This window comes from Pantherophis guttatus, chromosome 4 (assembly GCF_059756535.1).
Source record: "Pantherophis guttatus breed Tessera chromosome 4, ASM5975653v1, whole genome shotgun sequence".
Classification (NCBI taxonomy): domain Eukaryota; kingdom Metazoa; phylum Chordata; class Lepidosauria; order Squamata; family Colubridae; genus Pantherophis; species Pantherophis guttatus.
The window spans coordinates 157,848,620-157,909,567 of record NC_142066.1 but is presented as its reverse complement, the minus strand read 5'-3'; the positions used below and the strand labels follow the sequence as shown (position 1 = coordinate 157,909,567).

General features: G+C 46.5%; 1 protein-coding gene and 1 pseudogene across 1 annotated transcript; both read right to left on the bottom strand.

Moving 5' to 3' along the window:
* Positions 1-258: 258 nt before the first annotated feature.
* LOC148114406 (uncharacterized) lies at positions 259-10,850 on the bottom strand. The gene is made up of 7 exons (XM_087893696.1): positions 10,820-10,850; positions 9,328-10,257; positions 8,406-8,497; positions 7,945-8,028; positions 3,271-3,402; positions 2,240-2,362; positions 259-404 (listed from the first exon to the last, which is right to left on the bottom strand). Exons 1-6 carry the CDS (start codon positions 10,848-10,850, stop codon positions 2,282-2,284), a joined length of 1,350 nt encoding a protein of 449 aa, XP_087749822.1. The 3' UTR covers positions 259-404; positions 2,240-2,281.
* A 30,924-nt stretch (positions 10,851-41,774) lies between these two features.
* On the bottom strand, positions 41,775-59,205 carry LOC148114405 (uncharacterized; annotated as a pseudogene).
* Positions 59,206-60,948: the final 1,743 nt, after the last annotated feature.

The following is a 60,948-nucleotide window of genomic DNA, read 5'->3' as shown; positions in this document are numbered from 1 at the left end:
CACTAACGGAGATGAAATGATAGAAGGTGTTGAAGCTACAGGAACCTTGGGGACAAGTGATCACGCAATATTGGAATTCAACATTATGCAAGCACAAGTAATAGAACAAAGTCAAACTAGACTGTTGTAAGTCAAGGACTGACACTCGGCACCTTCGAAGGCCCTCCCCCCTCCTGCAAAGGACAGAGAGACGGAGTCCGGGTGTAGCAAAAGTGAATATACTATTTATTAAGTGAAAGCATACTTCGTGTAGAAAAATCAGGGAGTAAAATCTTTGCATCCTAACAGCTGTATCAGCTACGGGAAACTGGTCATCTATACAAAAATGGGTGGGGTGGAAACTGAGGCAGGGGGAGGGTGGTCTGGGCTGGGCGTCACCCCACCGGTCACTACATGATCAGCTCCTGGAAGACAGAAGGGGAAGAAGAGAAGCATCAGGTCTAGGAACTGGGGAGGGTGGAGGGGTGGAGTTGTCACAGACATTTCGTGACCCAGCTAGGCAACATCATCAGTGCTGCAAGGAAGGAGGAGGAAGAGAAAGAAGGACCGTTGGGTCTTTGGACCTCTCTGAGCTGGAAGGTTTTAATGCAGACGTCTCATGACCCAACTAGGGAACATCTTCAGTGCTACAAGGGGGATGGGGTTTGGGAGGAGGAGGAGGAGGTGGAGGAAGAGGAAGAGGAGGAGGAAGAAGAGGAGGAGGAGGAGGAGGAGTGTGGGGTCTTTGTTGCTCTCTGAGCTGGCTGTTTTTTGTGCAGATGTCTCAGGACAAAGCTAGGAAACATTATCAGTGCTAGAAGGGACTAAATATATACAGACACCCAACCCAGTTCCCTTCTAGTACTGATGATGTTACCTACTTGGGTCATGAAACGTCTGCAAGAAATACTCACCAAGCTCAGAAAGCACCAAGGAACGCCCCCCCCAAATCCTCCTCTTCCTCTTCTTCCTCCCCTCCTGTTCCTCCTCCTCCCCACAAACTCCAGCCCCTTCTAGCACTGTTGCTAGTTATATTCTATAATCTATAAGAATATAAAATATTATACATACTATACTACTGAGTTTCTCCCAAAAATAAGGCATCCCCTGATAACAAGCCCAATCAGGATTTTGAGCACATGCACTAAAATAAGCCCCCCCCATGAAAATAAGCCCTCCCCGAAAATATTTAACTGCATGTGCATCCAGTCCCCACCATTTCCTCTGGTTGGGATTAAGGAGGAAAAGCTGGAAATCAGGTAAGGCGACAAGTGCCCCAAAATAATAAGACCTCCCCCAAAATAAGGCCAAGCGCTTATTTTGGGGTTCAAAAAAAATATAAGACAGGGTCTTATTTTGGGGGAAGCACAGTATATACTACACTATACTAATACACTATAATATAATATAAGGTAAAGTATTTTTCCACTTGCATTTTTTACCTGCTTTCGAACTGCTAAGTTGGCAGAAGTTGTGACAGGTAATGGGAGCTGACCCCGTTACGCAGCACTAGGGAATCGAACCACTGAACTGCCGACCTTTCGATCGACAAGCTCAGCATCTTAGCCACTGAGCCACCGTGTCCCTTTCATAATATAATATATAATATAGTAATGCTATTCTATTGTATTCTATTCATTTCTATCATTTCTATAGGTAGTGGTGGAAATAGGACCACAATTGACCCCAAAATTCTTGTCGCTAAGCGAGATGTTTGTTAAGTGAGTTTTGTCCCATTTTACAACCTTCCTTGCCTGCAGTTAAGTGCAGTCGTTAAGTTAGTCACACGGTTCTTAAGTGAATATGGCGTCCGCCTTCACCTTGTTGGTCAAAAGGTCACAAAAGGGAGATCATGTGACCCCTGCCCCCTGGGATGCTGCGACTGTCATAAATACGAGTGAGTTGCCAAACATCCGAGTTTTGGTCTCATGACGGTGGGGACTCTCTGTTGGTCATGAGTGGGGAAAACAGTCCTAAGTCCCTTTCTTCCATGCCGTTCAAACTTGGAACGGACATTAACTGAACCGACATAAGTCGAGAACTGCTCATATAAGACTCCCTAGGGATATAGTCTGGGAACTGCTGGGACGGAGCCTTGTAAATTCTCTCCCTCTCAACCAAACTCTCAAAACCTGGCACTCCCTCCTCTGGAATGCAGCCCCTCCCTCCCTCCCTCCCTCCCTCCCTCTTTTCCTGCTGGGAATCCAGGCTACCTTCCACCACAGCAGAGGAGGGACGGCTGCTGCCCTCAAGCACTCACCATTATGGCACTGATGATGTCGTTGTTGTTGTTTCGGAGGGCTCAGATGGCTTTTGGGCGGGAGACATTGGCCTGAGCCATGACCAATTCAATATCCCTCACCTCCAGACCCGTTTCGTCCACCTGGGAAGGGAGGGAGGAAGGAAATACAGAAATAAATGCAGGCAGGAAAGAAAGGAAGGAAGGAAGGAAGGAAGGAAGGAAGGAAGGAAGAAAGAAAGAAAGAAAGAAAGAAAGAAAGAAAGAAAGAAAGAAAGAAAGAAAGAAAGAAAGAAAGAAAGAAAGAAAGAAAGAAAGAAGAGGGACCATCATGTAAGGTGGACTTCAAGAGGTGAATCCAAATCCCAGATCCCACCTCAACCTCTGGCTGACTTTCCAGCAAACCATAATAATAATTATAGTAACAATGGAGTAAGGTTCCAGTAGACCTACCCCACCATGGGATGACTTCTCCAACACTTTATGGTGTCCCAGCAACCTGAAATCCAAGCTTAGCATCTTTAGAAAGAACATGGAGCTGGCTTAAGAAGCTACCAAGAGATCGTCCCTCAAGAGGTTGGCATGGACTTGTGGCCTTAGAAAGGACCCCCAAAGCTCAGATGAGGGATGGTATGAAGTCTCCTATCTTGGGCAGAAGGTTGGACTAGACGTCCCTCCCCCCCAGCCCTAGGAATTTTGGGTCCTTCTATGTAGAGTAGTCCCTACGTATCTGAGAGACACCTGACCACAGCATCTAGGTTGGAGATGCCACCAATATTGGCATCATCCATAGTGGACAACTCATCTGGTCCTAGAGATGGAGGAGACCAGAGAAGAGTCCCCATTCTCGGTCCAAGCAAGATATTATAGGCAAGAATTGTGCTCCATGGGTTAATAGCCTGGCTCCCGAGAAGTCTACTCCCCTTGGACCTCCTAGGAGGTGGACCTCCAAGGAGAACATCATGAAGGTACTCATTCCTCTTGGGCTTCCCTCCTTTCCACCCCCACCTCCAGCTCAAGTCTGGAGAAGGTTGACATCTGGGTCTCCTTACCTCCTCCTCTTCCTCACTCTCCTTGATGATGGTGAAGACTGAACCAGATTCATTGATCAAGGTTGAGTGATCCATAGGAACTTTGAACTTCTCCGCCGCCTCTTTGTAGACCTGTTGGGAGAGGTTTTCCACCTGCAGCAGAAAACAACGGAGGGATTTTAGATCTTTCTCCATTCTGGAGGAGAAGGAGACCTGGCTTTGGCTTGTCTTCAGAAGAAGACACCCAATAAGACATTCTCCAACGAGTCCCAGATGGTTGGCCTAGAAGACCCTTCCATGTTCTACCAAGAGGCCAGGTCCTTCAACCAGGAATTTGAGAGGACCACTTCCCTAAACCTCCATTTCCAATCTGAATTCTCCCACTGAGGTGAGAAGAAGACAATCTCTTGGTCTCTCCAGTCAAGAAAGGCAGATGCCAATCTATCACAACATAGGAAGTCCTCAATGTACAACCATTCGTTTAGCAACCAAAGGTAGAAGAGCAATGAAAAAGTGAGCTAAGACCATGTTTTTCCACGCTTATGACCGTCGCGGCATTCCCGTAATCCAAATTCAGACAACTTGGCAACGGACTCGTGTTTATGGCGGTTGCGGTGACCCCCGGGGGTTGCCTGAACCCCCATTGGAGACCTTTCGGACAGCAGAGTCAATGGGGAAGCCGGATTCGCTTAAGGACCATTGTGACTCTCTCTCTTTTTTTTTAATTGAAAAGTTTTTTATTTTATAAACAAACATACAATATATAATCAATCAGTCAATATATCATCTGAATACATCTTTTTTCCATCTTACTCCTCCAATACTCATCATATCTAATATTATCATTTCATTTATTATTACATTTCCCCCACTTTTACTTTTCTGTTAAAACATTTATCTATTCAACACTTTTATCCCAACCCAACCTTTGTCCCTCCCTCCCCACCCCACCCCCCGACTTCCAAGAGCGAAAACAGGGTATAACATTTAACAAACAAAAGCTAATATATACTAACTACAAAATTCAAAACTCCCACACACTCTTTAACTCCCCTTACTCAAATTCATTAACTTCCCTTTTATAAATTCTCAAAATTAATTGAATTAAATTCATTCTTCCTAAATATAAAGACCTTTTTCTTGATGTGTAATCCAATAATTTAACAATATTACAAACATTAAAAATCATGGATAAGCTTCATTTCCACACCCTCAAACACCATTCTTTTTCAGCATTACTCCCTAATAAGATTCTAAATTTAACATTTATCCTCTTTAATCCTGCATAAAATTGGACATTTTAAAACCTTAAACATTTCCTCTCGTATACCTTTTAAGATACTATAATTTTATGTTAAACATTTTAAAAATCTCTTAATACATCAATGAAACATTCTTAATTCATTTCACAAGATATAAATTTCAAAACCTGCAGGAAGATATCCTTCAAATTTTCAATTAACCATTTTAATACCTCCATAACTTTTAAGAAGCCATCGTTTTTATATCCAAAACTAATTGTAAGAAAACACTTCCTTTATATCATTGTCTTAGAATAACCTTTAAAAATACCAATTTAATTAAGATTTTCAATTTATTACAAAAATCCTCCTCCCAAAAAGACTTAATCTTCTATTCTTGCCTTCTTTCTATATTTTTTCCAGTCCTTCTTCTTCAATAATTCTTTCAACATTGCTCCTCCCCCTAGTTTTATTTTCGAAAATTTTTAGATTTTGATTTGAGGTTGATGTATGTTGAAAGCTCGCTCTCTTCTTGAAATCATTTTCTCTGGTTTAGAACCCCCATTTCGACTCTTCTTACTTGTATGCTCAATCAGTTCATTCCTTTGTCTATAAAGCCAAGAATTGTTGCCATAAAGTTTATCAGTTTGCAATAAAGAGTCTACTTGTTGCTTTTCTATTAATTGAGTGGAAGCGTCTGCCAAGACCTGTGTTTCAATTGTGCCAAGCTCCATTTCAATCCTGACAGCCTCTTTGTCCTCCCGAATCAAAATCCTCTGATTAATTTCCTCCTGTTTGTTACTTGCGGGTTTTTGGTTTTTTTTTTGTTCTCCCGATTTGCTCTGCCAGCACCCAAAGTCCAAATTCTTTAAATCCTTAAAATTGTGTTGCTGGTGTGGACGCGATGCCTTCGTCTGCATGAAGCAGACTCGTCCCGGATTCGGAGCAATGAAGGGCTTACAGGGAGCTCACCCTGCAACCCCCAGGCTTAAAAAAAAAAACCTGGGGGTCTAGGGGAGCTCTACCCAGACCCTTCAGCTCTTCTCTCTCCCTTTTTCCCAGGGGGAGATTTTCAAGCCGCTGAACAGCCGGTTTTCGCTGTTCTAGCGGCTAATTAAATCACAGGGCTGGAGCTCCTAAAAGAGTGTCCGTTCGGTGATCATGGAACCACCGGAAGTCCCATTGTGACTCTCTCTTAACAACTGCAGTGACTGGCGTAATATCTGAGGCAACGGTTGTCTTACTTCCCAATGGAAGTTTTGAGTTCAGTTGTAGGCATAAGTTGAGGACTACTGGTGTTAAAAATGAGAATGTCCGTCCAGTCAGTCAGTCAGTCAGTCTCTCTCTCCCTCCCTCCCTCTCTCTCACCTGCTCTCTCCCTCCCTCGCTTCCCTTTCCCCTTTCCTGCCTTCCCTCTCATCCACTTTCCTTCCTTCCTCCCTTTCTCCTCCCTTTCTTTTTCCCCTCTTTCGTTTTCCCCTCCCCTTCTCCTTGCAGCCTTCCCTCCCTCTCCTCCTTCCTCCTTCCTCCTCTCCCTCTCCCTCCCTCCTTGCTTCCTTCTCACCCTATCCTTCCTCCCTCCCTCTGTCTCTCTCTCCTTCCTTTCTCTCCTCCCTCCCTTTCATTCTTTCTTGCTTTTGTCCCTCCTCGCTCCCTCGCTCCGTTCTTCCTTCTTTTCCATTTTTCCTCCCTCCCTTCCTCCCTCCCACCCTCTTCAGTTATCCAATAGAATCTTTCCAAGCTCTTTCCTCCCTTCCTCCCTCCCACTATTTCTCCTTCCCCTTCCCTATCTCCTTCCTTCCTTCCATCCATCCATCCTTCTCCTCTCCTTCCTACTTCCTTCTTTCATTTCTTTCTCCTCCCTTCCTCCCTCCCTCCCTAATCCTATATCTCCTTCCTTGTTTCATTCCTTCCTGCTTCCCTTTCACCTTCATTTCCTCCATCAATCCTTCTCTCCTTCCTTCCTTCCCCCCTTTGCTTCATTACTCCTTCCTTCCTTCCTTCCACTCCTTCCTTCCCTCCCTTATCCTATCTCTCCTTCCTTCTTTTGTTCCTTTCTCCTTCCCTTTCTCTCTTCCTTTGTCCCTTCTTCCTTGCCATTCCCCCTTCTTTTCCCTTCCTTCCCTCCCTTCCTTCCCTCCCTCCCTCCCTCCCTCCCTCCCTTCCTTCCTTCCCCTTCCTACCTTTCATCATTCTTCCTCCCTTCCTTCTTTCCACCCATCGACCTATCTCTCTTTCCTCCCTCCCTCCCTCCCTCTTCAGTCATCAAAGACTTCCCCCTCCCCCCAGATCCTCTTCCCTCTTTCCAGATCACCAGACAATGTAGGAGTCAGAAGCTGGACTTTTGAAGGCATCCGGATTGGTGATGGCAAGCAAGATATTCCTGGATTTACGGATGGTTATCCTGGTCACGCCGTGGATCTGCTGCAGACCCAGCTTGGACATGGCCTGGGGGCAAAGAAGACCACCACACACAGCCCATCAGCATCATGTTGATGGGCTCTCAACCACACCATGGAGAGAGGAACTCACAACACCCTCAAAAACCACAGAAGAAGCTTGTAGGTCAACTAAAGAGCTGGTTGAAGAACCAGGAGAAGGAGGGACCTTCTCCCATCCAAAGCTACAGTTGAGGTCCTGTAGACCAACCCCTTGCTTCCACGGAAGGCCATCTTGAGGTTCGGTCTTCTTCAAGACATGGTGGACCATGAACTCTGGCAAATTCTGGAGACCACAAGATGTTTCTGGTATGAACCATGCAGAAGTCTTCTTCTGACCTCTTGAGAGAACTTAACTTCTCAGTCCAAAACCAAAGAAAGGGCAAGAGAGATATTTACACCCCAAAAATTGGAGTTGTTCCTAGGCGCTCTGTGGCTGATGCTTACTACAATGAGTGGAAGACTTTCACCTTGCCAGCCCTTTGAGGTAGACCAGATCAGGAAACTAGCAAACTCTAGATAAACACTCTTAATAAAAGTGGCGAGTTCTAGTGTCAGGCACGAAAGAGAGTTGCGTGGCTTTGAGCCAATCAACAGGAGACGGTGAATTATAGTTCCACCTTAAGTATGAAAGGAGGTTGGTTGATTTTGATTCAATCACCAGGAGACCATGAGTTCTAGTTCCACTTAAGCAAGAAATCTAGCTGGGTGATTTTGGGCCAGTCCCTCTCTGAAAGCCCAACCTACCTTGCAGGATTGTTGTTTTGGAGAAAATAGGAGGAAGGATGTATGCTAGATAGGTTCACCGCCTTGAGTGATTTGTGAGAAAGGAAGGAAGGAGGGAGGGAGGGAGGGAAGGAAGGATGGAAGGGGGAGGGGAGGGAAGGAGGGAGGGGAAGTGGGAGGGGAGGAGGGAGGGAGGAGGGCAGGGAGGGAGGGAAAGAGGGAAGGAAAGGAGGAAAAAGGGAGGGAGTGTTGTGGAAGGGAGGAAAGAAAGGAGGGAGGAAGGGAATTACCTTTCGAGCTTTTTTCTCGCTCTGGCTTAGTTTCGGTTTCCTAATGGCCTCCTCGTCAGTCCCCAGGGAATTCGTCAGCTGGGCCTGCATAAAAGCAAATCTCTTTACTCATCCCTTACTACTAAGCGGATCCCTTTGGGTGAAAAAGAGTTTTTATGCTCTCCCCAAAACTTCTCTTTACCTTCCCGAAAAGGCACTTAGCTGGCCTCGATTAACGTCTGAGATCGTTTTTGAAAAGGTCTTTTGTTTATTTATTTTATTGTGCATCTTCCCATCAACCCTCCCGTCTTTGCAATTGTGGGTCGTGTGACGTTGGGCCAATCACCAGGTGACAGGGAGTTCTAGTCCCGCAAGCTGAGTGACTTTGAGCCTCTCTGTCTCAGCCCAGCCCACCTCAGGTGCCACTGACTAGGGAATTCTGGGAATTGAAGTCCACCCATTTCGGTCTGCGAGGGCCACACCTGCACCGAGTGAGCTGTCCGTGGTTCTTCAAAGTTCGGCTCTTCCCATTCCGGGAGAGATCCTTCGTTGCTTTCAGAATCGTTGGAAGATCCTGCAAAAAGATATTTTAGGGTATTCTAACGGAGGTCTCCTTTTCCAACTGCTGTAAACTGCTGTATTTCAGCCATGGCTGCAATCGTTAAGCGACTGCTGTTGTCATTAAGCCATTGCTGCGGTCATTAAGTGACTCTTGCACTCGTTAAGCCACTCCTGTGGTCGTTTAGCAAACACAGCAGTCATTAAGCGAACCCACTGGTTGATATGAGGCAGGATTGACTGAAAACGTCAATTTCAGCAAAAACATTGTAAATCAGGGTTTAGTGATCAGGGAAAGATGCAAACGGTCATAAAAGCAGATCAGCTACTGACTGTCCAAAATGGTGATATGTGACCACAGAGACTTTAAGAGGTTTGGAGGTTTGGAAGCAGGTCCAATTCTAACTTTGAATGGTCACTAAGTGAGCGGTCATATTTCGAAGTGTCTCTGTACACCTTTGATATACACAGCTCTAATATTTATCCCCAATGTTACAGCTAGTCCTCAACTTATGACCACAATTGCATCAGTTTCTGTTGCTACGCGAGATGGTTGTTAAGTGAATTTGGTTCCATTTTACAACCTTCCCTGCCACTCTTCTTAAGAGAACCATTGCAGTTGTTCAGTGAGTAACACGGTCGTTAAACGAATCCAGTTTTGGCATTGTCGGAAGGTCTCAAAAGGGGATTGTGTGATAAATCATAAATATGAGCCAACTTCGATCACATGACCACAGGGTGTTGAGTATGAGAATCAGTCCCAAACTCCCTTCGGTCACTAAACAAACAGTCGTAAATTGAGAACCATCCGTAATTGTTGAATGGGGAGAAAACGGGAGATCTTACCTTCCGCCGGAGGTTTGCGGGTAACACTCCAGATCTGCAGTTCGGTTCCTCCCTCCCCATCTGGGTGGAGCAGAGGAGATTCTTGGGGCAACTGAGCTGAGGCATCGAGCAGGGCCCCATTGTCTTCTGCAAGGATGTTCTCTGGGGTTTTGCTCAGTGCCAGGAAAGACTGAGAGTCAGGTTTTGCCTTGGAAAATGCCAGCATAGCACGGTCCTCGCTGTTGCCCAGGTCAAAAGTTGACGCTCCCTCCACTTCGACTTCTGACTCCAGACAGGCAGTGAGATAGTCTTGGGTTGTCTCGGAACCTGCTCGGATAACGTCTTGTTCCGAAAGAGGCCCCTTCGATTCCAGGAGCGACGCAAAGACCCTCTCCTTCTCGGAAAAGAAGGAGAGGGTCTTCTCCTCTGGCCTTCCGCTGGCGGCACCATCAGCTACTCCTTGTGGGAAGGGCGTTAACTCCATGGATTCTGCCTTGAAAAGGAGGCTATGACGAAGGGGGAGAAGCAGATTGCTCTCCAGGGTCTTCACGCCATCCAGCGGAGTGGACGTAAGTGGCTGTCTTTGAAGCCCACCAGGTCCACCTGCCTCGGCGGGGCTCACTTCAAACACACCCTGAAGCTCAGAAGGAGGCCTAAGGATGGTGGTAAGGGGACAAGCAAAGGGCCAGGCTCGCAACCGTCTTTTCGGGAAACCTCCGATTTTGTCTTTGAAGGAAGGCAACAAATGCTCGTGCTCCTCTAAAGGGCTGGCGCTGAGGCTGTTATCATCCTCAGACTCAAGACCACTGGGGGGCCAGGAGGGATCGGTCTGCTCGGCCTCCTGTGGGAGACCCTGCAAGGCGAAGCCAGGTGTCACAGCCAGAGAAATCGGCGTGGTGGGCTGGACTTCTCCACTCGGCCTCGAGGTGGAGGAGAGGCTTTCCGAGCCTTCTGTGGGGGGAGAGAGAGGAGGGGGGGAAGCAGAAGTCAAACAGTCCACCTGGCAAGAGACACCGACGGATTTAAGCAACTTAAGAGGCTGGGAGGCCTTCATACTACGACTACTCCTCTTCCTCCCTGCAAGCCCCTCCCCCTTCTAGCACGGATGATGTTCCCTAGTTGGGTCATGAGATGTCTGCAAGAAAATACCAATGCTCAGAGAGCACCAAGGACTGCCCAGTCCTTCCTTCCTTCCTTCCTTCCTTCCTTCCTTCCTTCCTTCCTTCCTTCCTTCCTTCCTTCCTTCCTTCCTTCCTTCCTTCCTTTTCTTCTTCCTCCTCCTCCTCCTCACAGCCACATTTTTTTAAAATAATTTTTATTGCGTATTTTACATTTTAAAACCAAACACACAATACCAAAAGAAGTCAAGAGACAAAAACAAAAACACACGAACATCAGACATTAAAATACAAGACTAACAATCTTATTTTACGAAGTTTTCTCTCTGGTAATGCTAATCTTCAAACTAGGGCATATAAAACCTTTGCCAGACCTACCCTTGAATATTGCTCACCTGCCTGGAACCCTGACTGTGTTTCAGACATCCGTTCATTAGAGAGGGTCCGGAGGTATTTCACTAGAAGAGCCCTCAAATCCTCTGCTCGAAATAAAATTCCCTAACCCACCAGGCTTTAAATTTAGACAGGTTAAATAGAAAGAAGAGAGAAAAGAGAGAGAAAGACAGAGAAAGTGAAAGTGAAAGAAAAGAGAAAGAAAAGAAAAGAGAGAGAAAGAGAAAGAAAGAAAAGGGAGAGAGAAAGAAGACACATACCCAAAGAGAAAGAGACAGGGAAAGAGAAAGGAAAAGAAAAGAGAAAGAAGAAAAGAGAGAGAATGGAGAGACAGAGAGAGAGAAAGAGAAAAAGAGAGAAAGAGAAAGAGAGAGAAAAAGAAGAGAGAGGGAGAGGACACACAGAGAGAGATGGAGAGAGAGAAAGAAAAAGAGAGAGGAGAGAGAGAAAGAAAGAAGAAAGAAAGAGAAAAAGAAGAGAGGAGACAGACAGACAGACAAAGAGAGAGAAAGAGAGAGAGAAAGAGAGAGAAAGGAAACAGAGAGAGGGAGGGAGAGAGAGAGAGAGGAGAAAAACAGAGAAAGAGAGAGAAAGAAAAGAGAAAGGAAAGAAAGAAAGAAAGAAAGAAAGAAAGAAAGAAAGAAAGAAAGAAAGAAAGAAAAGAGAGTGGGAGACAAATAGAGGGTGTTCTTATGATGCGCTGACCCTCCCTCATTTAGGGATGATGGGCTTTGAAATTAGAGCTGCCCCCCCACTTGGGACCCCCTAGTAAGGAAGGCCCCCTCCCCATCTGTCTTGTGAAGGTTCAAAACCAGAGAAATGGGTTTCCTTCACCCTTGTGGGAACCATCCTGCGTGATTTTCCCCAGGACTCTTGGAAAAGGTGATGCAAGCCTCGACTTATGACTGTTCCTTTAGTGACCGACGTTGCAACCCTTACTCACAGGCTGTGGTGTCCCCGTGTTCAAAATTCGGATGCGATTTGTGATGGGCACAGATAAATAGAAAGAAGCGGACGGATAAGTGGACAGAGGGATAGATAGGATGGATGGAAGGAGAGAGAGAGAGATGGCTGGATACTAATTTATGTTATTAAAGTGATTAGACTTTTTAAAATCCTGGTTTATTACTTTTATAAGTTATTCGAGGAACCAAATATATACGCATAATATTCCTTTATTCTCCTATTTTCCTCCACAACACAACCACCCAATTTTTCACACAACCAAGTTAAGGAACCCTGATTTACTAAGTAAGCCACCATCAGCCAGCTTTGGCCACCCATTAAGCTCTGACTCCCTCCAGATGTTCAGCTTGCTAGTGCAAAGAATTCTGGGAATTGAGTTCCATGCGCCTCTATACACACACACAGAGGTGTGGCTTGTTGTGGGTGTCTTTGCAACAAACCATCATTTACACTCCAAGAAGGGAACCTGTGCCACCAGCTGCTCTCAGGGTCCCAAGTAAAAACCAAACTCCGAGGCTTGAAATTCCCCAAAGCTAACTTTTGTTGGAGGCCTCATGTTGGCACAGCTGGGAAAAGCGGGATTTTCCCCACCCCAAAGACAGTCCGGGCCCCTCCGCCACCTAAGGTCTCCCACACGTCCAATCAGGCCCCGCCCGGAACAGAAGCTCTCTTCCCAATCTCCTCCGCACAGCTGCAGGGCCCTCGGCCTTGACCTTCTAGGGAGAATTTTGTTTTGGCTACGTGTCTTCTTCCCTCTACACTCTTCCCCCCCCCCAACTCCCCTGGAGCCTCAAATCTCCAAGGCTTCCAGGTCTCACAGCTTCCCACCTGACAATAAACCAGCTTTCTCCCCGATTATTAACCTGGTTTCTGCTCCATTCCCATTTGGTTTCCTCCTAGGAAAGGAGAAGACGGCTAGTGGTCCTCACATCCATTGTGCAGTTACACAATTAATACTGACTCTACCCAACCCTACTCTACCCGTTCCTTCTTTACCCAACTCAATCCTAAGAAACTCTACCCCAACATAACTCAACCCAACCCTACTCAACTCAATTCTCTTCTATCTATCCAACTTAACCCAACCTTATTCCACTCAATCCAACCCTGCTCTACTCAATCCTACTCTACCCAACCCTACTCTACCCATTCTTCTTTACCCAACTCAATCCTAAGAAACTCTACCCCAACATAACTCAACCCAACCCTACTCAACTCAATTCTCTTCTATCTATCCAACTTAACCCAACCCTATTCCACTCAACCCAACCCTGCTCTACTCAATCCTACTCTACCCAGCCCTACTCCAACCATTCCTTCTTTACCCAACTCAATCCCAAGAAACTCTACCCCAAGATAACTCAACCCAACCCTACTCAACTCAATTCTCTTCTATCTATCCAACTTAACCCAACCCTATTCCACTCAACCCAACCCTGCTCTACTCAATCCTACTCTACCCAGCCCTACTCTAACCATTCCTACTCCATCCAACTCAACCCTACCAAGCCAACACTACTCAACCCAAACCCTAATCAGTAACAGTAACAGAGTTGGAAGGGCCCTTGGAGGTCATCTAGTCCAACCCCCTTGGTCACACAGAAGACCTATACCAAGGATTCGAACCGGCGACCTTTTGGATTCACCAGCTCAGCATCTTAGTCACTGAGCCACTTAGGGAGCCGCAATTCAACCTTACTCAAAAAAAACCTAATACCTACTCAACTCAACCCTACTCAACCCTACTCAATTCAATTCTATTCAGCTCAACCCAACTTAAAGCTACTCCACTCTAGTCTGTCAAACCCAGACCTTCTCAACACACAGCGTCCTTCTTTAATCCAACAAACCACCATGCCCCAGACTCCACCACCCGTCATCCTCAGAAAGCACCCCTGGCCTGCCAGTTTAAAAGGAAGGTGCACCACAATCCCCCCTGCAAAGCCCACATGCACCCCCCCACCTAAAATACCCCCTCCCAGAGGGTCCAGTTTTACCTTCTTTCGCGTTCCAGAAGCGGTTGAGGATAGACCCCATTGTAACCAGGATTCTCAGGCAGGTATCCGGATCCAGTGAATTGGCTTCCTTCGGACCAGAAAGCTCTTCAGAAACCCTCACGCTTACCTTTCCAGCCCCTCCCTTTTTTAAATGTGGGGGGGGAGGATTGAGGGGAAAGAGGGAGGGGTCAAAAGCTCTCTGTCCTGGTTCTTAAAGAGACTGCCCTTCTTGGACATTAAGCCTGTCCCAAACTCACCGCTGGGGTCCTACTAACTAGGAGTAGCCCTGCTCACCCCAAAGCCCCAGGGGAGAGGAAGGGGGATGGACAGGGTAAGGGGGAGACTACCCCTCCATTGGCTGGCTTACAAGACATGGTAGATGGGCTCAGTGGTGGGATTCAAATGATTTAACAACCGCTTCTCTGCCCCAATGATTTCTTCCAACAACCAGTTTGCCAAACTGCTCAGAAAGTGAACAACCGGTTCTCCCGAAGGGGTGCGGACTGGCGGAATCCCACCACTGGATGGGCTACCTTTCCAGAAATCCACCTCAATATTTCACTTTTAATGTTAAGGATGATGGGACTCGGAGTAGGTTTAAAAAACCACCTGTTAAGTTGGAACAAACCAGGATAGCGGGCAAGAAAGGGATTCCCAAGGGGGAAGGCGGGTGAGAAATCCTCCCTTGCAGTTAAACTTTTATTAATGTTGCCATTGATGTGATATGGATTTAAAGTGTGCTGGCTGGGGATTCTGGGAGTTGTAGTGCTCTCCTCTGAAAGCATCCTGACCGGGGGATTCTGGGAGTTGTAGTGCTCCCCTCTGAAAGCATCCTGACTGGGGGATTCTGGGAGTTGTAGTTCTCCCCTCTGAAAGCATCCTGAGTAAGGGATTCTGGGAGTTGTAGTGCTTCCATCTTAAAGCATCCTGACTGTGGGATTCTGGGAGTTATAGTGCTTCTCTCTTAAAGCATCGTGATTGGGGGATTCTGGGAGTTGTATTGCTCCCCTCTGAAAGCATCCTGACTGGGGGATTCTGGGAGTTGTAGTTCTCCCCTCTTAAAGCATCCTGAGTAAGGGATTCTGGGAGTTGTAGTTCTCCCCTCTTAAAGCATCCTGAGTAAGGGATTCTGGGAGTTGTAGTGCTTCCATCTTAAAGCATCCTGACTGTGGGATTCTGGGAGTTATAGTGCTTCTCTCTTAAAGCATCGTGATTGGGGGATTCTGGGAGTTGTAGTGCTTCCCTCTGAAAGCATCCTGACTGGGGGATTCTGGGAGTTGTAGTGGTCCCCTCTTAAAGTATCCTGACTGGGGGATTCTGGGAGTTGTAGTTCTCCCCTCTGAAAGCATCCTGACTGGGGGATTCTGGGAGTTGTAGTGCTTCCCTCTGAAAGCATCCTGACTGGGGGATTCTGGGAGTTGAGGTTCTCCCCTCTTAAAGTATCCTAACTGGGGGATTCTGGGAGTTGTAGTTCTCCCCTCTGAAAGCATCCTGACTGGGGGATTCTGGGAGTTGTACTGCTCCCCTCTGAAAGCATCCAGACTGGGGGATTCTGGGAGTTGTAGTGGTCCCCTCTGAAAGCATCCTGACTGGGGGATTCTGGGAGTTTGTTTTGTTTTTTGTTTTTATTAAATTTATATACCGCCCTTCTCCCTGAGGACTCAGGGCGGTGTACAGCCAGAATTAAAAAGCATAAAATACAAATATTAAAAAACAATTAAAATATATATAAATTTGGCCCAAAATTAAAAAATACAAACCAATTAAAACATTTAAAGTTTCTTCTTAAGCCAGCCCGGCTTGCTGGAAAAAGTGGGTTTTAAAGGCACGGTGGAAAGCACTGAGGTCTTGGATTCTCCTTATCACTGGGGGCAGCTGATTCCGGAGGATGGGTGCCCCCACAGAGAAGGCCTTCCCCCTGGGGGTCACCAGCCTGCACTGTTTGGCTGATGGCACCCCGAGGAGGCCCTCTCTGTGGGAGCGCACGGGTCGATGGGAGGTCGTCGGTAGCAGCAGGCGGTCTCGAAGATAGCTAGGCCCGATGCCATGGAGCGCTTTAAAGGTGATAACCAGCACCTTGAAGCGCACCCGGAAGACCACCGGGAGCCAGTGCAGCTCGTGCAGGAGCGGTGTTACATGGGAGCGCCATGCTGCTCCCGTCACTACCCATACTGCTGCATTCTGGACCAGTTGGAGCCTCCGGGTGCTCCCCAAGGGGAGCCCCATGTAGAGAGCGTTGCAGTAGTCAAGGCGAGAGGTGACGAGGGCATGAGTGACTGTGCACAGGGAATCTCGATCAAGAAAGGGCCGCAACTGGCGAATCAGGCGAACCTGACAAAAGGTCCCCCTGGTTACAGCTGTCAGATGTTCCTCCAAGGACAGCTGCATATCCAGGAGGACTCCCAGATTGCGAGCCCTTTCTGTGGGGGCCAAAGACTCACCCCCAATAGTCAGTGATGGAGTCAACTGACTATATCGGGATGCCGGGAGCCACAGCCACTCAGTCTTGGAAGGGTTAAGCTTGAGCCTGTTCCTCCCCATCCAGATCCGCACAGCCTCCAGGCACTGGGACATCACTTCAAGGGCATCGTTGGGGTGGCCTGGGGTGGAGATGTACAGCTGGGTGTCATCAGCGTACTGGTGGTATCTCACCCCGAAGCCACGGATGATCTCGCCCAACGGCTTTACATAAATGTTGAACAGAAGGGGCGAGAGGACCGATCCCTGCGGCACTCCACAGATGAGAGGCCTTGAGGTCGACCTCTGCCCCCCTGCCAACACAAACTGCGACCGGTCGGAGAGAAAGGAGGAGAACCACCGCAACACGGTGCCTCCCACCCCCAACTCTTCCAGCTGGTGCAGCATGATACCATGGTCGATGGTATCAAAAGCCGCTGAGAGATCTAACAGGACCAGGATAGAGGAGCAACCCCTGTCCCGAGCCCTCCAGAGATCATCAACCAACGCGACCAATGCCGTTTCCGTGCTGTGCCCAGACCTGAAACCTGACTGGAACGGATCTAGATAAGATGTTTCCTCCAGGAATTGTGGGAACTGTCGCGCGACCACACTCTCCACAACCTTCGCCATGAAGCGAAGGTTGGAGACAGGATGGTAGTTGGCCAATATTGCCGGATCCAGGGACGGCTTCTTGAGGAGAGGCCTCACCACCGCCTCTTTCAAGGCAGCGGGGAAGTGGCCCTCACTCAGCCAAGCATTGATAACACCCTGGAGCCAGCCTCGTGTAACCTCCCGGGAAGCCAGTACCAACCAGGAGGGACACGCGTCCAGTAAACATGTGGCCGCACTAAGTCTCCCCAAAATCCTGTCCACATCATCGGGAGTCACAGCATCAAACTCCTCCCAGATAACATTCTCAAGACTATTCCTCGTCACTCTGCCCTGATCTACCCAGTCAGAGTCCAAATCCCCCCGGATCTGAGCGATTTGGTCATACAGGTATTGTCCAAAATCCTCCGCCTGCCTTCCAAGGGATCCTCCTGCACTCCCGGATGGAGCAGGGAGCGGGTCACCGTAAGCAGGGCGGCCGGACGATTCCCTGATGACGCAATAGAGGTGGAAAAGTAATTAAACTTTGCCGTCTTTATCGCCACTAGGTAGGTCTTAATATGCGACCTTACCAGTGTTCGATCAGATTCAGCGAGACTGGCCCTCCAACCACTCTCCAGGCGTCTTTTCCGGCACTTCATTTCCCTCAGCTCCTCGGTGAACCAAGGAGCCGCACAGGATCGGCACCGGGTCAGAGGCCACAAAGGCACGACTCGGTCCAAGGCCCCACCAGCCACCCGATCCCAAGCGGCTACCAGGTCCTCGGCCGAGTCATGTGCTAGAACCTCAGGCAATGGCCCAAACTCCATCTGGAACCTCTCAGGATCCATCAGGCGCCTGGGGCGGATCCATCTAATTGGATCCGCCTCCCTGCAGCGGGGGGCAGCGGTTCGAAGATCTAGGTGAAGGAGTGAGTGGTCTGTCCATGACAAGGGTTCCATGTCTATATCCCCAATAACAAGACCACACAACCACTGGCCAGAGACAAAAATCAGGTCCAGAGTGTGACCTAACTAACTGGGTCAGGTCCATGGCCGTCATGGAAGCCATGAACTCCCGAGCCACCTCAGACATTTCACCAATGGATAGCAAGTTGAAATCACCCATGACTAAAAGCCTGGGTGTATCTACTGCCACCGTGGCTATCACGTCGAGTAGCTCAGGTAGGGCTGTTGCCACGCGGCAGGGAGCCAGGTACGTAAGCAACAAGCCTATCTGAACCCCATGACCCCACCTCACAAAGAGGGACTCACATCCGGCTATCTGAGGCACAGCGGTCTCCCTCGGACCCAGATCCTCGTTAATAATAACCGCCACCCCCCGCCCCTCCCCTGGGCCCTCGGCTGATGGAATGCTCTGAAGCCTGGTGGGCACATTTCGACCAGAGGGACACCGCCCTCCGGGCCCAATCAGGTCTCCGTAATACCCGCCAGGTCCGCTCCTCCCTCTTGAATAAGATCGTGAATGAGGGGGGCCTTATTTACCACGGACCTGGCATTGCACAGCATCAGCCGAAGGCCCAGATCCTGAGTATCTAAGTCACCTAGTGTCCGAGCGGAGCCTTGGGGACCGGGGCAAGCAATTGCTCTCAGATAGCAAGTGTGAGCCCCCGACACATGATATGGTCCCCTGCTCCCACCATATCTGCCCCTCCCATTCACTGTGCTGATGGAAAATTCCTCCTCCGGATAGTCCTCCAGTCCCTCCCCAATCCCTCGACCTGCACCCTCCAAACCGTCCCCCTGTGCCGGGCTCGGCTCTGACCCTAATGGGTTCGTCGTGTTGTAGTGCTTCCCTCTGAAAGCATCCTGACTGGGGGATTCTGGGAGTCGTAGTGCTCTCCTCTGAAAGCATCCTGACTAGGGGATTCTGGGAGTTGTAGTGGTCCTTTCTGAAAGCATCCTGACTGGGGGATTCTGGGAATTGTAGTGCTCTCCTCTGAAAGCATCCTGACTGGGGGATTCTGGGAGTTGTAGTTCTCCCCTCTTAAAGTATCCTGACTAGGGGATTCTGGGAGTTGTAGTGCTTCCATCTTAAAGCATCCTGAGTGTGGGATTCTGGGAGTTTATTTATTTATTTATTTATTTATTAAATTTTTATACCGCCCCCTCTCCCGAAGGACTCGGGGCGGTGAACAGCCAGAATTAAAAACACACAATACAAATATTAAAATACATTAAAACGAAATTAAATTATCTTTGGCTTCTCCAATTTAAAACCCCTTACTCATAAAATTTCCCAATTAAAATTTTTTTAACCCAGCCCGGCTTGCTGAAATAAAAAAGTCTTCAGGGCCCGGCAGAAGGTCCGGAGGTCCAGGATTAGTCGTATCCCTGGGGGTAGCTCATTCCAGAGGGCGGGTGCCCCCACAGAGAAGGCTCTTCCCCGGGGGGTCACCAGCCGACATTGCCTGACAGACGGCACCCTGAGGAGGCCCTCTCTGTGGGAGCGTGTTGGCCGGTGGGAGGTTATCGGAGGCAGAAGGTGGTCCCGTAAGTAACTGGGTCCTAAGCCATGGAGCGCTTTGAAGGTGAGAACCAACACCTTGAAGCGCACTCGGAAGACCACTGGAAGCCAATGCAGCTCGCGCAGGAGAAGTGTCACGTGGGAGCGCCATGTCGCCCCCATAAGTACCCGCGCGGCCGCATTCTGCACCAGTTGGAGCCTCCGAGTGCTCCTCAAGGGGAGCCCCATGTAGAGAGCGTTGCAGTAGTCGAGGCGGGAAGTGACGAGGGCATGAGTGACCGTGCATGGGGAGTCCCGATCCAGAAAGGGGCGCAGCTGGCGTATCAGGCGAACCTGATAGAAAGCCCCCCTGGCCACGGCCGTCGTATGCTCTTCTAAAGACAGCCGTGCGTCCAGGAGGACACCCAAGTTATGCGCCCTCTCCGTGGGGGCCAATGTCTCGCCCCCAATAGTCAGCGATGGCACCAGCTGACTATATCGGGATGCCGGCAGCCACAGCCACTCGGAGGGATTGAGTCGGAGCCTGTTCCTCCCCATCCAGACCCGTACGGCCTCCAGGCACCGGGACATCACTTCAAGGGCATCGTTGGGGTGGTCTGGGGTGGAGATGTACAGCTGGGTGTCATCAGCGTACAGATGGCACTGCACCCCAAAACCATGGATGATCTCGCCCAGCGGCTTCACATAAATGTTGAACAGGAGAGGCGAGAGGACCGACCCTTGTGGCACTCCACAAACCAAGTGCCTTGAGGTCGACCTCTGCCCTCCAGCCAACACAGACTGCGACCGGTCGGAGAGATAGGAGGAGAGCCACCGTAAGACAGTGCCTCCCACTCCCAACCCTTCCAACTGGCGCAGCATGATACCATGGTCGATGGTATCAAAAGCCGCTGATCATCAACCAACGCGACCAATGCCGTTTCCATGCTGTACCCGGGCCTGAAGCCGGACTGGAACGGATCTAGATAGATGTTTTCATCCAGGTACTACGGGAGCTGTCGTGCAACCACACTCTCAACAACCTTCGCCAAAAAGCGAAGGTTGGAAACTGGACGATAGTTTGCTAAAACAGCTGGGTCCAGAGAAGGCTTCTTGAGGAGGGGCCTCACCACCCCCTCTTTCAAGGCGGGAGGCAAGAACCCCTCACTCAAGGAAGCATTTATAATCCTCAGGAGCCAGCCTCGTGTAACCTCCCGGATAGCCAACACCAACCAGGAGGGACACGGGTCCAATAAACATGTGGTTGCATTCAACCTCCCCAGCATCCTGTCCACCTCCTCGGGAGTCACAGGGTCAAACTCATCCCAGATAACCATCTCAAGTCACACCTCGGACAACCTGCCTGTACCTACCCAGTCAGAGTCCAAGCCTTCCCAAATTTGAGCAACTTTATCGTGCAGATAATGCGCAAAATCCTCAGCACAACCTTGCAAGGGGTCTTCCCACGCTCCCAGATGGAGAAGGGAGCGGGTCACCCTAAACAAGGCAGCTGGGCGATTTTCTGCCGACGTGATAAGAGCGGAAAAGTAATTACCCTTCGCCGCCTTTATCGCCACTAAGTAGGTCTTGATATAAGACTTCACTAGTGTACGGTCAGATTCGGAGCGACTGGCCCTCCAACTACTCTCTAGGCATCTTTTCCGGCGTTTCATCCCCCTCAGCTCCTCGGAGAACCAAGGAGCTGGGCAGATTCGGCGCCGGGTCAGAGGCCGCAAAAGCACAACCCGATCTAAAGCACCAGCGGCCACCCTTTCCCAGGCGGACACTAGGTCTTCCATTGAGGCGCACGCCAGAGTCTCAGGAAATGGCCCAAGCTCCATTCGGAACCTATCAGGATCCATCAGGCGCCTGGGGCGGAACCACCTGATCGGTTCCGCCTCCCTGCGGTGGGGCGTAGTGGTCAGGAAGTCAAGTCTGAGGAGAGAATGGTCTGACCATGACAAGGGTTCAATGACTATCTCCCCTGTATCTAAGCCATTCAACCACTGACGAGAGACGAAAACCAAGTCCAGCGTGTTTCCTCCTGTGTGAGTGGGGCCCTGAATTAACTGGGTCAGGTCCATGGCCGTCATGGAAGCCATGAACTCCCGCGCCACCTCAGATGCTTCACTGATGGACGGCAGGTTGAAATCCCCCATGACTAAAAGCCTGGGGGTATCAACCGCCACCCCGGCTATAACATTGAGGAGCTCAGGCAGGGTCGCTGCCACGTAGCAAGGAGCCAGGTACGCAACCAGCAGGCCCATCTGCCTCCCATGGCCCCACTTCACAAGGAGAGACTCACAACCGGCTATCTGAGGTACAGTGGCCTCCCTAGGATCAAGACCTTCCTTTACAATAACCGCCACCCCCCCACCCCTACCCTGGGCCCTCGGCTGATGAAATGCGCGGAAACCCGGTGGGCACATTTCTACGAGGGGGACCCCACCTCCAGGCCCAACCAGGTCTCTGTAATACCCGCCAGGTCCACTCCCCCCTCCTGAATCAGCTCACAAATGAGGGGGGCTTTATTAACCACGGACCTGGCATTGCACATCAGCTTAAGACCCAGGCTCTGAGACTCCGGGCAACCCAGGGAACGAGAAGAGCATTGGGAGCCGGAGCACGTCACCGCTTGGAGACAGCGGGTGCGTGCCCCCACAACATGATATGGCCCCCTGCTCCCACCATACCTGCCCCTCCCACCCACGGTCCTGATGACATCGCCCTCTTCCCTACCAACACCAACCCCCTCCGATCCCCGCTCCGCACCTCCCCTAACACGACCCTGTGCTGGGCCTGGTCCCCTCCCCAGCAAATCACCCTCCCTATCCTTTGCCAAACAACCCTCCCCACTCCCAAACCCCTTAAAAGATTGGCAAATGACAATTTTAAAAAACCCCTCAACCCCCTCTTTGCCGCATGTTGTAGTGCTTCTCTCTTAAAGCATCGTGACTGGGGGATTCTGGGAGTTGTAGTGCTTCTCTCTTAAAGCATTGTGACTGGGGTATTCTGGGAGTTGTAGTGGTCCCCTCTGAAAGCATCCTGACTGGGGGATTCTGGGAGTTGTAGTGCTTCTCTCTTAAAGCATCCTGACTGGGGGATTCTGGGATTTCAAGTCCTCCCCTCTTAAAGATTACCAGTTGGGGGATTCTGGGAATTGAAGTGCTCCCCTCTTAAAGCATTCCGGGTGGAAGATTCTGTGCTTCCCTCTTAAAGAATCCTGACCGGGAGATTCTGGGAGTTGTAGTGCTCCCCTCTGAAAGCATCCTGACTGGGGGATTCTGGGAGTTGTAGTTCTCCCCTCTGAAAGCATCCAGACTGGGGGATTCTGGGAGTTGTAGTGCTCCCCTCTGAAAGCATCCTGACTGTGGGATTCTGGGAGTCGTAGTGCTCTCCTCTGAAAGAATCCTGACTGGGGGATTCTGGGAGTTGTAGTAGTCCTCTCTTAAAGCATCCTGACTGGGGGATTCTGGGAGTTGTAATGCTTCCCTCTTAAAGCATCCCAGCTGGAGGATTTTGGGAGTTGAAGTCCTCCCCTCTTAAAGATTACCAGTAGGGGGATTCTCTGAGTTGAAGTGCTCCCCTCTTAAAGCATTCTGGGTGGAAGATTCTGTGCTTCCCTCTTAAAGCATCCTGACCAGGGGATTCTGGGAGTTGTAGTGCTTCCCTCTTAAAGCATCCCAGCTGGAGGATTTTGGGAGTTGAAGTCCTCCCCTCTTAAAGCTGTCAAGAATGTGAAGTGAGACAAATGCAATTCATTATTTATTTATTTATTTATTTATTTATTTATTTATTTATTTAATCATATTTTTATGCCGCCCTTCTCCCGAAGGACGTGGGGTGGCTCACAAAGATAAAAACCACAGAACAATGAGTTAATGGGTTAATTTAAGTTAATTAAAATAATCCAATTAAAACCCTTAGAGAACTAAAAACTCTCAGCAGATCAGCCGATTTGTTGGAAGAGCCATGTCTTCAGGTCCCTGCGGAAAGAGCGGAGGTCGGGGGCCGTCCGGAGCCCCGTGGGTAACCCATTCCAGAGGATCGGTGCGCCCACAGAGAACACCCTCATCCTGGGCGCCATCAGCCGACATTGCCAGGCCGATGGCACCCGGAGGAGGCAGCCCTATGCGAGCGCACTGGACGGCGGGAGGCCGGCAGAAGCTGCTCCTGCAAGTACCCCGGGCCCATGCCATGAACGGCTATTATAGGAAAGTACCAGCACCTTGAAGTGGATCCGGAGGACCACTGGTAACCAGTGCAGCTCATGTAGGAGAGGAGTAACACGGGAGTAACTGGAAGCTCCCATAACAACCTGCGCGGCTGCATTAGTCAATGCGGACTAGTCAATCCAATTCTGACCGGACACAGGTGAGTCTTATATCAAGACCTACCTAGTGGCGATAAAAGTGGCGAAATCTAACCATTTTCCCACTCTTATCGCATCTGCAGAGAACCGCCCAGCCGCCCTGTTTAGGGTGACCCACTCCCTTCTTCGGGGGGGAGTGCGGGAAGATCCCTTGCAGGGTCGAGCTGAGGATTTTGTGCAATTCCTGCATGATAAAGTCGCTTGGATTCGCGAAGGCTTGGACTCCGACTGGATGAGTCCGGGGGAGGAGACGAGGGTAGGTCTTGAGAATATTATCTGGGAGGAGTTTGATCCTGTGGCTCCAGAGGATGTGGACAGGGTTCTGGGTAAGATTAGTGCCGCCATGTGTTTATTGGACCCGTGTCCCTCCTGGTTGGTACTGGCCTCCCAGGAGGTTACACGAGGCTGGCTCCAGGGGATCATAAGTGCTTCCTTGAGTGAGGGCGCCTTTCCTGCCGCCTTGAAAGAGGCGGTGGTGAGGCCTCTCCTCAAGAAGCTTTCCCTGGACCCGGCTGAATTAGCCAACTACCATCCGGTCTCCAACCTTCGTTTTGTGGCGAAGGTTGTTGAGAGCGTGGTGGCATGACAGCTTCCCCGGCACCTGGATGAAGCTACCTATCTGGACCCGTACCAGTCGGGCTTCAGGCAGGGGTACAGCATGGAAACGGCATTGGTCGCGTTGGTGGACGATCTCTGGAGGGCTTGGGACAGGGGTTGCTCCTCTGTCCTGGTCCTGTTAGATCTCTCAGTGGCTTTTGATAACATCCACCATGGTATCATGCTGCAGCGGTTGAGGGGGTTAGGAATAGGAGGCACCGTGCTACGATGGTTCTCCTCCTTCCACTCCGACCGCTCGCAGTTCGTGTTGGCAGGGGGGCAGAAGTCGACCTCAAGGTGTCTCGCATGGGGAGTGCCGCAAGGGTCGGTCCTCTTGCCCCTCCTGTTCAACATTTATGTGAAGCTGCTGGGTGAGATCATCCGTGGTTTTGGGGTGAAAGTGCATCAGTACGCTGATGACACCCAGCTGTACATCTCCAGCCCAGACCATCCCAACGATGCCCTTGATGTGATGTCTCACTGCCTGGAGGCCGTGTGGGTCTGGATGGGGAGGAACAGGCTCAGACTCAACCCTTCCAAGACCGAGTGGCTGTGATTGCCGGCGTCCCGATATAGTCAGCTGGCTCCATCGCTGTCTATAGGGGGTGAATCTCTACCCCCCATAGAGAGGGCTCGCAATCTGGATGTCCTGGAAGCACGGCTGTCTTTAGAAGAGCATATGATGGCCGTGGCCAGGGGGGCTTTTTATCAGGTTCGCCTGATCCGCCAGTTGCGGCCCTTTCTGGACCAGGACGCCCTGTGCACGGTCACTCATGCCCTTGTCACCTCCTGGCTGGACTATTGTAATGCTCTCTACATGGGGCTCCCCTTGAAGAGCACTCGGAGGCTCCAACTGGTCCAGAATGCGGCCATGTGGGTGGTTATGGGCGCAACTCGTTGTGCCCGTGTGACACCCCTCCTGCGCGAGCTGCACTGGCTCCCAGCGGTCTTCCGGTTACCACCTTTAAAGCGCTCCATGGCACAGGACTCAGGTACTTTCGAGACCGACTTCTGCCACTAACAGCCTCCCACCGGCCAATTCGCTCCCACAGAGAAGGACTCCTCAGGATGCCATCGGCCAAGTTATGTCGGCTGGCGACACCCAGGGGGAAGGCCTTCTCTGTGGGAGCCCCAGCCCTGTGGAACTAACTGCCCCCGGAAATGCGTAAGATCTCCGACCTCCGTATATTTCGCTGTGCCCTCAAGACCCTGCTGTTCTGCCAGGCCGGGCTATCAATGTAATGATTTTAAATTGGGTGTTTTAAATTTTGGAGGTTTTAAATCTGAGCTGAAATTATGTAATAATTTTAATTATTTTTAACTGATGTTTGTCTTTGTGTTTTTAATAGGCTGTACACTGCCCTGAGTCCTTCGGGAGAAGGGCGGTATAGAAATAAAATTATTCATTCATTCATTCATTCATTCATTCATTCTGGACCAGTTGGAGCTTCTGGGTGTACCCCAAGGGCAGCCCCATGTAGAGGGCATTGCAGTAATCCAGACGACAGATAACGAGGGCATGGGTGACTGTACGGAGGGCATCCCTGTCTAGGAAAGGGCACCACTGGCGCACCAGGCGAACCTGTGCAAAAGCCCCTCTGGTCACGGCCGTCAGGTGGTCCATCAAGGACAGCCGTGAGTCCAGGAGGATGCCAATTCATCTTAGATATATAAGTATATACAATCTATCCCAATTCAAACACATAAATTCTTTCATTTGTGAAGATTACTTCAATGCCAATTCCATTCCTACCTATCACAGAATAGTAGCATAAAAATGTCCAAACTCTCAACTTATCATATGTATTTGTTGTCAGGTATTTATTTATTTATTTATTTATTATTATATTTCTATACCGCCTTTCTCCCGTAGGACTCAAGGCGGTGTACAGTCAAGAAAAATATAGATACACAAACATCATAAAATTGCTAATTAAAATTATTATTATAACGTAGTTTGGCCCAATTAAAAATAATTAAGGTATAGCTTGATGGAAATGTGTAAAAGTCGCATCACGTCGTATGTTTTTAATTTTTTATTTAATAAAGAACTTTTTTAAAATTAAAAACAAAAAGAATGTTAAGTGAGACATGTCCAATCCCAGGACCTTTCTTGCCAGGATCGTTAAACGAATCAACACCCTTGTTAAGTAAATCAAGCCAAGACGGCTTCCCCGATTCCTTGTCGGGAGGCCTCAGTGAAAACAGAGGGACTTCACCCCCGAAGGAATCCCGCATTTTCCCGTCCCAAGCAACACACAGACACACAAAGACACACAAGGCCAATTCTCCAAGCAAAGTGACACAAACTGGAATCGATCATAAAAAAATCACAAAAAATCATAAAAAACCTCCAAGGGACAAATCAGCCCTGTAAAATTTGGAACACTTGGCTTACAAAGAGATTTTTTTTAAAGAAACGATCCTTTTTCTAGTATTTTTTAAAATTGTTCCTTTATCCATCTCACCAGCTCTCTGTGCGGGCCCAAAGGAAGGACTTCCAAGGAACCTCGGAATTCGCACTCGGCTCGGCTTCTTGAATTTTCACATGGGAGAGAGGGGAATTAGAAGATGGTGAGATTTTATAAAAAGGAACAGAAATGATGGGTACTCCCTCACTGGAGGGTTTTAAAAAAAGATTGGACAACTGTTTGCTGATAGTATATAAAATCTCCTGATTGAGCAGGGGGGTTGATTAGATGACCTCTGAGGTCCATTTCAACTCCTGTTATTCTGTAAGGGCATTGGAGTAGATGACTTGTAAGGTTCCCTCCAATTCTGTAACTCTATAAGCGAAATCTTGTGGGTCTAATTTGGCTACCTCTAAGTCCCATTTTTGGGGACCGTCGTCACTTTCAGAACAGTCATTAAATGGACCGTTGTAAATCAAGGACTGACACTCGACAGCTTTGGAGGCCCTCCCCACCCCCCAGCAAAGGACAGAGAGATGGAGTCCGGGTGCAGCAGGAGTGAATATACCGTTTATTAAGTGAGAGAGCATCCTTGGTGTAGACGAATCGGGGAGTAAAGACTTTGCATGTTCCCAACAACTGTATTGGCTACGGGCAACTGGACGTCTTTACAGAAGTGGTGGGGGGGACTGAGGCAGGGGGTGGGTGCTCTGGGCTGGGCGTCATCCCACCGGTTACTACATGGTCAGCTCCTGGAAGACAGAAGGGGAAGAAGAGAAGCATCAGGTCTAGGAAGCAGGGAGGGTGGAGTTCTTGCAGGGGGTGAAATTTAAGGTGCGTCTGATACACCGAATGTAGCCCCGCCCACCCACTGGCCCCCACCCTTTGGCCTCTGCCTCACAGTAGTTACCTCCTTGCAAGCAAACAGCTAGAAAAAACAGCTCCTTTCAGCTTCAGCACAGCCTAATTAGCAGAAGTTGATTCCATAGGCCTCCCGACTCCTCTCAGCTGATTTGCTCTCAGCTGTTTTGCACAGGGCTTTGCTGCTTGCTGCATACAGGTAAATTGCTGGGAGCAGATTTTTTCCCCTTGTGCTAATCAAGCTATGCTGAAAACGAAAATGAAAGTAAAGCAGGCTGTTTGCTGCAAGGCAGAGGCAGAGAGAGAGATATCTTTTTCTTCTTTTCCTCACCAAAAAAGAAAATACTTCTTATACTCCCCAAAATATGGTAAAGTATAATAAATATCTGGCGTCTGCCTTCATTCTGTTGGTCAGAAGGTCGCAAAAGGGGGATCACGTGACCCCTCTCCCCTGGGATGCTGCGACCGTCATAAATATGAATCAGTTGCCAAGCGTTCGAGTTTTGATCTCGTGACCAAGGGACTGTGTGTCGGTTGTGAGTGGGGAAAATGGTCCTAACTCCATTTCTTCCATGCCGTTTAAAGTTGGAATAGTCAGTAACTGAACCGTCATAAGTCGAGGACTGCCCGTATAAGATTCCCTAAGGATATACTCTGGGAACCGCTGGGACGGAGCCTTGTAAATTCTCTCCCTCTCAATCAAACTCTCAAAACGTGGCGCTCTCTTCCTCCTCTGGAATGCAGCCCCTCCTTCCCTCCCTCCTTTCCTACTGGGAATCCAGTCTACCTTCCACCACAGCAGAGGAGGGACGGCTGCTGCCCTCAAGCACTCATCATGATGGAGATGACGATGTCGTTGCCGTTGTGCCGGAAGGCTCGGACGGCTTTGGGGCGGGAGACGGAATAGGTCTTCTTGGCCTCCTGTGGGGGAAGGTCGAAGGGAGTCCCTGGCTTCATGGCTGGAGAAATCGGCGTGGTGGGCTGGACTTCTCCACTCGGCCTCGAGGTGGAGGAGAGGCTTTCCGAGCCATCTGTGGGGGGAGAGAGAGGAGGGGGGAAGCAGAAGTCAAACAGTCCACCTGGCAAGAGACACAGATGGATTTAAGCAACTTAAGAGGCTGGGAGGCCTTCTTACTACTACTACTACTACTCTTCCTCCCTGCAAACCCCTCCCTTCTAGTACTGATGATGTTCCCTAGTTGGGTCATGAGACGTCTGCAAGAAAATACTGAAGGTCAGAGAGCACCAAGGACCGCCCAGTCCTTCCTTCCTTCCTTCCTTCCTTCCTTCCTCCCTCCCTCCCTCCCTCCCTCCCTCCCTCCCTCTACTCTTCCTCCTCCTCTTCCTCCAAAGAGTGACAGAGAGAGAGATAAATAGAAAGGAAAGAGAAATTAAAGACACAGAGCGAGAAAGAAAAGAGAAAGGGAGAGAAAGAAAAAGAAGTGAGAAAGAGAAGAGTCAGAGAGAGACAGAGAGAGAACAAGAGAGACAGAGAAAGTGAAAGAAAAGAGGGAGAAAGAGAAAGAAAGAACAAAAAAAAGAGAGAGAGAAAGAGTGAAAAAAAAGAGATAAAAAGACAGAAACAATGAGAGAAAGAATAGAGAGAGAAAGAAAAGAGACAGAGTGAGAAAGAAGAGACAGACAGAGAGAGAAAGTGACAGAGAAAGGGAACAAAAAGAGAAAGAAAGGAAGAGAAAGAAAAGAGAAAGAAAAGAGAGAGAAAGAGAAAGAAAGAGAAAGAAAAGAGAAAGGGAAAGAAAGAAAAGAGAGAGAAAGAAAAAGAGAAAAAAGAGAGCAAAAGAAAGAAAAGAGAGAGAGAAGACAAATACAGAGAGAAAGAGAAAGAGAAAGAGAAAGGAAGAGAAAGAAAAGAGAAAGGAAATGAAGAGACAGAAAAAGAGAAAGAGAAAGAAAGAGAAAAAGAAAGAGAAAGAAAAGGAAAGAGAAAAAAGAAAGAGAAAAAAGAAAGAGAAAAAGAGAAAGATAGAGAAGGAGAATGAAAGAGAAAATGAAAAAGAAAAGAAAAAGAAAGGAAGAGACAGAGAAAGAGAAAGAGGGACATAAAGGAGAAAGAGAGAGAAAGAGAAAGAGAGAAAAGAGAGAGGGAAATAAAAGAAAGAGAGAGAGAAAGAGGGAGAAAGAAAAGAGGGAGACAGAGAGACAGAGACAGAAAGAGACAGAAAGAGACAGAGACAGAGACAGAGAGAAAAATAGAAAGAGAAAGAAGAGAGAGAGAGAGAAGAGAGAGAAAGAGAAAAGAGAAAGAGAAAAGAGAAAGAAAAGAGAAAGAGAGAAAGAAAGAGAGAGAAAGAGAATGAGAAAGAGAGAGACAGAGGCAGAGAGTAAGAAAACAGAGAGACAGAGAGAGAAAGAGAAAGAAAGAGAAAGAAAAGAGAGAGAGAGAAAGAAGAGAAAGAGAGAGAGAGAGAGAAAGAAAGAAAGAAAAAGAAAGAAAGAAAGAAAGAAAGAAAGAAAGAAAGAAAGAAAGAAAGAAAGAAAAGAGAGTGGGAGACAAAGATAGAGGGTGTTCTTATGATGCGCTGACCCTCCCTCATTTAGGGATGATGGGTTTTGAAATTAGAGCTGCCCCCCCTCTTGGGACCCCCTAGTAAGGAAGGCCCCCTCCCCATCTGTCTTGTGAAGGTCCAAAACCAGAGAAATGGGTTTCCTTCACCCTTGTGGGAACCATCCTCCGTGTCATGTATAAATGCCTCATTCTTAAATGAAAGAAACACATATCCATAGAGTGTCAAGAGTTAATTCATTCTCTCCTTTCTAATGTATTCCTCACTAACCACTCCCCACTTCTAATCCCGCCTCCCTGGTATAAAAGATGATGCACACTCATTCTCCTTGCTTCTTTCTGCAATCACTCTGTGAATAAAGAATGCCTTATGTAAATAAACTATCTACTGTTTGAATTTAAGAAGTCTGAATTTATTATTGAGTCTGATCTTCGAATTACAGTAACAATCTGGTAGCAGAGGATGGTTGGACTGACTCAATAAGAAACAAAAATGCCAAAGAAAGAAAACTCCAGAAACAAAAGAAAAAGACCCAACACCAGGGCACACACCAAAGAAATGGAAACAGATTAAGAAATAACCAACGAAACTACAATAAAAATAACAGAAGAATCTGAAAACCTCACTACAGACGACAAAGAGGTAATCGATGAATCCAACGACCGAGAAGCGAGCGAGACAGAAAACAACACCCTCAGATTAGAAATACTAAGACTACTGAAAAGCCAAAAAGACGACAAAAATCTCATCGCGAACCTCCAAGACATCATAAAAGATAGCGGAGCAGCGAGAGAAAACTACATCAACACATCAGAACCAAAAGACCACGAAACGGTGAGCAAATTACCCATAGATGAAAATATAACTAAAGAAAAGACTAGCGATCCCATGCAAAATTTTGAATGGCAGCCATCTTGGATTTGTCAGCCCGCCAAAATGACTGACCCAGAACCAATCAGAAAGCAGAGTTCAAAATGGCTGGCGCGAAAAACTCCACACAACATAAAAAAGAAAAAAGAAAAATTCTACTCATCAGAAGAATCCGATACAGATACATCAACCAAACTACAAATCGAAGCAGCTATGAAAACACTCTTCGCAGCCTTCGGCCCGAATTTAAAAATCACTAAAGAATCAACGAAAGTACTAAAGACAGTCGATCAAATAATAAAGAAAAGACAAACTACACGATCCAATAACGAAGACACAGAAACAAACACACAAGCGTCCCAGCATCAATTAAAGTCTACTCCGATCCGACCGACGAGAGCACTAATGCCCGAACCCAGAGAGCCTTGCAAGTACTCGCCCACACCGCAGACGCTTCCGGGAGCCAGGAACCTCAGCCGAGATGACTACAATGAAAAGAAACAGACCCCGATCCACACCTGGATGCCTAAGGTCGAGCCAGAAAGCGAATCTTCAGAGGAAGAGCACTACGAGGGAGCTGCAGCGGCGAGACCCTTCCCCGACAGCTTCAGGAACGAAATGATCCACGCGCATGCACAAATACGCCCAGACGAACTTAGAGATAATAAAAGACAGAGGGAACCATTCAGACTAATCGCGAGTATCCCTACACCATTCTGCAATTATCAGCATATACAGGACCATGGACACCCACCAGCTGTAAGTAATGCAACAAATAACATTGGAAATTTGCCTAATGATTTTCCAAAATTGAGAATAGACGGTGTTAACTTACAGGAATGGAGTCAGCAACTCCAGGTTGTTTTCTTAAAAGAAAATTTATTGTTTTTCATAACTAACCCTCCTAAAAAACCATGGACACTGAAATTGGACTGCCTACATCACAGAGCATTTTATTTACTAATCTCTAGTATCTCACCTGCTATTTATCATAGTATTAAGCATAACTTAACTGTCTCAGAAATAATTCATTGTATGTTTAAACTGTTTCATAGTGAAAGTGTGGCAACCACAACTAGAATGTCTAAAAACTTTTTCTCAGCCAGGATAAAACCTGGGACTACTATAAGTGAACATCTACTATTACTAAACACAACTAGAGCAGAACTTCATTTAAGGGGAGAAATAATATCTGACCAGACAATGAAAAGCGTTATTATTAATTCATTAGACTCATCATGGGATAACTTCATATCACATCTAGACACAATTAACTTAGGCTATCTATATATAGAGAGTTTGTCAAACAGATTAATTGCTGAAGATAATTTGAGAAAAAGCCGCTACAGTGTACATAAAGAGCATAGACAGATCAAAAGGGTAGTATTCCAAGACAGGCATCAGGACACAATAGAGTGTTATAACTGTGGGTCTAAAGAACATTATAGGAGAGACTGTCCTAAACCTCCTAGAGAGAGACAAAGACATGACACAAGAAACAGATATCATGATAGACAATCATCCATTGACAGATATAGACACAGAAATTCACCAAACTTTAGAGAACATAGAGGGGGCAGAGACAACTCAAGGGACAGGAAGTCCGGATCATTGTACAGAATAGATAAACACACAATAATCAAAAATCAGGAATCAAAAGACAATGCTTGGCTCATTGATTCCGGAGCAACAAATCACACAACAAATGATAAGAACATATTATCTTCCTTCATCGAAGATAAATTTTTAATTAAAGTAGCCAACCAAGAGGAAGTCCAAGTTGTTGGAAGAGGAAATGTAGAATTACCCGGTCTAGGGAAAATAGAGGGGGTACTATTAATACCCAAAATACCTCACAACATTCTCAGTGCAGTAAAGCTAAGCAGGGACTCAAACATAAATATAAATATATTCTCAAAGGGAAAAGTAACTCTAGAGAAAAACAAAATGAACATAGGTAATATAATTACCAAAGGAGACCTACCATACTTAATTACAGAAGAAAAATGGTTACACAACATTAATTCAAGCATAGAAACTAACACTAATGCAGAAACAGAAAATGATATAGATAGTAACAATGAAGAACATGATGATGAAGCTAGATCTGACAACAATACACACATAAACAGAAAACCCATGATTGGAAAACCAATTCATGATGAATGTGCACATATATTACATAGAAAATTAGGACACGCCAGTTTTCCTGTAATACAAAAAATGAGTGAACATGCTGAAGATGTTAAAATAAAAGACTGTAATAATTACCTGGAATGTTCAGTGTGTAAATCTTCAAAACTGAAAACTAAGCCCAGACCCAAAAAGACAACAAGGACATCAAATCATATTTTTAATCTAGTGCATATGGATCTAGTTGGTCCATTAACTCCATCCATTACATACAAAAAACGATATTTTCTCACTATTGTAGACGACTTCAGTCGTTATGGTTTTGTCTACACCTTAAGGCATAAAGATGAAACATTTCAAAAATTTAAAGAATTTTATAAACGTGTAGAAACACAACATCACATACAAATCAAACAAATCATGGCAGACAGAGGGTCTGAATTCATGTCAAGAGAATTCTCTCAGTGGTTAAAATCAAAGGGAATGTTACATTTCACCTCTAGTCCTTTCTCTGCTTTTCAAAATGGAGTAGTAGAACGACGAAACTCGACACTACAGACCATGATTAGGTGTACATTAGAAGATGCAGGTTTAGGTAAGCATTTCTGGTCAGAAGCCCTGTTATATTCCAATTATACACTCAATCGACTTTGGTCTAGCGTCATAAACAAAACACCATACGAATTGATGTATAGTAAAAAACCTAAGATAGCCCACATGCATGTGTTTGGAGTTACAGCAGATGTACATATACCGAAACCATTAAGGTGTAAGGGGGATAATGTGTCCAGAAGGCTTAGATTCATGGGTTATGAAACAGGTACAAAAGGATATAGATTTATTGACAATAACAACAAATTCATAATCTCTAGGACCGCTGTATTTCACGAACAAACCAATTGGTCCAAGATACATCTCAATGAAATACTCCCAATAACAAGGCCCAATATCAAAACACAAGGTAAAACAAAACAAGAAGAACAAAATTGTGACACACAAAAGGACAATACCAAAACGTGGATAGGAAATTGTCCCAAAATCAAAATAGATTCATTAACACAAAAAGAGGCAAGATATTTACATGATAATAATGATAGACCAGAAAGAACAATTAGACATAACAGAAATCAAGTACCTGAACGATTTAAAGATTATATAATGCACATACATAATGAAACACCAACACCAAACACTTATGAAGATGTATTAAAACTCCCTTTAGAAGAAAGAAACAAATGGGAACTAGCTATGGCCAAAGAAATGGACAGCTTACGAGAACTCAACGTATTCACTCCAGCACCAGTTCCAAAGGATAAAACAGTTATAGGCACTAGATGGATATTTAAGATTAAAAATTTAGAAGAAGGTAACACACTATATAAAGCAAGATTAGTAGCACAGGGTTTTGCTCAAAGATACCCTGAGGATTATACCGACACATATTCTCCCACAGTGAGAACTGAAAGTGTTAAGACAGCCTTAGTGATAGCCTCAGCTCTTAATCTTGAAGTTTTTCAATATGATATACAAACTGCATATCTACATGCCAAACTTGATAAAGAAATTTATGTAAGAGCTCCACACAGCAAAAACACAAACAGAAATGACACATGGTTACTAAACAAAAGTTTGTATGGATTAAAGCAATCCGGCAAACGTTGGTATGAATGCTTGGTCAACGTGCTCAAGACCATGAACTTCAATGCCACAACGGCAGATAATTGTTTTTTTGTTAGAAGAGAAGGTGAATCATTAGAATTTGTTTTAATTTATGTGGATGACATTTTGTATATTGGCAAACATAAAGACAAGAGAGATATTTTTGTAACAAAACTAGGAGAACATTTCTCATTAAAGTCATTGGGGAAAATAAACAAATATCTTGGAGTACACATCAATAAGACCGAGAAAGGATTTAGCTTATCACAAAAGGATAAAATAATTGAGCTCTTGAACAAATGTAATATGAATAATGCAAAACCTTGTGACACTCCAATGCAGACTGATTTCATAAAAAATATGAATGAATCATCTCCTGAATTTAATGACAATACGCTTTATAGATCAGTTATCGGTTCTCTTTTGTATATTGCTAATTGGACCAGACCTGATATTGCTCTACCCCTTAATTTGTTGTCTAGATATGTCAGTAAACCTCTAATTTACCACTGGGAAGCAGTTAAGAGAGTATTGAGATATTTGAAACACAGTTTAGATTTCTGTCTATTATTAGAACCAAACAATGTTAAAGAACCTATCCTCACTTGTTATGCTGACGCTGACTGGGCAGGTGACACTAAGAGTAGGAAGAGCACTTCCGGTTATGTATTCTTCCTTAACAACTGCCCAGTCTACTGGTATACTGGGAAACAGAATTTGGTAGCTACTTCAACCACTGAAGCAGAGTATATTTGTCTGTCAAAAGCATCTAATAACCTCATCTGGTTCAATGATTTATTGGCTAACGTTTGGAAGAGTCCATCACAACCCTTCACTATATATGAAGATAATAAAGCAGCAATAGAAATATCGAGAGCAGATGCTATTGGCCAAAGGTCTAGGCATATAGATATCAAATACAAACATGTAAGACAATTATCTGTAAATGGGTTCATCAAAGCTATTCATTGTGACACTACAGAACAAATAGCTGATATATTGACTAAACCTTTACAATCCAAACAACATAAATATTTAACTTCAAAATTGTGTGTTCAATATTATCCTAATTCTGAATGTAATTATTGTTGTGTGTCGAATCGGCATTTAGAGGGGGATTTGTCATGTATAAATGCCTCATTCTTAAATGAAAGAAACACATATCCATAGAGTGTCAAGAGTTAACTCATTCTCTCCTTTCTAATGTATTCCTCACTAACCAGTCCCCACTTCTAATCCCGCCTCTCTGGTATAAAAGATGATGCACACTCATTCTCCTTGCTTCTTTCTGCAATCACTCTGTGAATAAAGAATGCCTTATGTAAATAAACTATCTACTGTTTGAATTTAAGAAGTCTGAATTTATTATTGAGTCTGATCCTCAAATTACGGCAACAATCCGTGATTTTCCCCAGGACTCTTGGAAAAGGTGATACAAGCCTCGACATATGACTGTTCCTTTAGTGACCGACATTACGAAGGGCCTTACAAAAAGGAACCGCTTTTCACCCTTACTCACAGGTTATGGCATCCCAGTGTTCAAAATTCGGATGCTCTTTGTGATGGGCACAGATAAATAGAAAGAAACGGACGGATAAATGGACAGAGGGATAGATAGGATGGATGGATGGATGGATGGAAGGATGGATGGATGGATGGATGGAAGGAGAGAGAGAGATGGCTGGATATTAATTTGTTATTAAAGTGTCTAGACTTTTTAAAAACCTGATTTATTACTTTTATAAGTTATTCAAGGAAGCAAACATACGTATAATATTCCTTTATTCAACCACCCAATTTTTCACACAACCAAGTTAAGGAACCCTGATTTACTTAGTAAGCCACCATCAGCCAGCTTTGGCCACCCATTAAGCTCTGACTCCCTCCAGATGTTCAGCTTGCTAGTGCAAAGAATTCTGGGAATTGAGTTCCATGTGCCTCTATACACACACACAGAGGTGTGGCTTGTTGTGGGTGTCTTTGCAACAAACCATCATTTACACTCGAAGAAGAAAACCTGTGCCACCAGCTGCTGTCAGGGTCCCAAGTAAAAACCAAACTCCGAGGCTTGAAATTCTCCAAAGCTAACTTTTATTGGAGGCGTCATATTGGCACAGCTGGGGAAAGTGGGATTTGGGAGTGTTAAAGATGGATCTAGCCCAATAACTCAAAGACAAATTTCAATTCTTTTTTGTATCTTTATTGTAGGTTTATTGGCACTAAAGGTCACTGACCTTTTACCTTTCTCTTTCAGGTATACATCTGGAATGAATTGTGGACCTCGTGGTTGGAGCTATTATACCCAGGAGGAGGGGCAAGGAGGTAAGGAGTGGTTACAGGGGGTTATGGGATATATGGTCAGTTAATCCTTGCAGGGCCGGGTGATCAGGGAGGTGTTGTAGTTAGACATTTACCATGACAAAACCTCCTCTAAATGTCTAACTGGGTACCTGGAGAAGTGGTTATATACGTACAGAGAATATATATGCACAGGTACGGATCACATGTAAACACACATTTTGGACATGAGGTACGCATGCTGTTTATGTGGTAGGGGTTTAGTGAGAATATCTGCTGTTTGCTCCTCTGTGTCACAGTGTACTGCCTTAATGAAACCTATCTCTGAAAACTGCCTGACGTGTTTGCACTTAATGTCAATGTGCCTAGATCGCTGTCCTACAGCATCGGCCCTTGAGATCTCTATTGCTGCTTTGTTGTCTTCGTGGATGACTATTGGGTATGAGGGTTCAGCCCAAATGCTGCAGAGCAGGTCATTGAACCACACTAAGTTGTTTGCGGCCTTGGATAGACAAACGAATTCTGCTTCCGTAGTTGATGTGGCCACCAGTTTTTGCTTTCCAGTGCACCAATGGATGGGGAAATTGTTGAGTAGTAGCACGTAGCCGGAGGTGGTTTTTCTGCTTTTTATGTCCCCAGCCCAATCAGCGTCAGCGTAGCAGGTTAGTTTTGGTTTCTCGGATATTTCTGGCTCTAGGCAGAGTTGGGCATCTGCGCTGAATTTTAAGTACCTAAGTAGTCTTTTGATGGCGTTCCAGTGTGTTACTGTGGGTTTGCTTACATGTCTGGACAGCAGATTGACGGCTAAGGCGATGTCGGGCCTGGTCCAGTTGGATATATACAGCAGTGACCCTATCGTTGAGCTATACAATTTATTGTCTGTGAAGGGTTCAGATTCCTCGTACATAGTCTTCAGGAACTCTGGTTGCATGGGAGTCTCGCTGGGTTTTGCTTCGGACATGTTGCATTTGGACAGTAGCTCGATGATCTTTTCTCTCTGGGAGAGGCGAAAACCTTTGTCGGTTTTCATCACTTGGACCCCTAGGTATTTATTGATCTTTCCAAGTGACTTTAGGGAGAAGTGGCTACCCAGCTCAGTGGCGAACTTGTTACATCTGTCCTTGTGTTTGCTGATGTACAAGATGTCGTCCACGTAAACGAGCACGCCTTCGAATGTGTTGTTTTCTCTCTTCGTGAAGAAGCATTTGTCAGCTGAAGTGGCTTCGAAGCCCATGGATCTGAGAGCCTTGGCTAGGCAATCATACCACCTTTTGCCCGACTAGTTGAGTCCGTACAGGCTTTTGTTCAGCAGCCAGGTCTGGTTCTCGCCCTCGTTGTACCCAGGTGGTGCTTTGACGTATATCTCTTTGTCCAACTCAGCGTGCAGGTACGCTGTTTGTACGTCGAATTGGAAAACTTCCAAGCCCAGTATGGTGGCCGCCACCAGGGCGCTTTTGACACTCTCCGCCCTGACGGTAGGCGAGTATGTGTCTGTATAATCTTCGGGGTATCTTTGGGCGAAACGCTGTGCAACTAGTCTTGCCTTGTACAGGACCTTGTTGTCTTCTAATGTCTTAACTCTGAATACCCATTTGGTTCCTATTGGTCTTTTGTCCTCTGGAATTTGGGCAGGTGAGTATACTTGGAGGTTCCTTAGGCTCTCCATCTCTTTCTCCATGGCAGACATCCATTTTTCTTTCTCTTCCTGGGGGAGCCCGAGGATGTCTTCGTATGAGCTGGGCGTGAAATGGGTGTTGTGGATGGCCATGACGTAGTCCTCCAGCTTCCTTGGCAGCTTGTTTCTGTTTTCCCTGACTGGCCTGCTGGGGGTTGGCTCGGTTTCTTGCATGTTGTCTGCCTCTTTGTTTGTCAGGACATCTATCTTCAGGGAAGGGTGCCCTTCTTTCCACTCTCTGATGCTCGCTTTGTGATTGTTGGCTTTATGCCCTCTGATCTCTCTGACTTCCTTTTCCCCCTGGCCATGTTCGAGTGTAACTCTATTGGTGGGGATGTCGGTGGAGTGTACCCTTGACCAATTTGCATTTTCATGGAAGCTGGCTGACCTGGAAACGACAAAACGGTTGTTGTTGTCGACAAATCTGTAGCCCTTTGTGCCTGGTTCGTAACCCACGAATCTCAGTCTTTTTGATAATTTCTCCCCTTTCTTTCTTAACTGCCTGGGGACGTGGACATCGGCTGGGGCGCCGAATATGTGTAAGTGTGCGATGTTGGGCTTTCTGTTGTATAGCATCTCGTATGGTGTCTTATTGATAGAGCTTGACCACCGTCTATTCAGGGTGTAATTGGCGTAGTGTAGTGCCTCTGACCAGAAGTGCTGCCCCATCCCAGCATCCTCCAGGGCACACCTCATCATCGTTTGCAACACTCCGTTTTTTCTCTCTACAACCCCATTCTGGAAGGGGGAGAAAGGTGAAGAGGTGTAATGCGCTATGCCCTGTTCTCTCAGCCACCTTGTGAATTCCTTGGCCATGAATTCTGAGCCCCTGTCTGTCATTATTTGCCTTATTTTCATGTTATGTTGCATATCTACTCTTCTGTGGAATTCTTTAAACCTTTGGAATACTTCGTTTTTGTGTCTGAGGGAGTAGACATACCCGTATCTGGTGTAGTCATCCACAATCGTGAGGAAGAATCGCTTCCTATGCCCCACAGAGGGTTTCAATGGCCCTACCAAGTCCATATGCACTAATTGGAAGGGGGACTCTGTGGTTCGTTTTGATCCCCTGGGGATGGCTTTGACCTTGATCTTTGAACGCTTACAGATTGAACACTCTAAATAGTTTTCGCAGTTCTTTACTTTGAGACCTTCGGTACATTCCATCATTCTCTTTACAATGGGGAAGCTTATGTGTCCCAGCCTCCTGTGGAGGAGGTGGGCGCAGTTATCATGCAATGGCTTCCCGATAGATACAGACTTGTTGACATTCCCATTGCAACTCCCTGCCTCTTGCTGTACCCCCTCTACTTCTGGACATTCATCTATTTTGTGGTTCGTGCTGGTGTCAATGCCTTCTTCCTCCCTGCGTTGGGTGTGAAGTAAGGAAGTCCCTCATGTATGGTTACCTTTCCTATCTCTTTCCCTTGCTTGATCAAGTGTGCTTTTCCGCCCTTGAACCTTATTTCTATGTTTGTGTCCCGTGTCAGTTTTGTGATGGCTAGTACGTTGTGGGGTATCTCTGGCACGTACAGTACCCCTTTTAGATCCCCTATCTGTGTGATGTGTATGTTTCCCTTCCCTACTACTTTGACCTTGCTTTGGTTGGCTACCTTTATCTCTGAGTCTACTTCTGTGAGTGAGTCTAGCAGCCCTGGGTTACAAGTAGTGTGGTTTGTGGCCCCTGAGTCCAGGAGCCATGTGTTCCTCTCTACCTTATGTTTATCAGTTGGGTCATCATGACTGATCCCGTACATAGAGCCTGAGTTACTGTCCCTGGAGTTGTCACTGCGTTCGTGATGCTTCCTGGGGTTGGGAGACCACCCTCACCCCCTTTCCTTTGGGTACCTGCGTTCAGGTGACTGCCCCCCTCTGCTGTCGTGTTGTCCCCTATCCCTATGGTTCCTGGGACAGTCCCTCTTTAAGTGGTTCCTTGATCCACAAGAGTAACATTCTGAGGTGTCCCTGGCCCTATCTTGGAAATCCACCCTTTTTGTGGGTCAAGGATCCCTCCTGGACAGTTGGCGGTCCCTCCTCAGGGTGTCCTCTGCAACGAGCTGACTGGTTAGTGTGCCTAGTGTTAGGTATTGCAAGCTGAGGCTATTTAGTTGGGTTATGAAGTTGTCCCAACTGCTATCGAGAGAGTTTATGATTATGCTTATCATGTTCTCTTCAGTGATGATTTCCCCCCTCTGCATGAGCTCTGCCCTTGTAGCATTTATCTTTAAAATGTGCTCACTCATGGGGACTCCCGCCTTGTGTTTGGTGGAATGAAACTCCCTAGATATTCTAGTGGTTGTGGCTCTACTCTGGCTGTAAAACAGATTACATAGATTTTGCATAACATCATAAACAGTCAGATTGTCTTCAATAGACGGATACATAGCAGATGGAATGGAGGTTAACATGATACAAAATGCCCTGTGATGAATACAGTCAGTCTCCAGTGACCAGGGCTTTTGAGGAGGTCTGTTGGCTAAAAACAGTGCATTCTCTCTCATGAGAGCAATTCTCAATTGCTGACTCCATTCTATAACATTACCCCCATCTAACTGTAACTTTGGCAAATTGGCATAATTTGCCCCAGAAATGTTAGTAAGGTTACTTACTGGGGGGAGCTGTCCATGGTCCAGACTGTGATTGAACTCACAATAAGGCTTTGGGATGTCTGTGATCATTCTGTACTTGCTTGGATCTATGTAGCTTGCTTCTCTTGTTACAGGAAGGTAGTGGGCATGCGCGAAGCTCATTCCGCGCTAGAGTCCATCGGGTGAGGTTCCTGCTGTTGGAACTCCCAGGCCTAGGCCCAGGCCTGCCGGTGGGAGGCTGGACCCACCCCCGGTGGGTCCGAAGGTTCCTCCTGAAGGTGGACACCACTGCTGGATGGCTGGATCCCCAGTGAAGAAGGGAAGAAGGTGAGGAGGCGACGCGGTCGTAAGTCAAGGACTTCCACGGGTCGGCGGCGCAGCAGCAGCGGAGGTCGTAGGTTGAGGATTCCCTGCACTCAGCGGCTAGTGGTGATGGTGGCGGCGGCGGCGGCGGATCCTCCCTCGTGGTCGCTGGTCCCTGGTCGCATGGATCAGCCTGGTTGAGGTCGTGGCACGGGTGAGTGGCCGGTTTTTCTCTTTTCCCTCAGGCCTCGCGTAGTTGGTGTAGCGGGTGGTGAGTTTGAGTCCTGCGGTTGATTCTTCCTGCAGGTGGGCAGTTTCTTGCGCCGGTTGTTGGTGTGCGCGGTGTCTCTAGTTGGCTGTGACTCGGTTGCCTGGTCGTCGTTGGTTGTCCTGGCCTTTTTGTGTCTTCCAGGATTTTTTTCTGATTTTTTCTTAGTTATTGTAGTTTCTTCGTGGTCGCTTTCAGAGTTGGATTTTTCGTAGTCGCTTTCTGTGTCCCCCTCGTCTGTTTCGGGGTTCAGGCATTTTCACGCCAAGGGATTCAAACCCTGGCTTCCCATTGGCTGGTGCTTGTCCAAGATGGCCGCCGGGAAGAGGGCATGAAAGTGGATTTGGCCAGCTCGGGATCATCGGGTTGGGGTGGCTTACCCTTTTCTGCTTGCTTTTCTCCCTCGGTGCTCTTTGGGGCCTCAATCGCTGCTTCTTGCTGCTCGAAGAGGCTTTGAAGGTCCGCGATGAGGTTTTCTTTGTCGCTGCTTGCCTCCATCAGTTTCAGGATGGAGAGTTTGAATTTATTCATTTTCTGTGCTGTTTCTTCTTCCGGGGCGGTGATTTCCTTGGATGGCCCCTCTTCATCTGATTGTGAGTCCAGGCTGGAGTCCTGCTCGCTTCCAGCTTCTGTCTCCTCCATGGCTGTGGCTTTGGTTGCAAGTTTCTCAGCCATCTTCTTGGTAAGAGCTCTGGTCTGTGCTCTGTCTGCTTCTTCAGGGTAGGTGTTGGGTTCAGTCATTATCTGGAGTTATGGGCAACCACCCTCTGCTACCATTTTGTTAAAGATGGATCTAGCCCAATAACTCAAAGACAAATTTCAATTCTTTTCTGTATCTTTATTGTAGGTTTATTGGCACTAAAGGTCACTGACCTTGTACCTTTCTCTTTCAGGTATACATCTGGAATGAATTGTGGACCTCGTGGTTGGAGCTATTATACCCAGGAGGACGGGCAAGGAGGTAAGGAGTGGTTACAGGGGATTATGGGATATATGGTCAGTTAACCCTTGCAGGGCCGGGTGATCAGGGAGGTAGTTAGACATTTACCATGACAGGGAGCTTGCGGGTTTTCCCCACGCAAAAGACAGTCCGGGCCCCTCCGCCACCTAAGGTCTCCCCACACGTCCAATCAGGCCCCGCCCGGAACAGAAGCTCTCTTCCCAATCTCCTCCGCACAGCTGCAGGGCCCCTCGGCCTTGACCTTCTAGGGAGCCTTTTGTTTTGGCTACATGTCTTCTTCTCTCTACACTATCCCCCCTCCCAACTCCCCTGGAGCCTGAAATCTCAAAGGCTTCCAGGTCTCACAGCTTCCCACCTGACAATAAGCCAGCTTTCTCCCCGATTATTAACCTGGTTTCTGCTCCATTCCCATTTGGTTTCCTCCTAGGAAAGGAAAAGACAGCTAGTGGTCCTCACATCCATTGTGCAGTTACACAATTTATACTGACTCTACCCAACCCTACTTTACCCATTCCTTCTTTACCCAACTCAATCCTAAGAAACTCTATCCTAACATAACTCAACCCAACCCTACTCAACTCAATTCTCTTCTATCTATCCAACTTAACCCAACCCTATTCCACTCAATCCAACCCTGCTCTACTCAATCCTACTCTACCCAGCCCTACTCCAACCATTCCTTCTTTACCCAACTCAATCCTAAGAAACTCTACCCCAACATAACTCAACTCAACCCTACTCAATACAACCTAACCCTACTCAACTCAATTCTCTTCTATTCTATCTGCCCAACTTAACCCATTACTATTCCACTCGACCCAACCCTGCTCTATTCAATCCTACTCTACCCAACCCTACTCTAACCATTCCTACTCTATCCAACACAACACAACCCTAATCAATGCAATTGAACCTTACACAAAAACAACTAATACCTACTCAACTCAGCCCTACTCAACCCTACTGAACTCAATTCTATTCAGCTCAACCCAACTTAACCCTACTCAACTCTAGTCTATCAAACCCAGATCTTCTCAACACACAGCATCCTTTAATCCAGCAAACTCCCTTGCCCCAAACTCCACCATCTATCATCCTCAGCTTGGAGAAAGCATCCCTGACCTGCCAGTTTAAAAGGAAGGCGCACCACAGATCCCCCCTGCGAACCCCATAGGCACTTCCTACACCCAAAATACTCTCCCCCAGAGGAGCAAGTTACCTTCTTTCGCATTCTTAAAGAGGCTGAGGATACATCCCATGGTAACCACAATTCTCAGGCAGTTACCCCAATACAGTGAATTGGCTTCCTTCAGACCAAAAAGCTCTTCAGAAACCTTCAGGCTGACCCTTCCAGTCCCTCCCCCTTTTTTTAATGGGGAGGAGGGTTGAGGGGAAAGAGGGAGGGGTCAAAAGCTCTCTGCCTCTGGTTCTTAAAGAGACTTTCTCTTTGGGACTCGGAGTAGGTTTAAAAAACCACCTGCTTTCCATCAGAGTTAAGATGGAACAAACCAGGATAGCGGGCAAGAAAGGGATTCCCAAGGGGGAAGCAGGTGGGAAAACCTCCCCTTGCAGTTAAACTTTCATTAATGCTGCTTTCATAATATCTTGGGGTGATATGGACTTAAAGGGTGCTGGCTGGAGGAATCTGGGGGTTGAAGTCCTTCTCTCTTAAAGCTGTCAAGAATCTTAAGTGAAACATGTCCAATCCTAGGATCTTTTTTGCCAGGGTTGTTAAACGAATCACCACCATTTTTAATTGTTTCATTATCCGGGTCGCCAGCTCTCTGCGCGGGCCCAAAGGAGGGACATTGGCGAGTCTCGTAACTCTCACTCGGCTCAGCTTCTTGAATTTTCACACGAGGGAGGGGGATCAGAAGACGGTGAGATTTATTTTTATTTTTTATTTTTTTTATTTGATTTATATGCTGCCCTTCTCCGGAGACTCAGGGCGGCTTACAATGCGTTAAGCAATAGCCTTCATACTTTTGTATATTTATACAAAGTCAGCTTATTGCCCCCACAATCTGGGTCCTCATTTAACCTACCTTAGAAAGGACGGAAGGCTGAGTCAACCTTGAGCCTGGCGAGATTTGAACCTGCAGTAATTGCAGGCAGCTGGTGTTAATAACAGTGCTTTAGTCTGCTGCGCCACCAGGCTCATTTTATAACATTATAAAAGAAAAATCCAGAAATTATGGGTGCTCCATCACTGGAGAGTATTAAAAAGAGATTGAACAGCTGTTTGCCCATGATGGTATATAAGATCTCCTGATCGAGCAGGGGGTTGGACTAGATGACCTACGAGGTCCCTTCCAGTTTGGTAATTCTGATGCACAAAATACGCACCCATTGTCATGTGACGACAAAAGGATCCAGACCCATCACAGACCCAAAATACAGGCAGTCCTTGCCTCACGACCACAGCTGACCCCAAAATTTCTGTCGTTAAGTGAGACATTGGTTAAGTGAATTTTAGCCCCATTTTGCGACCTATCCTGCCACTGTCGTTACGCAAATCACGGCCACCTTCAGCTACTCACCTGGTTGTTAGGTGAAAACGGCCTCCTGATTTTGTCAGAAGGTCGCAAATGGGGGATCGCATGACCTTGGGATGTTGCCACCATCGTACATACGAGTCAGTGGCCAGGCCTCCCGGTTTCGATCGTGGGGAATGTTTGGCATTTTTTGACACCGTCTTAACCCCACATGGCCAGGAAGCGAAATCTTGTGGTTTTGTTTTTTTTCCCCACGTCACAGGAGTTAGGGGCAGGGGTAACTGCCTGTGAGGGTGGGGTCTGAGAGTGAGTACAGAGGAGAAAGGTAGCTAGTTATAATCATATAACTATAAACCAAAAATAGCAATAATATATTCAGGGTTAGTGCACTTGAGACTGTGATTTTATTCTATTTCAAAATGACCGGTTTAGTTCAGTGTAATACTTGTTTTGCAGCTGTCTTCCTCAGTACTCTTTTCAAATTTGGGAACTGTTCCCTTTGTAAACAAATTAGTGGTCTACTTGGACAGATTACCTATCTAGAATCACTAATCTGTGCTCTCCAAGCCCAATTCAGCCATTCCACTCTATTGAGCTTGTCAAGGGTAAATGCCTTAACCATGCCAGGGGTCAGCTATAGTGCAGCAGTGCAGGGGTTAATCCAAACTCCCACCTGTCCAGCTCCTCCCACTGACCCCTCCTTACCTAAGTCTCCGCCTTCTCCGCCGGGTATAAAAGGTGGGCACACTCTTCCTTGCTCCTCAGACCCAGATGTTGCAAGTGTTGTTGAGATGAACCTGTGAATAAAAGAGATTTAATTAATCTACTGACTCATGTCTTGTTGTTGGGCCTGATCCATGAATCCTCGTAACAGAGCTGCCGCACCATCAGTCCCCTCCATCACAAAGATCCTGCCGGAGAAGGGCAGTATGGACAACTGTGGGAGCTGGCAGGGCGAGAGCTGTGAACCATGAAACACAAAACTTTTGCTGCGTCCCAGCATAGCAGATACAGGGCTCTTGCTGACCTTGATGGGGACAATGAAGTGACAGGTCAAGGTAGTTGTGATACTGATAACTCAAATAAGCAGGGGGATGGTGGTCCGAGATGAAGAACTTAATTTGGAAAGGGGAAAGTGTGAACCAGGTATTTACACATCGGTCACACAAGAAGAGCACGGTATCCAAAAAGAGAAGCCACCTTCTGGTTGGGGATTCAATTGTAAGGGATGTAAATTTAGGAAAAGATTTGGAGGTTTTGAAAGAGGTCAGGTGTCTGCCAGGTGCTACTGCCAGCAGAGACAAGAGGCGTATTCTTAAAATACCTGGATAGCCCTTAAAAGAGCCTGGATAGCTCTGCAGACAGAGGCACTGTAATTTAACACCAGCCATCTGCAATTACTGTAAGTTCGAATCTCACCAGGCTCAAGGTTGACTCAGCCTTCCATCCTTTCTAAGGTAGGTAAAATGAGGACCCAGTTTGTGAGGGCAATAAGCTGATTTTGTATATATACAAAAGTAGCAAGGCTATTGCTTAACGCACTGTAAGTCTCCGGAGAAGGGCGGCATATAAATCAAATTTTAAAAAAAAGTCAATAATGCCAGTAAGGACTGTGATGTTTATTTTATTTTATTTTATTTATTTATTTATTTATTTATTTATTTATTTATTTATTTATTTATTTATTTATTGCGATTTATATGTTGATGCTATTATACATCTTGGCACAAATGATCTGCCCCAAAAGGATGTACTTTCTATGCAGAATGATTTCCAGAGCTTGGGGTATGAACTTAGTAGTATAGGTTGTAGGCTTATCTTTTCAGAGGTTTTACTGGTATACAACGAACAAAAAGGGAAAGGCCAACATGTAGCGGAGGTTAATGTGTGGCTAAAGGAGTGGTGTAGAAGGGAAGGTGTGGAAATTGGGATCGTAGAAACACCCAGGAGCATAGAAGAGTCCAAAGGCAGATGCATGAATAAATGTGATAAATGTATTTATTCATATAACAAAACATATTAACTATGTACAAAGGCTGTCTTAATATCCATTAGGGTAGGGGGCACACAGCGTGTGTGACTACCCTTATCAAAGATCATGTCTCATGGAGAACAAACGTAAAAGAGAGCAAGGTGGAAAGGTTAGAGGGGGTTTTATACTCAGTGTAAGCCCCTCCTCTCCACATAGGGATGGGGGCACTTTCTGCCTCCACTAGTGTCTGTATGATATATGTGCCAATGGCTTGCAAATACTTGACAGAAGGCTTTGGTTTTATGATGTCTGCAACTGGTCCAATGAAGAACTGTACAAAAGAGATGGATTGCACCCATCAAAGAAAGGGCCTGAGTTACTTAGCAATAAATTTACAGATTTTCTGGATAAGCATTTAAACTGAACAGCGGGGACAGAGAATTAATTGATACAGAACATTTCTGTCCCCAGCAATCCAAAATTAATAGGGCTATCAGTGCATGTAGCATAGATGCCTGTGCGAGTAAGATTATCACCCCTGCTGTCAACCAAAAGCAAGCAGTTAATAGCGAGTGTCATACCACGTGCATTAATCAAACAGGTGGCACGAAAGCAGGGGCAGTCAGGCTCAACACAGGTTATGTAGAAAGTCAACACAGGGTCAATCAAAATGGACTCAAAGGTCTATACACCGATGCACAGAGTATGAGGAATAAACAGGGTGAATTAGAAATTCAATAAATGAGGACAGATATGATATTGTTGCCATTACGGAAACTTGGTGGGATGAAACAACTAAAGGGATATAAATTATTTAAAAGAAATAAACCAAATAAAAGAGGAGGTGGAGTTGCACTATATATAAGAAATAACTACATCTCTACAGAAATAGAGCACAACAATGATGAAAATTATCTTGAATGCATTTGGGTCAATATTAAAGGGGGCGTGGGAAATGACATTGCCATAGGTCTATACCAGTGGTGAAATCTAAAATTTGTTACTACCGGTTCTGTAGGCGTGGCTTAATGGGGGGGGGGTAATGTGACTGGGTGGGTGTGGCCAATTATTTTTTTAACTTTTAAAACCATTTTTTCTACCACCTCTTCAGCGAAGAGGTTGTAAAAAAATGCTTTTTTTTTTTATGTACTTGGTAGTAGTACATTATGTCATTATGTTATTAAGACCAGCTGCCTGCAATTACTGCAGGTTCGAATCTCACCAGGCTCAAGGTTGACTCAGCCTTCCATCCTTTCTAAGGTAGGTAAAATGAGGACCCAGATTGTGGAGGCAATAAGCTGACTTCGTATAAACATACAAAAGGATGAAGGCTATTGCTTAGCGCATTGTAAGCCGCCCTGAGTCTCCGGAGAAGGGCGGCATATAAATCAAAATTTTAAAAAAAAATTAAAAAAAAACAAAAACTGGGAGATAAACTCTGCACCAAGTGGAAGATCCAACAGGTTCCTGACAAACCTAGCAGACAACTTTGTTTCCCAAAAAACGGAGAAGGGAACAAGGGGATCAGCCATATTGGATTTAATTCTCACTAACGGAGATGAAATGATAGAAGGTGTTGAAGCTACAGGAACCTTGGGGACAAGTGATCACGCAATATTGGAATTCAACATTATGCAAGCACAAGTAATAGAACAAAGTCAAACTAGACCGTTGTAAGTCAAGGACTGACACTCGGCACCTTCGAAGGCCCTCCCCCCTCCTGCAAAGGACAGAGAGACGGAGTCCGGGTGTAGCAAAAGTGAATATATTATTTATTAAGTGAAAGCATACTTTGTGTAGAAAAATCAGGGAGTAAAATCTTTGCATCCTAACAGCTGTATCAGCTACGGGAAACTGGTCATCTATACAAAAATGGGTGGGGTGGAAACTGAGGCAGGGGGAGGGTGGTCTGGGCTGGACGTCACCCCACCGGTCACTACATGATCAGCTCCTGGAAGACAGAAGGGGAAGAAGAAAAGCATCAGGTCTAGGAACTGGGGAGGGTGGAGGGGTGGAGTTGTCACAGACATTTCGTGACCCAGCTAGGCAACATCATCAGTGCTGCAAGGAAGGAGGAGGAAGAGAAAGAAGGACCGTTGGGTCTTTGGACCTCTCTGAGCTGGAAGGTTTTAATGCAGACGTCTCATGACCCAACTAGGGAACATCTTCAGTGCTACAAGGGGGATGGGGTTTGGGAGGAGGAGGAGGAGGTGGAGGAAGAGGAAGAGGAGGAGGAAGAAGAGGAGGAGGAGGAGGAGGAGTGTGGGGTCTTTGTTGCTCTCTGAGCTGGCTGTTTTTTGTGCAGATGTCTCAGGACAAAGCTAGGAAACATTATCAGTGCTAGAAGGGACTAAATATATACAGACACCCAACCCAGTTCCCTTCTAGTACTGATGATGTTACCTACTTGGGTCATGAAACGTCTGCAAGAAATACTCACCAAGCTCAGAAAGCACCAAGGAACCCCCCCCCCCAAATCCTCCTCTTCCTCTTCTTCCTCCCCTCCTGTTCCTCCTCCTCCCCACAAACTCCAGCCCCTTCTAGCACTGTTGCTAGTTATATTCTATAATCTATAAGAATATAAAATATTATACATACTATACTACTGAGTTTCTCCCAAAAATAAGGCATCCCCTGATAAGAAGCCCAATCAGGATTTTGAGCACATGCACTAAAATAAGCCCCCCCCCCATGAAAATAAGCCCTCCCCGAAAATATTTAACTGCATGTGCATCCAGTCCCCACCATTTCCTCTGGTTGGGATTAAGGAGGAAAAGCTGGAAATCAGGTAAGGCGACAAGTGCCCCAAAATAATAAGACCTCCCCAAAAATAAGGCCAAGCGCTTATTTTGGGGTTCAAAAAAAATATAAGGCAGGGTCTTATTTTGGGGGAAGCACAGTATATACTACACTATACTAATACACTATAATATAATATAAGGTAAAGTATTTTTCCACTTGCATTTTTTACCTGCTTTCGAACTGCTAAGTTGGCAGAAGTTGTGACAGGTAATGGGAGCTGACCCCGTTACGCAGCACTAGGGAATCGAACCACTGAACTGCCAACCTTTCGATCGACAAGCTCAGCATCTTAGCCACTGAGCCACCGTGTCCCTTTCATAATATAATATATAATATAGTAATGCTATTCTATTGTATTCTATTCATTTCTATCATTTCTATAGGTAGTGGTGGAAATAGGACCACAATTGACCCCAAAATTCTTGTCGCTAAGCGAGATGTTTGTTAAGTGAGTTTTGTCCCATTTTACAACCTTCCTTGCCTGCAGTTAAGTGCAGTCGTTAAGTTAGTCACACGGTTCTTAAGTGAACATGGCGTCCGCCTTCACCTTGTTGGTCAAAAGGTCACAAAAGGGAGATCATGTGACCCCTGCCCCCTGGGATGCTGCGACTGTCATAAATACGAGTGAGTTGCCAAACATCCGAGTTTTGGTCTCATGACGGTGGGGACTCTCTGTTGGTCATGAGTGGGGAAAACAGTCCTAAGTCCCTTTCTTCCATGCCGTTCAAACTTGGAACGGACATTAACTGAACCGACATAAGTCGAGAACTGCCCATATAAGACTCCCTAGGGATATAGTCTGGGAACTGCTGGGACGGAGCCTTGTAAATTCTCTCCCTCTCAACCAAACTCTCAAAACCTGGCACTCCCTCCTCTGGAATGCAGCCCCTCCCTCCCTCCCTCCCTCTTTTCCTGCTGGGAATCCAGGCTACCTTCCACCACAGCAGAGGAGGGACGGCTGCTGCCCTCAAGCACTCACCATTATGGCACTGATGATGTCGTTGTTGTTGTTTCGGAGGGCTCGGATGGCTTTTGGCCGGGAGACATTGGCCTGAGCCATGACCAATTCAATATCCCTCACCTCCAGACCCGTTTCGTCCACCTGGGAAGGGAGGGAGGAAGGAAATACAGAAATAAATGCAGGCAGGAAAGAAAGGAAGGAAGGAAGGAAGGAAGGAAGGAAGGAAGGAAGGAAGAAAGAAAGAAAGAAAGAAAGAAAGAAAGAAAGAAAGAAAGAAAGAAAGAAAGAAAGAAAGAAAGAAAGAAAGAAAGAAAGAAAGAAGAGGGACCATCATGTAAGGTGGACTTCAAGAGGTGAATCCAAATCCCAGATCCCACCTCAACCTCTGGCTGACTTTCCAGCAAACCATAATAATAATTATAGTAACAATGGAGTAAGGTTCCAGTAGACCTACCCCACCATGGGATGACTTCTCCAACACTTTATGGTGTCCCAGCAACCTGAAATCCAAGCTTAGCATCTTTAGAAAGAACATGGAGCTGGCTTAAGAAGTTACCAAGAGATCGTCCCTCAAGAGGTTGGCATGGACTTGTGGCCTTAGAAAGGACCCCCAAAGCTCAGATGAGGGATGGTATGAAGTCTCCTATCTTGGGCAGAAGGTTGGACTAGACGTCCCCCCCCCAGCCCTAGGAATTTTGGGTCCTTCTATGTAGAGTAGTCCCTACGTATCTGAGAGACACCTGACCACAGCATTTAGGTTGGAGATGCCACCAATATTGGCATCATCCATAGTGGACAACTCATCTGGTCCTAGAGATGGAGGAGACCAGAGAAGAGTCCCCATTCTCGGTCCAAGCAAGATATTATAGGCAAGAATTGTGCTCCATGGGTTAATAGCCTGGCTCCCGAGAAGTCTACTCCCCTTGGACCTCCTAGGAGGTGGACCTCCAAGGAGAACATCATGAAGGTACTCATTCCTCTTGGGCTTCCCTCCTTTCCACCCCCACCTCCAGCTCAAGTCTGGAGAAGGTTGACATCTGGGTCTCCTTACCTCCTCCTCTTCTTCACTCTCCTTGATGATGGTGAAGACTGAACCAGATTCATTGATCAAAGTTGAGTGATCCATAGGAACTTTGAACTTCTCCGCCGCCTCTTTGTAGACCTGTTGGGAGAGGTTTTCCACCTGCAGCAGAAAACAACGGAGGGATTTTAGATCTTTCTCCATTCTGGAGGAGAAGGAGACCTGGCTTTGGCTTGTCTTCAGAAGAAGACACCCAATAAGACATTCTCCAACGAGTCCCAGATGGTTGGCCTAGAAGACCCTTCCATGTTCTACCAAGAGGCCAGGTCCTTCAACCAGGAATTTGAGAGCACCACTTCCCTAAACCTCCATTTCCAATCTGAATTCTCCCACTGAGGTGAGAAGAAGACAATCTCTTGGTCTCTCCAGTCAAGAAAGGCAGATGCCAATCTATCACAACATAGGAAGTCCTCAATGTACAACCATTCGTTTAGCAACCAAAGGTAGAAGAGCAATGAAAAAGTGAGCTAAGACCATATTTTTCCACGCTTATGACCGTTGCGGCATTCCCGTAATCCAAATTCAGACAACTTGGCAACGGACTCGTGTTTATGGCGGTTGCGGTGACCCCCGGGGGTTGCCTGAACCCCCATTGGAGACCTTTCGGACAGCAGAGTCAATGGGGAAGCCGGATTCGCTTAAGGACCATTGTGACTCTCTCTCTTTTTTTTTAATTGAAAAGTTTTTTATTTTATAAACAAACAAACATACAATATATAATCAATCAGTCAATATATCATCTGAATACATCTTTTTTCCATCTTACTCCTCCAATACTCATCATATCTAATATTATCATTTCATTTATTATTACATTTCCCCCACTTTTACTTTTCTGTTAAAACATTTATCTATTCAACACTTTTATCCCAACCCAACCTTTGTCCCTCCCTCCCCACCCCACCCCCCGACTTCCAAGAGCGAAAACAGGGTATAACATTTAACAAACAAAAGCTAAAATATACTAACTACAAAATTCAAAACTCCCACACACTCTTTAACTCCCCTTACTCAAATTCATTAACCTCCCTTTTATAAATTCTCAAAATTAATTGAATTAAATTCATTCTTCCTAAATATAAAGACCTTTTTCTTGATGTGTAATCCAATAATTTAACAATATTACAAACATTAAAAATCATGGATAAGCTTCATTTCCACACCCTCAAACACCATTCTTTTTCAGCATTACTCCCTAATAAAATTCTAAATTTAACATTTATCCTCTTTAATCCTGCATAAAATTGGACATTTTAAAACCTTAAACATTTCCTCTCGTATACCTTTTAAGATACTATAATCTTATGTTAAACATTTTAAAAATCTCTTAATACATCAATGAAACATTCTTAATTCATTTCACAAGATATAAATTTCAAAACCTGCAGGAAGATATCCTTCAAATTTTCAATTAACCATTTTAATACCTCCATAACTTTTAAGAAGCCATCGTTTTTATATCCAAAACTAATTGTAAGAAAACACTTCCTTTATATCATTGTCTTAGAATAACCTTTAAAAATACCAATTTAATTAAGATTTTCAATTTATTACAAAAATCCTCCTCCCAAAAAGACTTAATCTTCTATTCTTGCCTTCTTTCTATATTTTTTCCAGTCCTTCTTCTTCAATAATTCTTTCAACATTGCTCCTCCCCCTAGTTTTATTTTCGAAAATTTTTAGATTTTGATTTGAGGTTGATGTATGTTGAAAGCTCGCTCTCTTCTTGAAATCATTTTCTCTGGTTTAGAACCCCCATTTCGACTCTTCTTACTTGTATGCTCAATCAGTTCATTCCTTTGTCTATAAAGCCAAGAATTGTTGCCATAAAGTTTATCAGTTTGCAATAAAGAGTCTACTTGTTGCTTTTCTATTAATTGAGTGGAAGCGTCTGCCAAGACCTGTGTTTCAATTGTGCCAAGCTCCATTTCAATCTTGACAGCCTCTTTGTCCTCCCGAATCAAAATCCTCTGATTAATTTCCTCCTGTTTGTTACTTGCAGGTTTTTGGTTTTTTTTTTGTTCTCCCGATTTGCTCTGCCAGCACCCAAAGTCCAAATTCTTTAAATCCTTAAAATTGCGTTGCTGGTGTGGACGCGATGCCTTCGTCTGCATGAAGCAGACTCGTCCCGGATTCGGAGCAATGAAGGGCTTACAGGGAGCTCACCCTGCAACCCCCAGGCTTAAAAAAAAAACCTGGGGGTCTAGGGGAGCTCTACCCAGACCCTTCAGCTCTTCTCTCTCCCTTTTTCCCAGGGGGAGATTTTCAAGCCGCTGAACAGCCGGTTTTCGCTGTTCTAGCGGCTAATTAAATCACAGGGCTGGAGCTCCTAAAAGAGTGTCCGTTCGGTGATCATGGAGCCACCGGAAGTCCCATTGTGACTCTCTCTTAACAACTGCAGTGACTGGCGCAATATCTGAGGCAACGGTTGTCTCACTTCCCAATGGAAGTTTTGGGCTCAGTTGTAGGCATAAGTTGAGGACTACTGGTGTTAAAAATGAGAATGTCCGTCCAGTCAGTCAGTCAGTCAGTCTCTCTCTCCCTCCCTCCCTCTCTCTCACCTGCTCTCTCCCTCCCTCGCTTCCCTTTCCCCTTTCCTGCCTTCCCTCTCATCCACTTTCCTTCCTTCCTCCCTTTCTCCTCCCTTTCTTTTTCCCCTCTTTCGTTTTCCCCTCCCCTTCTCCTTGCAGCCTTCCCTCCCTCTCCTCCTTCCTCCTTCCTCCTCTCCCTCTCCCTCCCTCCTTGCTTCCTTCTCACCCTATCCTTCCTCCCTCCCTCTGTCTCTCTCTCCTTCCTTTCTCTCCTCCCTCCCTTTCATTCTTTCTTGCTTTTGTCCCTCCTCGCTCCCTCGCTCCGTTCTTCCTTCTTTTCCATTTTTCCTCCCTCCCTTCCTCCCTCCCACCCTCTTCAGTTATCCAATAGAATCTTTCCAAGCTCTTTCCTCCCTTCCTCCCTCCCACTATTTCTCCTTCCCCTTCCCTATCTCCTTCCTTCCTTCCATCCATCCATCCTTCTCCTCTCCTTCCTACTTCCTTCTTTCATTTCTTTCTCCTCCCTTCCTCCCTCCCTCCCTAATCCTATATCTCCTTCCTTGTTTCATTCCTTCCTGCTTCCCTTTCACCTTCATTTCCTCCATCAATCCTTCTCTCCTTCCTTCCTTCCCCCCTTTGCTTCATTACTCCTTCCTTCCTTCCACTCCTTCCTTCCCTCCCTTATCCTATCTCTCCTTCCTTCTTTTGTTCCTTTCTCCTTCCCTTTCTCTCTTCCTTTGTCCCTTCTTCCTTGCCATTCCCCCTTCTTTTCCCTTCCTTCCCTCCCTTCCTTCCCTCCCTCCCTCCCTCCCTCCCTCCCTTCCTTCCTTCCTTCCCCTTCCTACCTTTCATCATTCTTCCTCCCTTCCTTCTTTCCACCCATCGACCTATCTCTCTTTCCTCCCTCCCTCCCTCCCTCTTCAGTCATCAAAGACTTCCCCCTCCCCCAGATCCTCTTCCCTCTTTCCAGATCACCAGACAATGTAGGAGTCAGAAGCTGGACTTTTGAAGGCATCCGGATTGGTGATGGCAAGCAAGATATTCCTGGATTTACGGATGGTTATCCTGGTCACGCCGTGGATCTGCTGCAGACCCAGCTTGGACATGGCCTGGGGGCAAAGAAGGCCACCACACACAGCCCATCAGCATCATGTTGATGGGCTCTCAACCACACCACGGAGAGAGGAACTCACAACACCCTCAAAAGCCACAGAAGGAAACTAATGAGGCCTCTTGTAGGTCAACCAAAGAGCTGGTTGAAGAACAAGGAGAAGGAGGGACCTTCTCCCATCCAAAGCTACAGTTGAGGTCCTGTAGACCAACCCCTTGCTTCCACGGAAGGCCATCTTGAGGTTCGGTCTTCTTCAAGACATGGTGGACCATGAACTCTGGCAAATTCTGGAGACCACAAGATGTTTCTGGTATGAACCATGCAGAAGTCTTCTTCTGACCTCTTGAGAGAACTTAACTTCTCAGTCCAGAACCAAAGAAAGGGCAAGAGAGATATTTACACCCCAAAAATTGGAGTTGTTCCTAGGCGCTCTGTGGCTGATGCTTACTACAATGAGTGGAAGACTTTCACCTTGCCAGCCCTTTGAGGTAGACCAGATCAGGAAACTAGCAAACTCTAGATAAACACTCTTAATAAAAGTGGCGAGTTCTAGTGTCAGGCACGAAAGAGAGTTGCGTGGCTTTGAGCCAATCAACAGGAGACGGTGAATTATAGTTCCACCTTAAGTATGAAAGGATGTTGGTTGATTTTGATTCAATCACCAGGAGACCATGAGTTCTAGTTCCACTTAAGCAAGAAATCTAGCTGGGTGATTTTGGGCCAGTCCCTCTCTGAAAGCCCAACCTACCTTGCAGGATTGTTGTTTTGGAGAAAATAGGAGGAAGGATGTATGCTGGATAGGTTCACCGCCTTGAGTGATTTGTGAGAAAGGAAGGAAGGAGGGAGGGAGGAAGAAAGGGAGGGAGGGAGGGAAGGAAGGATGGAAGGGGGAGGGGAGGGAAGGAGGGAGGGGAAGTGGGAGGGGAGGAGGGAGGGAGGAGGGCAGGGAGGGAGGGAAAGAGGGAAGGAAAGGAGGAAAAAGGAAGGGAGTGTTGTGGAAGGGAGGAAAGAAAGGAGGGAGGAAGGGAATTACCTTTCGAGCTTTTTTCTCGCTCCGGCTTAGTTTCGGTTTCCTAATGGCCTCCTCGTCAGTCCCCAGGGAATGCATCAGCTGGGTCTGCAAAAAAAACCAAATCCCTTTACTCATCCCTTACTACTAAGCGGATCCCTTTGGGTGAAAAAGAGTTTTTATGCTCTCCCCAAAACTTCTCTTTACCTTCCCGAAAAGGCACATAGCTGGCCTCGATTAACGTCCGAGATCGTTTTTGAAAAGGTCTTTTGTTTATTTATTTTATTGTGCATCTTCCCATCAACCCTCCCGTCTTTGCAATTGTGGGTCGTGTGACGTTGGGCCAATCACCAGGCGACAGGGAGTTCTAGTCCCGCAAGCTGAGTGACTTTGAGCCTCTCTGTCTCAGCCCAGCCCACCTCAGGTGCCACTGACTAGGGAATTCTGGGAATTGAAGTCCACCCATTTCGGTCTGCGAGGGCCACACCTGCACCGAGTGAGCTGTCCGTGGTTCTTCAAAGTTCGGCTCTTCCCATTCCGGGAGAGATCCTTCGTTGCTTTCAGAATCGTTGGAAGATCCTGCAGAAAGATATTTTAGGGTATTCTAACGGAGGTCTCCTTTTCCAACTGCTGTAAACTGCTGTATTTCAGCCATGGCTGCAATCGTTAAGCGACTGCTGTTGTCATTAAGCCATTGCTGCGGTCATTAAGTGACTCTTGCACTCGTTAAGCCACTCCTGTGGTCGTTTAGCAAACACAGCAGTCATTAAGCGAACCCACTGGTTGATATGAGGCAGGATTGACTGAAAACGTCAATTTCAGCAAAAACATTGTAAATCAGGGTTTAGTGATCAGGGAAAGATGCAAACGGTCATAAAAGCAGATCAGCTACTGACTGTCCAAAATGGTGATATGTGACCACAGAGACTTTAAGAGGTTTGGAGGTTTGGAAGCAGGTCCAATTCTAACTTTGAAACGGTCATTAAGTGAGTGGTCTTCGACTTATGACCACAATCACGTCCGTTTCTGTTACTACACAAGACAGTTGTTAAGTGAATTTGGTTCCATTTTACAACCTTCCCTGCCACTCTTCTTAAGAGAACCATTGCAGTTGTTCAGTGAGTAACACGGTCGTTAAGCAAATCCAGTTTCGGCATTGTCGGAAGGTCGCAAAAGGGGGTTGTGTGACCTGCGGGACGCTGCGACCATCATAAATATGAGCCAATTTCGATCACGTGACCACAGGGTGTTGAATATGAGAATCAGTCCCAAACTCCCTTCGGTCACTAAACAAACAGTCGTAAATTGAGAACCATCCGTAATTGTTGAATGGGGAGAAAACGGGAGATCTTACCTTCCGCCGGAGGTTTGCGGGTAACACTCCAGATCTGCAGTTCGGTTCCTCCCTCCCCATCTGGGTGGAGCAGAGGAGATTCTTGGGGCAACTGAGCTGAGGCATCGAGCAGGGCCCCATTGTCTTCTGCAAGGATGTTCTCTGGGGTTTTGCTCAGTGCCAGGAAAGACTGAGAGTCAGGTTTTGCCTTGGAAAATGCCAGCATAGCACGGTCCTCGCTGTTGCCCAGGTCAAAAGTTGACGCTCCCTCCACTTCGACTTCTGACTCCAGACAGGCAGTGAGATAGTCTTGGGTTGTCTCGGAACCTGCTCGGATAACGTCTTGTTCCGAAAGAGGCCAGGAGGGATCGGTCTGCTCGGCCTCCTGTGAGAGACCCTGCAAGGCATAGTCAGCTGTCACAGCCAGAGAAATCGGCGTGGTGGGCTGGACTTCTCCACTCGGCCTCGAGGTGGAGGAGAGGCTTTCCGAGCCTTCTGTGGGGGGAGAGAGAGGAGGGGGGGAAGCAGAAGTCAAACAGTCCACCTGGCAAGAGACACCGACGGATTTAAGCAATTTAAGAGGCTGGGAGGCCTTCATACTACTACTACTACTACTCTTCCTCCCTGCAAGCCCCTCCCCCTTCTAGCACTGATGATGTTCCCTAGTTGGGTCATGAGACGTCTGCAAGAAAATACTGAAGCTCAGAGAGCACCAAGGACTGCCCAGTCCTTCCTTCCTTCCTTCCTTCCTTCCTTCCTTCCTTCCTTCCTTCCTTCCTTCCTTCCTTCCTTCCTTCCTTCCTTCCTTCCTTTTCTTCTTCCTCCTCCTCCTCCTCCTCACAGCCACATTGAGAGCTGTCAATCTTTTTTTCTTAAATAATTTTTATTGCGTATTTTACACAATACCAAAAGAAGTCAAGTGACAAAAACAAAAACACACGAACATCAGACATTAAAATACAAGACTAACAATCTTATTTTACGAAGTTTTCTCTCTGGTAATGCTAAACTTCAAACTAGGGCATATAAAACCTTTGCCAGACCTACCCTTGAATATTGCTCACCTGCCTGGAACCCTGACTGTGTTTCAGACATCCGTTCATTAGAGAGGGTCCGGAGGTATTTCACTAGAAGAGCCCTCAAATCCTCTGCTCGAAATAAAATTCCCTAACCCACCAGGCTTTAATTTAGACAGGTTAAATAGAAAGAAGAGAGAGAGAAAAGAGAGAGAAAGACAGAGAAAGTGAAAGAAAAGAAAAGAGAGAGAATGAAGAGACAGAGAGAGAGAAAGAGAAAAAGAGAAAGAGAAAGAGAGAGAAAAAGAAGAGGGAGGGAGAGGACACAGAGAGAGATGGAGAGAGAGAAAGAAAAAGAGGAAAAAGAGAAAGAAAGAAGAAAGAAAGAGAAAAAGAAGAGAGGAGACAGACAGACAGACAAAGAGAGAGAAAGAGAGAGAGAGAGAGAAAGAGAGAGGAGAAAAACAGGGAGAAAGAGAGAGAAAGAAAAGAAAGAAAGAAAGAAAGAAAGAAAGAAAGAAAGAAAGAAAGAAAGAAAGAAAGAAAGAAAGAAAGAAAGAAAGAAAGAAAGAAAAGAGAGTGGGAGACAAAGATAGAGGGTGTTCTTATGATGCGCTGACCCTCCCTCATTTAGGGATGATGGGCTTTGAAATTAGAGCTGCCCCCCCCCACTTGGGACCCCCTAGTAAGGAAGGCCCCCTCCCCATCTGTCTTGTGAAGGTTCAAAACCAGAGAAATGGGTTTCCTTCACCCTTGTGGGAACCATCCTGCCTGATTTTCCCCAGGACTCTTGGAAAAGGTGATGCAAGCCTCGACTTATGACTGTTCCTTTAGTGACCGACGTTGCAACCCTTACTCACAGGCTGTGGTGTCCCCGTGTTCAAAATTCGGATGCTCTTTGTGATGGGCACAGATAAATAGAAAGAAGCGGATGGATAAGTGGACAGAGGGATAGATCGGATGGATGGAAGGAAAGAGAGAGATGGCTGGATATTAATTTATGTTATTAAAGTGATTAGACTATAAAGTCCTGATTTATTACTTTTATAAGTTATTCGAGGAAGCAAACATACGCATAATATTCCTTTATTCAACCACCCAATTTTTCCCACAACCAAGTTAAGGAACCCTGATTTACTAAGTAAGCCACCATCAGCCAGCTTTGGCCACCCATTAAGCTCTGACTCCCTCCAGATGTTCAGCTTGCTAGTGCAAAGAATTCTGGGAATTGAGTTCCATGCGCCTCTATACACACACACAGAGGTGTGGCTTGTTGTGGGTGTCTTTGCAACAAACCATCATTTACACTCCAAGAAGGGAACCTGTGCCACCAGCTGCTCTCAGGGTCCCAAGTAAAAACCAAACTCCGAGGCTTGAAATTCCCCAAAGCTAACTTTTCTTGGAGGCCTCATGTTGGCACAGCTGGGAAAAGCGGGATTTTCCCCACCCCAAAGACAGTCCGGGCCCCTCCGCCACCTAAGGTCTCCCACACGTCCAATCAGGCCCCGCCCGGAACAGAAGCTCTCTTCCCAATCTCCTCCGCACAGCTGCAGGGCCCTCGGCCTTGACCTTCTAGGGAGAATTTTGTTTTGGCTACGTGTCTTCTTCCCTCTACACTCCCCCCCCCCCAACTCCCCTGGAGCCTCAAATCTCCAAGGCTTCCAGGTCTCACAGCTTCCCACCTGACAATAAACCAGCTTTCTCCCCGATTATTAACCTGGTTTCTGCTCCATTCCCATTTGGTTTCCTCCTAGGAAAGGAGAAGACGGCTAGCGGTCCTCACATCCATTGTGCAGTTACACAATTAATACTGACTCTACCC

What these genes read in the sequence shown, in the direction of transcription:
- LOC148114406 (XM_087893696.1), bottom strand. Translation starts at nt 10,850, where the DNA reads ATGTCTGAAACACAGTCAGGGTTCCAGGCAG. An exon ending in ACAGTCAGGGTTCCAGGCAG is followed by an intron (nt 10,258 to 10,819) that starts GTGAGCAATATT and finishes CTCCCCCCACAG; the next exon opens with AAGGCTCGGAAAGCCTCTCC. An exon ending in GCGAGAAAAAAGCTCGAAAG is followed by an intron (nt 3,403 to 7,944) that starts GTAATTCCCTTC and finishes TTTCTGCTGCAG; the next exon opens with GTGGAAAACCTCTCCCAACA.